Source organism: Vombatus ursinus, unplaced genomic scaffold (assembly GCF_900497805.2).
Source record: "Vombatus ursinus unplaced genomic scaffold, bare-nosed wombat genome assembly UNPS02014794.1, whole genome shotgun sequence".
NCBI classification, from domain to species: Eukaryota; Metazoa; Chordata; class Mammalia; order Diprotodontia; family Vombatidae; genus Vombatus; species Vombatus ursinus.
In genome coordinates, this window is record NW_020954572.1 from 25,119,918 (window position 1) to 25,192,006 (window position 72,089).

The following is a 72,089-nucleotide window of genomic DNA, read 5'->3' on the forward strand; positions in this document are numbered from 1 at the left end:
TCCCTGGCTGGCCTGATCGGCATTTCAGTTGGCCAATAACAACAGTGGAAAGGAAACTGGATGGGTCCTTTGCCATCCCTGCCCCACTTCCATTGATTCAGAACAAAAAGAAAGACTGAGGTGTTTGACTCTGGGGACATTGGACTTGAAAGGCAGACAGCTGTTCATGGTAAGAAACAGCTGCTCAAAAATTTTAATTATTCCCTGAGGAATATTTTTAAAAGCATCAGGATGTTCTTGTGACAGAACTCAGGAAAAGAGGAATATTGAGTGCTGTGAAGAATAGGAGTGTTCTTGAGAGTGAGAAACAGAGCTGAGGATGGCTGGGAATCAGGGAGAGGCTGTTAGGGCATTTGGGGGTATGAACCTCTAAGCAGTGCAGGTAGGGAATCCCAGGGACTTTTGAATTGTGGAGACAATGTGGTATAGTGGAAATGGCAGAGGCTTTATAGAGGCCTGGGTTCAAATTCTGCCTCATACTTACTTCGTATTTGACCTCTGCTAAGTCCCTTATGGGGCAACTAGGTAGCTAGGTGGCACAGTGGATAGAGTGCCAAGCCTGAAGTCAGGAAGACTCATCTCCATGAGTTCAAATCCAGTCTCCGACACTAGCTGTGTGACTCTGGGCAAGTCACTTAATCCTGTTCGTCTCAGTTTCCTCATCTGTAAAATGAGCTGGAGAAGGAAATAGCAAGTTGCTTCAATAACTCTGCAAAGAAAATTCCAAACGTGGTCACGAAGAGTCGGACAATACTGAACAACAACAAAAGTCACTTAAATTCCCTATGCCATTTTAAAAATAAAATGGTTGAACTAGATGGCTTCCAAAATCCCTTCCAGTTTTATTCAGTTGTATATCTGTGAATGAGCGTTGGTTTCTGAGAATGGAAAGAGAGTGGTCTCAGAGGCAGAAGGGTGGGGGGGGGTCTGGTTTGTGCCAGGTCCCATCCCCTGCCTCTGGCTGTGGGGTCCCACTGATGCTGCTAAGACTGTTATGTCTGGGTTGTACTGCTCCCCCATGAAATGATATTAATGTTTGGATAACAGAGATAAAAGAACCTTGACCGATATTGTTATGGCAGATGTTAAATATGATGAACACAATATTTTCAGTTTCCTAATCTGTGAAGCACTGACCCCTTACCCCTTCTGCCTTTAGGCCGGGTATGTTACATTTCACTTCTCTTCTAGGTTTTTTTTTTGGGGGGGGGGGGGAAGTCTAGTCTTTCTGCCAATGGTTCCAGCCTCCACTGATGGTGTTCCCCCAGCCTGCACCTCAGTTCAATTTAACCACTGATAGATTAGCTTTTACAACAGAATATTTACTTTAAAGGTATAATTCACAAATATACAAACTTATTTCTCAACATTTGTGGTTGAATCTGCCCTATACCACTTCAGTCTCTGAAGAGGAGAAAAGGATTAGGTTCACAATTAGCTCAGTTTCTAGAGAGCACAGTTCCAAGTTCCAATTCCATCTCTCCCCACCCTCCATCCCCCACCCTTTGTGGTCAAGTCCCAGGCACCGTGGCATTTCTGGGTTCCTCTGCTAGGCTGGCTGATCTCACCTAGAATCCTGGCTCCAAGGTTGTCAGAGCTTGAACTCCCAGGTCTGTAGGGACTGAAGACAAAAACAAAACAGAAATAGAAACACCTCAAGCCTTGGGGCCTAAAAGGAGAGAAGGCAGGGAGGCAGGTACTAGCCCCCTCCTAGTTAGTTCATGGCATGTATGCTGTGGCTGAATTTTGAGTGGTTATTTTTAAAGTTTTTGGATTTATTTTTTAAAGATGCAACCTGTTCTGGCTACACAGTCAATTGAAGGCGGCTGCTCCCTCCACATGGTAGAGAATGGCAGGATGGGATAGGAGCTCCTCCCAGGAGCTGGGTATGTCCAAGTTAGTAGATCTGGGCACTCACAAAGCAAGGCTTATGACATCTGTGAGGTCAAGGGGTTGGTCTAGATGGCTTCTGAGGCCCCTTCACCCTGATGCAATGATTATATGAATCTACGTTAGTTTCCACAGAAAAAGAGAGTGTCCTTCTCTCTTCAATCTTCCAGGAGCACCCACCCTTCCCAACCTCTTTCAGCTGAAGGTCTTGCCTCTTATATTACCAAGGACATGATGCCATTTGCTGTTAGCTTCCTCTTTTCTCCTCCTCTTCATCCCATAACCCCTTGACATCATTCCCTAGTGAAAAGTTGACCTTTCTTTTCCTCATGGCTAAGCCCTTCTACATCTCCCTTTGATTCCATCCCTTTTCATTTTTTCCAGCAGATTGTAACTCCTGTCATCTTCCCTCTCTGTCTACTCTTGTCTCTATGGTTCCTCCCCTGTTGCCTACAGAAACACCCATATTCCATCATCATGAAAGAATCCTCACTAGATCCGACATCCCTGAATATTGCCCTATATTCTTCCTTCCATTCTCAGCCAAACACCTTGAAAAATCTGTTTACACTTGTTGACTCCATTTTCTCTCTTTTCAGTCCTGTCTAAACTGCCTGGCAATCTGCCTTTCCATTTCATTACTCAACTGAATCCACCCTCTAAAAAAGTTATCCCTGATTTCTTAACTAAAAACCTAGTGACCTTTCCCTGTTCCTCATCCTTGGCTTTTCTGGAGCACTGGACACTGTTGATCAGTCTCTATTGGATACTTTCTTCTTCCTGGGTTTTCCTGACATGACTCTCTTTTGGTTCTTTTTCTATCTGTATGACTTCCCCTCCTCAGTCTCTGTCACTAGATGCATGCCACTCCCCCAAACTGTGGGTGTTCTCAGAAGTTTGTCCTATGTCTTCCTCCTCTTTCTACACTTTCTTACTTAGCCAACTCACCAGCTTCTGTGGGTTTCAGTGATCACCTCTTGAACATGAATCCTACTATGTCCAGCCCTAGTCTTGTTCCTGAGACGTAATCCCTCATCACCTATTGTTTATTAGACGTTTTGAATTGCATGCTCTGTAGGTACTTCGAATTCAACACAACTCAAATACTCATTCTCTTTTTCCCCAAACCCCCCCCTCTTTTGAATTTTCCTATTACTATCCAAAGTACTACTGCATTTATAGTTACCCAGCTTCAAAATCCGGTTTCATTGTGGACTCCTCATTCCCTGTCATTCCACATATCCAGTCAGCTGGAAAATCTTGACTTTACGTGCATAACTTCTTTTGCATATGTGTCTCCTCTCTACTCATATAGCCATGACCCTAGTTCAGCACCTCATTACCTCTCACCTGGACTACTGCAATAGTCTTCTAATTCATCTCCTTGCCTCTAGTGTCCAGAACCCCATCTTCCAACCATCTACAAAAGAAATTTCCTTGAAATTCAGGTCTGATAATATCATAGCCCTACTTAATAAATTCCAGTGGTTTTCTATTATCTCTAGGATCAAATATAAATTCCAGATCTTATCCTACCTTTCTAGTTTTATTGCACATTACTTCCACACCTTTTATGGCCTTGCCATGTTGGCCTTTTTGCTTTTTCTCATACATGACACAGTATCTCTCCTCTTTATGCCTTTACCTCGGCTGTCTCCCGCCCGCCTTCCTGGAATGCTTTTCCTCCTCACCTCTACCTTTCAGATTTCCTAATTACCTTCAAGATTTAGATGAGGTCCACCTTCTGCATGAGATTTCTTTTGGTCTCCCCAGATGCTAGTAGCCTTCCATCTCCTAAGGTCATCTTGGATCTGCTTTGCATGTGTTTTGAATAAATCCAAACAAGATGTTTCTAAAGTCTTATTAAAGCTTGAAACCTGCAGTAAGATCTTTTGGACACCTCAGTACATTTGAATGTACTGTGCCTTTTTAGAATGGAATTGTTCTCATTTTTTGTCTCTTTATCCCCAGAGCCTAACACAGTGCCTGGTAGATATTAGCGCTTAACAAAGGCTTACTGACTGATTGATTGAAGTGTAGTGAGCTGCCAGCCTGACCTAGGAATCCCTGAATGGTACAACACTTGCAGTACAGTTAAGGACCTAGGTTCAAACCATGACTTTGCAAGGCCATGAGAGGCATACCCCCAAGAAGAAGGTTATATACAAAATACAAGGTGACTTGATAGCAAAAGTTGCTTAGCTGGTCTTCAGTTGTGTGTTTATGTAGAAGATTGTATCTAGCCACAAGCAAGCTACTGCGTTATAACGTTCTAGCTGCCTTTGCCCCTCCTACCCCCAACCCAAGTAGGGCAATGACCACTTCTACTTCTACTCAGCAAAATGAATATAGAAAAGCCCAATGCACAATAAGTAAGGAATGGACATAGAAGAGCCCTGCAGAGAGAGTGTCAGGTTATTATTAACATGCTATTTTGGAGGTAGTCATTTCCTGCTGCCTGATTCCCTCCCCCCGCATCCCACTCCCTTTCACAAAACTTTGGCCCCTCACACTGCATATCCACAGTCTCCAGAATTTAATGACAAAATTCTTTATTCGGGGGAGAGAACTCGTGGAAGGAAAACTTTAGATGGGAAGGTCCCCAGGACAGCAGACCTCGGGAAAGCAGCTGTCATCCAAAGTCTTCTCCCCTCCATCTGGCCATTTCTCACTCGCAGCCGTCAGTCACGCTTTGTCTCCAGTCACTCTAGTATACCACACACAGGGATTAGTGAGGCAAGACGTCTTCTACCTCCAGTGTAAAAAATGGCAGTAGGAAGCACCTCAGCCTATACAAGGTACCCCGGCTCAGCATCTTAGGCAGGGTGTCCAATATGAGATCTGGATTTACATGATTAATATGGAAAAGCAGGTAGCCTTGTAGCCTGGTGAGCAATAGCATTGTAAAGAAGAGATATCCAAGAGTCCTGCAAAGAGAGTGCCAGGTTACGGTTCCTCAAACACACAGAGGTAAATTGGAAGCAAAGGAGTAGAGCCTGTTTTTGTCTTGGACTACTAAGTCAGGGCATTTTTTTTTTTGGGTGAGGCAATCAGGGTTAAGTGACTTGCCCAGGGTCACACAGCTATTAAGTGTCAAGTGTCTGTAGTCAAGGCATTTAAAAATTTTAATTCTATTACTTGTACCAGGAGCTGGCTATCCAAGGATATGCTGGTAGATATTTAACAACTGGTTTCCAGAATTTTTTTTTTTTTACCATGACACACTTTTAAAGTTTAATCTTCACAATTAACATTTTCTCGATCATTTTCTTAAGTCTGGACAATTGACAAAACAATAAATCAAGACCTAATTTGTAGTGTTTGCCTTGCTAACGTCTAAAGTGTAAATGCTCACACTGAAAATTTAATAATAGGTTCTCATGAAATACAGAGCTGATTCTAGTATACCCCTGTGAGCATCAGAACCAAAGAACCAACGAGAAATAAGAGAATCTGCCAGAGTGTAATCACTGTGTAGCAGTGCAGAAGAGCAGGACCCAGCTCTCTGGACTTGGGGGTCCCCACCCCTCCAACAACCTGCACTTACCAAAAGAAGTTGGGTAAAGAAAAGCCTTTTTTTGTAGCCTCATGTACTGAAATCACCCTATGAGTTACTGTTGGGCATCTGCTCTGGACGTTTGTCACAGTTCAGTTAGGTAGTGATTGATTGTCTTCAGGCGTCTTCAACACCAGGTAGCTCTAGAGGCTGAGGACCTTGTCCAGGGATTATGAGTAAATCTTTAATGGTACTTTGGGGAGTCATCTTCAGGGATATGAATATTACTTCCCTATCATCTCTGGAGGACTAAATGTTATTTGCAAATTAATTTTGCAGATAAATGAAACATCCCTTTAGGTATTCAATTAAAACATTGATGGGGATTTCTCTTTATCATATCGCATCATCATAATTATCAGCAACAACTATTTTACCCTACTGTCTTAAATAGAAAACTCTAGACATTAGACTTCCTTTTGATGACTTAGGTTCATTCCCATAGTATAGTGGTAAGTACACCAGATTTAGAGTCAAAGGAAATCTGCATTTGAGGTGGGCTCTGTTATTGACTCAGTGTGTTATCTTGGACAAATCACTTAACCTCTCAGGGCCTCAGTTTCCTCATCTGTAAAATGATGGGGATGTTCTTTAAAGTCTGCAAGAATATCGAGGATCATGCTACTCAGTAATATGGTGCTGCCCCTCAAAAGTTCCAGGGATATGGAGTACAATTTACCCCTAAACTAATTGGCCCCAGACAATCGTCCTTTGTGAGTTCTTGTGTTATTGTTGAATCATTTCAGTTGTGTCTGACTCTTTGTGACCCCATTTGGAGTTTTCTTGGCAAAGATGCTGGAATGGTTTGCCATTTCCTTCTCTGGCTCATTTTACATATGAGGAGACTGAGGCAAATAGGGTTAAGTGACTTGCCCAGGGTTGCACAGCTTAGTAAGAGTTTTAATTTGAACTCAGGAAGACGAGTCTTTCTAGGTCCAAGCCCATCACTCTACCCATTGTTCTACCTAGCTGCTCTTTGAATTCTCATGCCCTACTTTTAATTCTATTTTCTGCCTTTTCCTTCATGGTTAACTATCACATGAAATAATGAATATGAAGTATTTAGTATCCACGAATAATATATAAAAATGTTAGTTGAATTTTATTGAACAAAGTGCTGTATAAATGGAAACTATTATTGTTGTTGTTTCTTATTGATATCAATGTGCCCGTGTTTGGTAGCATCCCCCCCTGCCCCCTGTCTTTTGACTTAAAGCCTTTTAATCTATTGGGAAATCAGGTAACTAGGTATGTTAGAATTTGGCATAACGAATGAACAAATGGTCTCTGAGTAAGGGCCTCTGGGAATCTGTTCTGTGTGAGTATTAGTGAATGGATTTTGTAAAATCAATTTGACTGCTTAGAGGAGGACTTTTTCTGGCTTATTTCCAGGTTTTCTGCTAATCTGAAAAAGTTGAGATTAGCAGTGACCTCTGAATAAACAAAACATTACGGCACAACGTAAGATCTAGTCATTGATTACGTGACTATTACATTTTCTAACTTAATTGTACATGCTACTTTTTTTTTTTTACAAGGCTGTCTCTTCTCCATCACCCCCACTAGACTTCCTTGTTTGTTAGAAGGGCCCTTTATGGTAGGCTGAGACTCCAGTAAGTTAATACAAAGATTTTCCACCTACTTGTACCAGAAGAGGCTCCTCTTTCTTCCAACAATGATTTTCTCCTGTGGTGAAGAGGCAAGGGTACCAGTGAGAAGGTAAAAAAGAGCCTATGATTTTCACTCCTCCCCCTAACCCTAGGAAACTGTCTTTTTTTTTTTTTTTGGATAAGGGGGTCAGGTTCTAGACCCATGATTTCATTGATATAGGAAACTTCCGACATGGAAACTCCCTCTCCAATGCAGACCATTTGAAATTTAGTCTTAAAGTGTGTTGAGTAATAAGAGCTTAGATGTCTTGTGCCAGGGTCACTCAGTTAGAATATGTCAGATGTAGCACTTGAATCCTTTCTGTTTCCAAGGTCAGCTCTCTATCAATTATGCCCCACTCCCACCAAATTGAGTCTAACTACATTTATTACTTATGCCAACTTATTACTTAGCTCAAAAGGAAACTAAATGGTAAGTCCTTATTCCCAGAGAGAAGACAGAAATCTAGGAAAATATAATGATGGCAGTAGCTTGGATTTCTACAGCACCTTCCTTCTAAATTTTTTGCACTGAGATTGCGTTTTCCCCATAACTGGCTTGTGAGGTAGAAAAGGAGGGATTATGATGCTAATTTTAGAGAGGAGGAAATTGAAGCTAATGAGGGCAAGCCCATTTGTTCAATTCAGAGAAAGTATTTAATGAAGTGCTCACTGTGTAAGACTTGCCATTGGGCAAATGCAAAGGTAAAATTGAAAACCGGTCTCTGCCCTCAGCATACTTAACTGTTTACTGAAATGATAAAACCAGAATGAGAACGTGTCTCTGATTACAGTCCAGTTCTTCAGCCCATTAGGAAATATAACAGATACCCAAATACCCTGACAGACATCCTGTCTTGGGTTGTGTCCTCCTATAATCCCTTCCAATAGAGCTATGGCCAACCTTAAAGAGAAGAGATGAGTTCCAGAAGAGAACCTCAGGCCATTAACCTCGGGCCAAGTCAGTGATTAGGTACATCTCAGACTTGACCCTAAAGCTTTTCAGAGTCTCATAAACATATTTCTTCCCCATCACCCCCCCCCCCCCCCCTTTCCCCCCCCCCAAAAAAATTTTTCCCCCCCCCCCCCCCCCCCCCCCCCCATTTTCCTCATTCTAGAAAACAAACCAATAACCCTGTCTCTCTACTGTTACCTTATGTGCTCAGGAATAATGGTAACTGGCCCTCAACACAGAAAACCAATATTATAGCTCTTCCAGAAGTCAAAGCTGGGGCTATGAGAGATTCATTCTTCCTCTGAAGCAGGTTCATTTCCCCTAGTTCTAACAAGTCACTACTTCAGTGGATATATACTATCAGGGAGCTATACTGTGCGCTATATTTTAAATCAACATTTTTACTTGCCCAGAGCCCTCCTTCTCTTACATCTTGGCCAAATTTATTTTAGATTGTGAGTGGCATGGAATCAACACAAAGAAACAGCTTGAACTTTCTTTGGTGATCTCTTTGGTCAGGTTTGGGGGATTCTGGAATGGTTGTATTTGGTATTGCACATTTTGACTCACTCTTTAACATTGAGAGTGTAGACACAAGTATCATTGGTAGGGGGAACTCCTGATAAGGGAGCTTCTTTTACCAATGTAGGTAGGCTCCTTCTCTGCAACTTAATAGTTTCAAAAGAGTTGCCAACCAATTAATCAATCAATCATGTTTTTATTAAGCATTGAGAATTACAGGCATTGGGAATACAAGTACAAAAAAAGTGAAACAATTCCCATTTTCACTGAACTTACATTGTAATGGGGATATAAGAAGTACATATAAATATGTGTATTTGTATGTATATATATATAAACATTTTACACATTGATGTTATATAATTATATATTTATTTATATATGCATGCACACATGCATATGCATTGTGTGTACATATACACACATGCATGTATGTATGTATGCATGCATGTATGGATAGATAAATAGGTAAGTGGTATTGTGGCTAGATTACTGGGCCTGGAGTCAGAAAGACTAATGTTCTTGAGTTCAAATCTAGCCTCAGACACTTACTGTTGGGCCCTGGGTAAGTCACTTAACCCTGTTTGCCTCAATTTCCTCATCTGTAAAATGAGCTAGAGAAGAAAATGCCAAACCATCCTAGTTTCTTTGCCAAGAAAACCCCGAAAGGGGTCACAAAGAGTTAGGCATGGCTAAAAACTATTAAAAAAACAACAAAATATCTATGTATCTAACTCTAGATGTATATAGGTATATGTATATATACTTAACAAGTACATATACATATATAAGTATATATGTGCACACACACACACACACACACACACACACACACATACAAGTGACTTCTTCACAGTCATAGCCACTGTGTCAGAGGCAGAACTCAAACCTAGGTCTTCTTGGTTCTGATGCCAGCTTTCTACCTGATATACCAGCATTGTTCTCCTGGATAAAAATTTGGTAAGACAACACAATTTTTGGGGAACCAACCTCCTACCCCCTCTCCAAAAATACTTGCTGACGAGGGAGGGAAATGCTTACCGCATCATTTTGGATGTCATCCACCAGCATTAACCCTCGACTTGCTGTTTGAGAGGATATACTTAGGACTTTTGATCTGGTGGAAAAACCCACAAGAAAGGGACTGAAAAAAAGTACACTAAGATATTTACATTATAGTAGTTGAGGAAAAATGGCTATCTTTCAAAAGGGTACCTAGCAAAAGTGTTGGAAACCATGACTTTAGACTCCCATTTCCCCATTATGTCACAATTGCTACTTTTATGTGAGTGACCTACTTTGATGTCCAATAATTCAGATTTGTGAGATAGCAACCTGAAAAGAAGCTCAGGATAATGGAAAGAGCACTGAGTTGGGAGTCATAGGATCATAGATTTTGAGCTGGAAGAGACCTTCAAAGCCCATTAAGTCCAATCCCCTGACCAATTTTGCAGATAAAGAAAACTGAGACAAAGAGAGATTAAGTGACTTGCCTAGGACTGCACAACTGGTAAGTGTGTGAGGCAGGATTTGAATCCATGTCCTTGTCGTTCTAAGTCCAGTCTCCTATATACTACACCATGTCATCCCTATTAAAATGAGACCTGACTTTGAATTGCAGATTTGCTACTTGCTACACTTATAATCTTGGACAAATCACTTTGTCTCTATGAACCTATATCCTTGTGGATAAATTGAAGTGTTGAATTGGATATTTCCAAGGTCCCTTTTTCAGCTGTAGGCCTTATAAAATCTAAAAGGAACCTTGACCAAGGTAGTATTGAGTGGCATCTGCCATGGTTCCCATTCTATATTCCAAGCAGAGTCAGAGAAATGGGAGCACTGAAAGAATTACTACTGTATTGATCTCTATTAGCTGTGTGTCATTTTCTCATTATTTGGACTCTTCTCATGAACCCAAGGAACATTTTTCTTACCTTTGGATCTTAATTTTTTTTTTAATTAAAGAATGCAGAGACCCATATGTTGTGAATAATCCTGAGCTCTACAGAAATGGAAAGCTCAGACCCTGTCCAGGGATTGTTTTTATAGAATTATTGGGGGGATGGGGCACTTTTGTAGCCTGAGGGCTTTTTGTTTGTTTGTTTTTAAATTTTGTTTTTAAATTTATGGTGTAAAACAAGCATTTCCATAACATAGCACAGTAAAAAAGAGGACTTCACTGAGGGTTTTGTGTGTGTGTGTGTGTGTGTGTGTGTGTGAAGTATAGAGTGCTCCCTGCCAATGTTACCTTTTGCTTCAGGAGCACTGAATTTGGTGTCAAAAGATCTTGGTTAGAATCTTGGCTCTGATACTTAAAACTTCTGTTTGTGCTTATGGGTAAGCCATCTAACTTCTGTAGGCCTCAGTTCCTTATCTGTAAAATGAGAGGACTAGGCAAAGTAAAGTTTATGTCACCTTCTTGTTTAAAGTACCATCATAATTTCTAAAAAGGAAATGATACTGGAAATTTTCACCAGTAGGATGATAGCTCTTAAATCTATGATCCCATCATTCCCACAAAGCCAGAATGGGTTATAGTGAGCTTTGCTCCTAACACAAACTTAAGTCACTGATCACATGACAAAGAATGAAGAGAAATATGTTCCTGTTCTTTCCTGGGAGGGTTTGAAGAAGTGACTAGGTATGCTGGATTCAGTCTGTTTCAGTTGGGATGATGAGCCCAGACATCCACCCAGACTGTATGGATAGGTAGAAATGTTGCCGATTTGACTTTGGTCAGGAAAGGGCATGAGGAATATTTTTTTCTGTCTCAGGTTGTCCCAAACTCAGCAAGTTGCTGGGAATGTTGCTAAAACCCAGATGGTTGTTTTCCAAAGCTCACATTTCTCTTTCAAGGAACCTATTCTCTACTTCTTCTTCCATCTTCCTCAGGGCTTCTTGGTATTTCTTCAAATGGAAATAAAGGAAACTTCAATCACTTTTTGGAAGGTTCATATGTTTTAATAAAATTATTATGGTTGTCATTGCTTTAATGATCATTGTTGTCAATTAGACCTAGGATTTCATTGGTATAGGGAATTTTGAGCAAATGAATTCCTTCTATGAATAAAGACCATCAACTGTTCTGCATCTATAATTTAGAGAGCTGCTTAGGGCACTGAGTAGTTGAGTGATTTGCCCATGTCATTCAACCAGTCTGTGTCAGAGGCAGGACTTAAACCCAGGTCTTCCTGATTCCAAAGTGGGCTCTTTACTGGTTTTCTATCCACTATAATATATTGATTCTCAGCCAAACCATGAGGATTGTTAAATTGCAGTATAAATCTATGGCCTTCTCAATGTTCTCATCCTTTAACCATTCCCTCCTCTCCAAAGTTGTACCAATATGGAGGACTTTGATGATGGTTGGGTTGGGCATCATGAAGGTGGGTAGATGAAAATAAAATGACTGAGTCATTGTTCCTTTAAGGGATTGCAGAGTAGAAGACCCAGGGGAGATACTGCTAGGAATCTGGAAGGTATGGAGGTTGGTGGATGCCCACCTGCATGAATTTAAATTGATCTGGCCATGGGGGAACATGGCTCTGGTACATTCTATGACATTTTGCCCTCGTACCGAAAAGCTGTACCTTTATGCAAAAGGCCTGGGCCTCACAGAGCTGTTGCACAGATTCGTATTCATCCAGTACCTGGAAGGCCAAAATTCTGCCTTAAATTTATTCCTTTGAGTTGATACAAGAATGAGAATGCTTCTACCTATGTCCTGAACCATTGCCTTAGCTCTGTTATTGCACCAACAGCCATTTTTATTGTGTGTCTGGGCTTCCCCTTCAGGAAAAATCCTCCCTATAGAAGGCAAAATTTGCTGTCCTTTTTAGAACTCGATTTTGAGTAATTAGTAGCTAGAAAACATTAATGGACTGTTGGGCTCTGGGTATGGCAACCATTTATATTTAATAAGGTGGTAGGAGGAGTGAGGGGAGCAAGGAGAGAAAATAGAGTCTAGAATTTATCTTGTAAGAAGATATTTAGAGGTGTAACTGGGATTTTTCTCTTGGTTCCTTTTCCTGTATATCTCCATAAAGGACCTAAATCTGAGAGTCTATCTGGTTATTACTGGTCTAGATAAGATAACCTAAGCATGGTGCTTGACACACAGTAGGCTCCTAATGCTTATTACTATTCCCTTCTCACTTCTGTTCCCTTCCATCCTGCTTTGGGAAAGGTAGTAATTTTACCTTGGCCAGTTCCTTTTCTTGCTCTGCCAAAGAGACTTCAGCCTGTTGTATTTTCATCTGTGAAAAGAAAGGGAGGTATGGAACTCAGCAAGGAGAAAGGTAAAAACATGAATGGTTCTCTCACTTGGTAAAATAAACTGTATACTAATCACTTTCCAGGTTATTTATCTTGAACCATCAGAAATTCAGAGGGTATTGGATGACAGGATAACGTACTTAGAGCAAGAAGGGATCTTTGTGGCTTCTAATCCAACCTTCTCATTTGATAGATTAGAAAACTGAGGCCCAGAGAGGTTAAGGGGCTAATTTGACTAAGGTCACACAGATAATAAATTAAAGAGTCAGAATTCAAAGTCGGGTCCTCTGATTCCAAATTCAGTGCTCTTAATAGTACACATTGTGATCTATGTCCACTTGTCCAGATGTTTTTTTTTTAATTTTTAATTTTTTTTTTAATAAGAGGGGTGCAGGGGTCACTTTAGCCAGGAGTATGTTGGTAAATATTTAAAAAGTGGCCCTCCCTACCAAAAAAAATCAGGACATACTTTAAAAAGTTTAATATGCATTTTATACATTTTCTCCATTACTTTCTTAAGTCAAGACAATTAACAAAACAGTAAATTGGCTTGATTTGTAGGTTTGTCAATTTTCAAGATGTAAATGCTCACATTGGAAGTTTAACAATCAGCTCACATGAACCAGTTCAAACTGGCTGCAGCACAACCTTTCTTCAGTTACTATAAATAAATTCATGCTCTCCAATTTTACTATTGTTTGGTAATTTTACTATATAAAGTCATGCTATTCAAACTTTGCTATTGCTGAGTGATCCTATTATTCACCTCTTCCAACTTCTCTTTAGCTTATTCCCCTTTCCCCAAATGTTGGCTTCTAACTTTCTCTCCAACAACTTACTGGCCTGCTAATTTTCTTTCCTATTTTAACTATTTCTGCTGGTAGTAACCACCATCTATTTTCCCAATCACTCCGATATGAAATATTCGACTCTTTTTCACACTCCATATTCAACTAGATTGGGTTTGAGAGTGAGAGATGGTTCTCCTTCTAGCCTGACCATTCCTTCTCTTTCTCTTTTGTTGGACCTTCTTCCAGAACTTGGAATCTAATCATAAGTGCCCCTCAGCGTTCTGACCTGGGCTTTCTTCTGTCCCTCTATACAATTTCATTTTGTGATCTCATCAGCTCCCATGGATTCAATGATCATTTCTATGCTGATGATTCTCAAATCCTCTTTTTCAGCCTTAACCTTTCTCCTGACCTTTGGTCTCATGTCTACAACTGCCTATTGGAAACCTAAAACTGGAGTTCCCAAAAACAATTTAAACTCAACGTGCCCAAAATAGAACTCATCGTCTTTTCCCTGAAACCTTCCTCTTTTCCTAATTTTGTTATTACTGTCCAGGTTGCTACTATCCTCATAGACACCTACATTAGAAATTTAGATGTCATCCTGGAGACTTCATTGTTTCTCAACCCTCATATCCAGTCTATTACCAAATCCTGTTGATTTAGCCTTTGTAACATTTTTCACATATGCTTTCTTCTCTCCTCTAATACTGCCAGCACTCTGGTGCAGACTTTCATCCCCTCATTTCTGGACTATTGCAATAGCTTTCTAGTTGACTTCCTTGCTGCATTCACCTGTCAAAATGATTTTTCTACAGTGCAGATCTGATCACATTCCACCCTTCCTCCCATTGCCAACCATTCAATAAACTCCAGTGACTTCCTATCAATTTCAGTAATCAAATATAAAACCCTCTGTTTGGGGTTCAAAACTTTCATAACCTGTCCTTGCTCCTGTACTTTTAACTTTGGGGATAAGACAGGAAAGAATGAATGAACAAATGAAAGAGGAGTCAGACAGGTAGGAAGAGAATGGTGAGATAGTAGTGTCATGAAAAGAAATAGAGAGGAAATAATATCCAAGAATACACTGCAGAGAAGTCTAGAAGGATGAGGACTCAGAAAAGGCCATTAGATTGACAACTTTTGAAAGACTGATTTCAGTTGAGTGATGAGTTAGAAAGCCAGAAAAGAGAGTGAGAAATTGGAGTTAACAAGGGTAAAAAGCTTTTCCAAGAAATGTGGCTGAGAAAGGGGGAGCTATAGGATGATAGCCAGTGGGGATGGAAGGTTCTCGTGAGAATATTTTAAGTACTAGGGAGACTTGTGGACATGTGTAGGCAGCAGAGAACGAACTAGGGATATTGATGATTGTAATGGGAAGTGGGTTGATAGTGGAGGGCAAACTACTAAAGAAGATGGAGGGGGTTGGGATTGTGGGTACAGGTAGAAAAATTGGACTCCACAAGGAGAAGGCTGATCTCTTCATCATACACTGGAGTAAATAAAGAGAATGGTCGTTCTAGTCAGATTTCCCTCTTCCCCTCTCCCCCTTTTTTCTATTTACTATGTAATCTTCAACCAATCACTTAAGTTATGGGTGCTTCAGTTTCCATATATTTAAAATGGGAGTTGGAGTAGATGACCAGCTCTATATCTCTGATCTTGTGATCCTTTCATTTCCCTTAGTAACTCCTAGAAACTATGTCTGGCTTTGCATAGTTTATGCACAGTTTTTTTTTCCTGTTTATGAAAAATGGGAAGATTCATAGTCAGGTAAGGAGACAATAGAAGGGAAGAGAACATGTTTCCCTATGTCCTTTTGTCCATTTCTGAGGACAACTGAATTTTTTGTGACTGGAAGCGCTCAAGCAGACCTTGTTGATTCCTCTGAGTCAGAGATGTTGGAGAAGGGATTTCTGCACTGGGTAGAGGCTGGAATTAGATGACTTCTAAGATTTCATTAGGACTCTTAAGAGTTCCATGAGTCTGCATACCAAGATTTTCATTCCTAAAGGCCTAGAGTGCCTTGTATTATTTACATCAAAGTGAGATCCCTGTCATATTTGTACTTCTCAGCTGGCCCCTTCCTGGTTTGGTATGGTGGTGAATGTGCTGGGTGAGGAATCAGAGGACCTGAGTTCAAATCCTAGTTCTACTAATTAACCTACGTAACCCTAGGTGAGTCATTTAATCTCTCTGGGTCTAAGTTGCTCCATCGTTAAAATGAGGGGTTTGGATTAAATAATCTCTGAAGACCCTTGTAGTTCTCAAACCATGATGCTTGAAAAGACTCTCTGCTCATTTCCTTATAACCAATGGACATGTCATTGTCATTCTCATCTCTCGGTCTTTTTTTTGGGTTGTGTTCCTTTGCCCGCCCATCTAAATAATCTGCATCTTTCAGGGCTCAGTTCCAGTCCCTCCCAGCCTGCCCACACATACCTCCTACCCCCAGAAGGCAGTATGGCTCAATGAAAAGAGCAGTGGACATGGGGTCAGAGGACCTGGATTCAAATCCTGGCTCTCTTACCTACCTACAGTGCAACCCCAGATGAATCACTTCAGTCTACTGAGTTTTAGCTTCTTTATCTACAAATTTATGGCATTGGGTTAACTGATTTTTGAAGCCCTATCTAGATCTTAATCTATGATGTTGTGAAGGACTTTCTGGCAATTCTAAAATTCGGATTTTGATGAACACGGTCATGTCATTCCAACCTTCGGGCCTTTTCTTACACTGGGTTCCTCTATCTAGAATGCCTTCTTCTTGTTCTCTCTTTAACTATCCCAAACCTGCCCATTCTTCACGACCCCAGTCTGGTCCCATCTTCTCCGAGAGGGCAGTGTGCCATGAATAGAGAGCTATATTTGGAGTCGGGAGATCTGTGCTCAGTCACTAGCTTTGTCACTTAGTCCTTGTGTGACCTTGAGCAAGTTACTTTACTCTGGTCCTCATTTCTTTATCTATAAAAGTATGTGGTTCTACTAGATTGCCTGCAACATCTGAATTTCTGGCTCTAAATCTATGATAAGCCTCTCCCAACCATTCCAGCCATAATGACCTCTGCCTTCTTCAATACTCTCAGCCTATTGTGGCTCTTCTGTACCTCAGTTTCCTCTTCTATACCATGAGGATGATCATTCAATGAACTAAGAGTCAATGAATTAAGAGCCTACTAAGTGCTAAACACTGGATGATACAATACCTCTGTAAGGAACAACTTTTGGGATTGTTGTGAGGATCAAATGAGACAGTGTAAGTAACAAGCTTCGTAAGCCTTGACATGTCTAAGGATCAAAACTGCTACGTTAGGAAAGGTACCTGCAGATCTGAGTCCTTTTAAGCTTTAATGTAGATCATGCAAACCTTGAAACTATATAACTATGTGCTCTTATTATTATAGGAAGCTATTCAACAGATACTTAAGGTAATTTCAGGTCGCACACAAATATTGGTTAAATGAATGAGTAAAGGGCAGAGGTCAACTCTGAAGGAAGCTGGAATACAGAATTTGGCTCCAGACTGGAATTTTGAAGCTAAGGCCACAGGTAAACCAGGAAGCTCTTGGCTCATTTGGACTTGGTAGGATCTCAGAGCTGTGTGTATTTGTGCTGACCTTGAGAGCTGGCCCCTAGGGAATTAGTAGGGCCCTAAACCTAAACAGTCCCAGGAATACATTTTAACTCACCTTTGCCACTTCTGGAGATCCCAATAAGTTTTCTTCCTCAGGCACAAATGCTTTGGGTGCACGCGTTTTCTCTGAAAGCTGTAGTTTCACATAAAAGCATGTTGAGCTGAATGAGATGCACAAACATCCTATGCAGGGCTAATGGACTCTTGAATTTCCCATGGTTGCCAGGGAAGGGGAAGTGGGCAGAGGGATGTTGGAAGTCCTAAATAGGCATCATGGCGGTAAATGGCTCTGTCCGCTCTGTTCTAGCAAGCCCAGAAAGGCTCCTCCTTTCCTTATTTCTGGGCCTCACAGATCATGCTGGCCAAGTCAGATACATCCTTAAACCTGAACCTCACATCCAGCCTAAGTCTGAACCTGAACCTCAAATCCATTCTAAGTCATCCAGTGTTGGGGTCAACTGTCTCAGAGAGCAAGGAAACCTTGGATAGTTTCACTCTGGTTTGATCCAAGAAAGATTTTCTGGTCATTTCTTTAACCCCAATGGATGTGCCATTGTCATCCCCACATGGTCTATAAATGGAGCGTGTTGAAGTAAGTGCTAGATGGGGAAATGGGGAACCCTTTGGGAAACAAGTATCATTAGAAGAACTAAAGTTCTTTTGTGAAATTGTCTCAAGGGTAGAACCATAACTAGAACTTCCAAAAACTTTGGCCAGGAAATGTGGCATAAAAGGGACCCTCGGGTTTTTTGGCTTTTTTTTGGGGGGGGGGAGATGGGAAAAAGGAATGGACATTCCATATAGAGGAGATAGAGAGCCCAGAACACCATAAGACCTATGCTGAATATTTTCCCTCTTCTCATCTAGGAGAAGAGGAACATAGGTAGTTTCCTATTTAAACTGACCTTGAGACCTAGTTTTCAAAGATAATTAGTTGTTCTTTTATACTTAACATCTAAGAAGCCTTATTAATAGATGGGGGGTAGGGTGGTTGGAGTGGAGGTGGAAAACTTATAGCAAATAGATAATTGCTTTTGAGAAAGGGGCTGAAAGTGGGCTTGAAATTCAATCCCCAAACACCGTCCTCCCTCAAAGTATCATATTAAAATTAGGAGAACTTAGGGACTTCTCTAGTCCAGAGGTGTCAAATTCACTGCCCATAGGGCTGTGCAGCTTAATATTCCCCAGCATGGCCAGAATCAGATTAAAATATAACTGGGAAGTATTTAACAAAATAAATAAAAATACAATAAAACAGATAATAACTGATGGTTTCCTAAGTCAATATATGACCTTAAGGGGCCCATTTCTATTTGAGTTTGACATTACTGCTCTAGTCCATTTAATTGATTTTACAGATGAGGAAACTAAGACGCCAGAGGTGGGAAGTGACTTACCCAAGATGACACTGAGAAAGGCAAATTTATCTCTTAAGGAAACTGAGGCTGAGTTAGGGTGGAGTCAAATGGAATCCCGGTCCTCATAGGACTGACTCACAGACTGTCAGAGCCTGAAGGGACCCGAGTGACTGCCTTGACCAACCCCCTTCATTTTACAAAGAAGAGAACAGACACCCAGAGTCGGGGTCAGCGTGCAGGCTAGAACCTTGTTCTGCTGACACTGAGACTGGCACTCTTTCAGCTAGGTTTTTGAAATTTGGCCTCTTGTATGCCCCAGGAAGGACAATATTGAGAGGCTAGGGAGAACTTCTAGGCCTGGGAAAGTAATTTCCAAATCCCTGAAATCGCCTTCCACCCCTCTACCCCTCAGAGGCCTGGGGAAATTAAATGACTTGTCTAAGTCACATAGGTAATACCTTCATGGTAAAACCAGGATTTTCAGCTAGATCCTCTGAACCCAAATTTATTACTCTCTTCACTGTGCCATGCTGACTCCTCATTTACCATCTCCCTAAGGTCAAACTCTATTGGAAAGACCAGCTCTGAACTGAATGTGCCTAAAACCTCTCCCCTACCCCCAACCTGAATTTAGGGAGTGTTTATCTTGAGATGGAAATTTTTCTGCTCCTCTCCCCATTTTCATATTTTAATCCTTGTCTTCCTGCCCAATCTCCAGCTTTTAAGCTTAGAAAATTTTAAGAAGCCAGGCAGGACCTCTAAAAAAGCCTTCGGGAAAAGAAGATATTCCTAACATTGGGGAGATGGCAATGTTCCCAGGAAGTCCACTGTCCCTGCCAGTGCTGGGAAGGGTAAGTGCTCTTATCCTTAGGCAGCATAACGCCCCTCTCCTTGGGTAGAGATATATGCTGCAAGGAATGCCCAGTGGAGTAACACCCCCTATTTACACTGAAGGAATCAACTCACTGGGCCAGGGCCAGGTGGAAGGAAATGACTGGGCAAGTATCGTCTAATGGGATTCATTACTCATTCTGCTACTCTTCCCCATCCTCCAACCTGCCCCCCCCCCAACCAGAACAGCTGAAAGGACCATGATCCTTGGGGCAGAGGTTGAGCACTGCCAGTCTCAGTCTTAACTTGAGGAACTAGGGATACAATGAAGTTGCTCCTCCTGCTTCTTTTCTCAATCATCCCCATTGTTGGATCCTCCTGGCCATTGAGATACTCTCCTGTATGTGTCTATATATGTATGTGTCTATATATATATATAGATAGATAGATAGATAGATAAAATCTCATGTCATTCTCACAGCAATTCTGCAAAATAGTACTATTATCCCCATTTTACGGAGGGGGAACTGAGGCTCTGAGAAACAAAGTGACTTTAAATACCCAGGGTCACACAGCTGCTAAGTATCAGAGGCAAGATCTGAACACAGGCCTTCCTGACTCCAAGGCCAGTACTCTATATACTTACCATACTATGCTGCCTCATACTCAACCATCTAAGCAAATGGATGGAGATTATAGCCCCCTTTCAGGAATGTGGTTCCTTTGTGGTCACCATTTTGTGGTGCCTTTCTGTTCAGTGAAGGTTGCTGCTATGGGGACATTAGTAACCCTGTTGGGCTTATTAGAGTCATGCCCTACCTGATTCTGAAGCGCTGCTATACTCTGGGTCAAAGCCTCGTTGATCTTTTCCTGTGAAAAGAGAGAAAGAAGTTAAGTGCCTCCAACTGTCCATACGACTGTACTCATCTGAGTTTTCTCTACCTCTCCCCACATTGACGCTCCCTTGGAATTTGGCCTGTGACTAAAACCCTTTCTGCAGAATCATAGAAGTTTAGCATTGGAAGGGGGCTGAGAGACTGAGGCTGACTAATATCACCCAAAAAAGGAACCCCCTTTTTAATAAATGATCATCTGGATCAGGGATCAGCAAATGAAGATCCATGGGCCAAATCTGGCCTGCCACATGTTTTTGCACAGTAAAATGTAAAACAACCATTCTTAGCTTATAGGTCATACAAAGACAGGTAGCAAGTTGGATTTTGGCCTGTGTGCTAATTTAGGAAGCTTTTCCTTATATCAAGCCCTAGCTTTTTTCTCTTTGCACTTTCTATCCCTCACTCATTGTTCTGCCAATCAGAACAAATCTAATTTCTCTTCCTAAGGACTGCCCTTCAAATACTTGAAACCAACAGTCATGTTCTAGGCTAAAACTTCCCAGTTACTTCCTTCTTTCTATTTGTATCTCCAGGGCCAAGCATAGTGCCTGGCACCTAGTAGGTGCTTGATAAATGTTTGCTGATTGATTTCTTCAATTGACCCTTAAATGGTATTGCTACTCAGGATCCTTCTCTATCCCGGTTGTTTTCATCTAGATAGCAATTCTTACCTGGGGTCTGTGAACTTTTTTTAAAAACATATTTTGATAACTTTCTTTATTTAAAAATATTTTGATAACTTTATTTCAATTCCTATGTATTTTATTCTATGTATTTAAAAATATAATTTTGAGGAGTCTATAGGTTTTACTAGACCACCAAAGGAGCTCATAAGACAAAAAATGGTTAAGAAACCTTGATCTAGCCTCTGGACACTTTTTCTGCATATCTGTTATGTGGATTAACTGTGGTGAAGTCTCACCACACACTATAGCTCTTACAGCGTTTCTATCATTAAATAATTTCAAGGCAAATGCATCTCCTTCCCCCTACCTATTTCCTCTTGCTGTCTACAAAAACCGGGATTTCCCCTCTGTTAACTATTCCTGGTATGGGAGCCGTGAGAAGGGAAAAGAGCCTTCTGGAATGGTTGGGGAGAGACAGAGTAACAGAATGAGGAAGGAAGGCCCCCGTAGCTTTTTTGCCAGCCATTTCCTTACTAGTTTTGAAGTCTCCTGTTCCATTTCTTTCAAATCCTGCTCCTTTTGAGATAAGGTACATTCTAACTCTTTCCTCTCCTGTTCTTCTGCTAAGTGTGCTAAGCGAGCAAGCTCACTTTCCAACCTGTAGAACAACACAAGGGTGATCAAGAGAGGAATGATATTTAGCTTGTTTCAATGTCCTAGGCTGGGAAGACTTATAATGACAACCAAACAGTAACCTCAGATTGGCAGTGTATTTTTTTCTGGATCACTAAGGGGCAGGAAAAAATTAAGAACCCCCCCCCCCCAATTTCTCCTAACTCCTCCATTGCTCCCACCTGCCACCAAACTCAACTTGCAAAGATTTTCTTTGTTAACATGAGCAAATGTCCAGGCATTTAAAACGCAAAACATTTAAAACATTCAGTTTCTCAGGGATCCAGCCACAGACAAATTTGCCTAAGAATGTTGAGGAGGGTCCCATGTGCTGATCCATAGACTATCAGACCTCTTTGAGTATGAGAATTCTGGGCTGCCATAGAACTAAAGCTACTGGGTGTTCCCACTAAGTCTGACGCCAATATGGTGAGCCTTTGGAAGAGGCCATCAGGTTGCCTAAGGAGAGGTGAACCTGTTCGGACTGGAAGCAGATTGAGTCAAAGCTCTTATGTCAATCAATAGTGGGATTGGGCCTATGAGTGGCCACTGCACTTCTAGCTTGGGAAAGATGGTGAGACCTGGTCTCAAGAAGAAAAAGAAGGAAGAATGAAGGACAAGGGTCTTTCTTTTAGAGTGTTTGACCTTTTGGAGAGCAGACAGGGAGACTTCAAGAGACCCTCCTCATCTCCATTCTCCGCCTTCCCATCTGTCAACAGGAGCAGTACCCTTAATTCCAGTTAAACCCCAGACCCTCACCTGTTGTTCTTGTCTTCTTCCTTCTGAATTTTTAATAGAAGAGACTGGTTTGCCTCATCTATTCTCTGCAGATCCTTTTCAAGGTCCATGTTCAAACTCAGAAGGATCTTCTTAGATTGTTCCAAACGTAGGATTTCCATCTTTTGGGAGGACCTGTAGATTCCATTCAGAAAAATCGATAAAAAAGAGATAACCAGAGAACAGCAATGTTTAATAAATAGAATTAGAAAGGGTTTCTAGGAGTCATGACATCCATATGTCTCTCTGGTTCCTTTGGAGATCACACACAAACCAGGACCCCTTACCTCTTATTATCTTGAAAATGGAGAGTTCATAATTTCACCATTTAATCTGCTCCAGTCTCTTTTAACCAAGGTAACCAGGGAGATATTTCCTGAGCCTTCTCCATATTATTCCAGGGCAGAAAAATTCCCCTCTCCTCCCTATAAAAAGTCCCCCTCCCTACCCTATTAGTCTGATAAGGGTATAAAACGATTCAAACTAAAGGCAAGATTTGTTCTCTGAAATTGCTTTTTCAGTACAGGGAGAATGCTTTTCACTGCCGTAGGTTTTGTGTTTTCCACCTTCCCAGATAGCTCCTGCAGAACTTGTACTACAACACCGCTATGGGGAGAATCCCTCCCTGAGCGTTACTTACCTCAAAGGTTAGCTTTGTGTATATAATAGGCCACCTAGATGGTATTATGGGGGGGACTCTCCGTCCCCAGATGGTATTCATCTACCTGCCTGCCATTGACTCTTTCTTTATAGAGTCATTCCTTAGGGATAGAGGATGTGTCTTTTCCAAGTAGTCTTTTAAAAATGCATGAATCCTGAGGAAGAGAAATTCCATTAAATTCTGGGGAGTTATTAGTACCCGAGTGTGAATTAGTGACTTAATTTTCTCCCCTCAAAACTCTCTGGGAACTGTGCTCTGACAGCACCTTACTGGAGGAATCAGAGTTTCCAGAGAGGAGAGAGGGGAGAAGGGAATGGGTAGTTTTGTGGTATGGACTATAGATAAGGCCTGGGTGGGGCACTGCAGTGGTCCAGGGAGCATTATGATGCTAGGTCACCCGAGTGGCAAGAGCAGGGAAGAGAGGCGCACAGAGCCCGGCGTTGGCGAGAGGACGCGCCAGAGGCAGTCCTCCTTACTCACTCATTTTCCAACAGGGCCAGCCCTTCTTCTTCCATCATCAGTTTCCTAAAGCGCAGATGCAGATAGAGGTTTGCTAGTGTGTTGGAGAAGTGGATCTCATCCTGGTTCTTGAAATAACTAGCCCAGGAATACAACAGATATGGGAAAAACTAGAGTCATCAGTCTCCATTTCCCTCTGGCCCTCAAATCCAGGCCATGATAACTCCAGGCCTCCTGACTCCTAGCTTCACTCGGACTCAGATTGTTGTTCTCTTCTGCGTCTCAGTTTATCCAGAAAAAAAGGTTATATTTTGGGGAGGCTTAAGCACCCACCAGCAAGCAGGTACATTGACCTCTCAATAAACAAAATATTACTATCCAAGATCTAGTCCTTGATTATACAACTTAACAAATTATCGTGAAAATTTATAAAAAAAATAGTAGATGGAACAGAGGTAACTGAAGGAATTACTCTTAGGCCCTGGTTTCCTGTAGACCCAGTCTATTTTCTTTAAAAAGGCCCTTGGAGTGTGGGCATAGATGGATGTGCATGACTTCCCTTAAGGAACCATGTAAACACATTGGGTATTTTGTCCTCCTCTTAGAGCCCAGCATCCATAACCTTGTACTCTTTGTAACAACACCCTCTATTTCTGACCGGGGTTCTGAGAAGTCAAGACAACGTTTCTTAGTCCAAAGTCAAGTTGAGAAAAGGAGGAAGTGAGGCCTCAATATCTCTTTCCCTGGTCCTCTTGCTTTTTCCTCCCTCTTCCTTTCCTCAGATCCCACCTCCCTCCAGATGTGGGCTTGTCCCCTCACTGCCCCAGAACACTGGCTTTTCTAGAGTCTCTTCTGTCTCCCAACTAAATCTTCCGACTGAATTTCAGGACCTTCAGAGTGAGGTCACCTCCCTGTTGTTTGATATAGACTGCTTAGTTATGCCAGGGGAGGCTGGGCCTGTTCTGTCATCCAGAGTAGGGTGGGGCACCATGTCATAGGAGGTGGGGTGGTAATAGCATCTCGCCATCACTGTGGGGAAGCTACCTGACTGGGCACAAATGGGTACACCGGCTGTAACATTGGTTCTGTAACACTGGTCAGCTCATCTTTCCGAGTTGCTCTATGAGTTCAGATCGGTGATTTCCATTTGCGTAGGGAACTAAATCTTGCTGAGGAAGATCCTTCTACCAACACAGATCAGCAACTACCCTGTGACTTATACTCTTAAAGAGTTACTTGGGAACATTGGAAGGTTGGGCAGTCAACTTGTCCAGAGGCTGGGTGTCTTGTCAAGTAACAGATGCATAATTAGTAATTGTGAGTGCCAGGATTTAAACCTGTTTTCCTCCTTTTGAGGCTAGCTTTCTATCACTATGTGGCACTGCCTCTCCGGGGATAGTGGTGGTGATAATTGTAATAGTACATTACATTTGTACAGGGTGTTTCAAAAGTATTACTCTGGTTTTAAGCTATTAAAGCTTTGGGACGCCCTCTAAAATACTTTATGATTTACGAAGGGCTTTCCCATACAGTTCTTGGATCCCCTTTGAAAGGTAATTTTGTATTTGTGTGTATTCCCTCCACTAACATGCGTTATAATCCCTCCATGGTTTATTAGTGGCCATAAGTAAAAATTATATCAGCTGGTGGCCATCCTCATGAGGATTCCCCCCTTTGGGCTTAGTGAGATTGGTCCTATAATGGATATGCATTTTGTTATTGGGAGCCTGGTTCATCTTAAGGATTACAGCCTTCCCAAAAGCCCTTTGATGCCTCCTTGAACCTTGGAGGGGACCCTAGGTTCTTGTAAGTATTACCAGCCAAAAGAGAGCTCAAACAGGTTAATCAAGCTGAAAAAAACTGCATCAGTCTGGTCCCAGACTGTTTGCGAACTTTATTGGACTCCAGAGTAAGGGAGTCACCCCAAGCTATATTTTGGGCTGCGTACTTTTTCTCTCATTTCAAGCCTTATTTGGTGGATTTTAGTGTTATGGGCTATAGTAAGGACTTAATAGGTGAGCTCTTATGAACAACATGTAGTACCACCTTTGTGCTAGGATCTGGGTTATGCGTGTATTTGTGTGTGTGTGTGTGTGTGTGTGTGTGTGTGTGTGGGTGGGTGGACACCAGCTGTTGTATTTGGACATGAGGTCTTAATATATAACCTGAATTTACTAAGGTCTCTCTGACTTTTTACTCATGATTCTCTGTTGCTTCCGACAAGTTATTTGATTAAAAATAGAATTTTTCCCTGAAGACCATTAGGGCCATGTAACCACATGTAACCATACGCACATATATGCAACCAACTCTTGCTTATTCAGTGTGATGGGGGTATTGAGGGGAGTACTGTTAGAAAAGATGTTTGAAAGTCACCATTAGACCACTTACTAGATATTCTGAAAAATATCTAGTGATATGGCTACATCTTTTTTTTTTTTTGGAAGGCGTCTTATTAGGGGAGAAATATGACAGAAAACATGCTGGGAGGCCCCATTTTGGTGAGGCTTTGGATCACACCCTTCATTGTCTTTCAATTTCTGTTCAGGTGTTAGCATTGTAGGCTATGGTACAATGAAGTGCCAGACTCCAGTGAAACCATTGCAGAGGTAACATGTTACGGTGGAAATGGTTTTGCATTTCAAATCAGAGGATCTGGGATTGGATAAGTCTTTGCCCCTTCTATCTGTGTGACCTTGGGGTGAGTCGCTTAAAGTTTGTGGGGCCTAGTTACTTCATCTGTAAAATGGTAGTGGTGGTGGTGGTGAAGAGGGGGCTGGACTAGATGGTCTCTGAAGCTGTCCACATCTAAATCTATTATCCTATGTTAATATGGCTCATAGAATCATATAGGAACTGATCTTCTCATCCTTTGATATATTTCATTTTTTTTCTGAGTCCTTTTGCTAGCTGCATAGTAAGTAAATATTTTTGTTGGTCTGAGGAAAATGCCTATATTTATTTTTTGGAGGAGAGAGAGAGGAGAAAGCTGAGCCCTCATCTACTAATCTTTCTATTTATGTATCTAAACTAAACTAGTTGACTGGAATCTGCAAAACTGGCATTTCCCTGTGGATAATCCACAGAGAGATGCCCACAGAAACCTAAGGAGTTGTAGGTCCCTACTAATAAGGACCATCCTGAATTGATTTGTGGGCCAATGTGACTTCTTAACATACTGTAGTTTCTAACAAACTATTTGTAAAATTAATGGCCTCTGATGACCCCCATTACCATTTCCCTCCTTCCTGAAAGAAGGTATTTCACTGCTTTATGAAGCTGTACACAGAAGAGTAATTAAGTAACAATTCAGGCCAATGGCCTCTCCTAGGAATTAATGAGAGGGAGAGTTCATTAACCCCAGCTGGTTATAGCTTCTTCAGGAAATGCCCTGGACCAAGGTTATTGTGGCTATTAATGTATTGGATAGAATCTTTAACTGGGATGAAAAAAAAATTGGGATCTCCTTTCCAGGCAGTCTTTCTCCTTGAGGGTCTCTCAAAGATAAACTGGTAACTGAGGCCTTTTCTGAGGATTTTAGAGTGATTGTGAATAGGACTTTTCTATCAGTGGAGGAGATGCTCCATCTTGACAAAAAAGATGGCGTGCCAAGGTGTGTGATGTAACTTTATAGCTATTCTTGAGATCTCATTTCTAGTTGGCAATTTTTCTATGCCCTGGATGGTAGGAGTGTCACCAGCGAGATTATACTTCTGCCTTCCTTGTTGCAAGCACATAGACAAGTCTGGCTCATTGATGGTAACTGATACTGGCATAGCACTTTATGGTATGCAAAGTGCTTTCAAGTACATGATGTCATTTCAGCCTCACAGTAATCTTGCCTGGTGGGTTCTGGCCCAGTCCTGTGATATCACATAGAGAGCTTTGCATGAGGAAATAACCTCTCCCAGAGCCAATCAACAGCAGTAACTTACAGTCTTAGAGAGTTGTCAAGGGATATTGCAAGGTCAATTGACTGGCCTAGGGCCACACAGCTGATAGGTTTCAGAGGGTGGACCTGAATCCTTGAATTCCTGACCCTGTTGTCAGCTCTGTATCCACTATGCCTCATTGAATCTTGATATATCATATTATCTATAGTTCTTTCTATCTTTCTAACTGTATTTTTATTTTAATATTTATTTATTTATTTTTGGAGGCAATCAGGGTTAAGTGACTTGCCCAGGGTCACACAGCTAGTAAGTGTCTGAGGCTGGATTTGAATTCAAATCGTTCTGACTCCAGGGTTGTTGCTCTGTTTGTTGCTCCGCCTTGCTACCCCTATCTTTATTTAAAAAAAATTTTTTTTTAGTCCAGACATTTGATTTTATCCATGTAGGGAACTCCTTGCCTAGAAATTCCCTCCGCCAACACAGGTCCATAACTCCTCAGAAAGTTATAGGCTTAGACATTTTCTTGGATACTGAAAGGTTCAGTGATTTGCTCACGTATGTGTCAGAGTCAGGTGAAATTAAGGTTTCCTGACTCCAAGGCTGTCCCTTTATGTGCTGCACTCTACTGTCTCTCACCTATAACAATTGTTCTCCCAAGTTTATAGAATATGAAGGAACAAAGCGTTAAGCAGTGGGATTTGAATCTAGGTCTTCCTGACACCACATCTCACACTCTTATCTGTTGTACCACGTGGTGTCTAATGTGAAAAAGACAGTCCACTCTCCAGTTTAGGGCTGTGATCTCATTGGGGGCTATTGTATATCCTGGTGTAGTAGTTAGTTCTGGTTTCCTACCTCATGGGCATTGTATGTGTGTCCCAAATGGACGGGGTTATCTCTGATGATCGAGTGTCAAGGTAGATACTCCAGCTGCTCTCCGTGGTGTCTCTGTGTAACAGGAGAAGGGGTATGGCCGCTCACGGTACTTGCCATCGCTCCCACTTTGGCAATTGTTTCTGTGTCTTTCTGTCATCTATCCTCATCTTTTATGCAGCTTAGGAATGCTAAGGAGGCGCAATGAGCCCAGAAGGACTGTATGATCTCATTGTTGGTAATCTGTTCTCACCATTCAGAATTACTTCTGCTCTGTTCATATCGTCCTTACTTTTTCTTCAAGAACCTAAGGTTTAAAAAGTCCTTTTGGAAATCTCAGAATACTCCCTTTTCCTTGCAGCATTCTCAAGGGCAGGCACTTGTAATGGAGCTGGAAATAGACCGCAGGAATTTCCTTCAGTTTGAGCTGCCACAAATAATTGTTTTAAAGTAATGATAAAAGCCAACCTTTATTCAGTGCTTTAAGGTTTACAAAGCATCTTCATACATTATCTTATTTAATTCTCTATCCCAATTCATGAATAAACCAAAAGATCCTTTTAAACCAAACACCTATTTAAACAACAGTGCTTTGAACTGAAATAAACCTATATATTTTCTAAAACTATTGAATAAAAGCATCTGAATACTAGAATTAATCCTCCATGTTGAATCCCCATTCAGGGAACTAGAGAAACCATTTGACCTCTATTTTATAAATGGGGAAGTCAAGGGTCAGAGAGGGAAAATGTTTTGCCAGAAATTATAGAGCTAGTCAATAGATTGTCTCAATAATAGGCTTCCCCCCCCCTTAGAATCCTGCTCCTCCAACCCAACCAACCTTTCCTCCTTTCTTTCTCTCCCTCCCACTTCATCCCTCTGCCCTCTAACCACACAAGCACTTTTTTGCTCTCCTATGAGCTTGGGAAAATTGAATAGAAAATGGAAACTTATTGCATTTTAATCATATTCTATATGGCAGGGGCTCCTCATTGAATCCTTTGAAATGGGTGAATATAGCTTATAGGGTCAGTTAGGTCCCTCTTATTCTTTCCAAGATAAGTGACCCTTGGTCTCTACTTTATAAGGCTGTTTCTCTGGCTGTCATTTTGCTAATCTGAACCTTAGAAATGACCTAGTTAGTGGATGACAATGAGAATGAACAATTATGCTCAGTTCTCAAACTGTTTCTAGGGAAGAAAATTATTTTCCCTAAATTTGATATTAAATGTAACTCTCAAATTACTATTAATCCACCATGTTTGGTCTTTTTCCTACACATTATAAAAATACTTTTGAATTTATTCTTTTCCAATATTGCTAAATACATAACTCAAAAAGAGGCTTCAGCGTTGAAATTTATTGATGTCTTATTGTTCAGGAGGAATAATGGTCATGGAAATACTTCTATTATAAGGTGCTTTCAAAGGATAGGTTTTAGTTTTGACATTTTATCACAAATATACAAATTTACATGTGGTCCTCCTGTTTGCTATACACTTATACCATATTTTATGCCTCATATGTTGAGATGTGTCCATTTGCAGAAATGGAAACATTGCCGGACCTCATTTGGAAGATCTTTAGTTTTTATTGGAAAAATAAAAACAAATCCAAAATCATGCCTCGTGGCCAATATCATTTGTGTTCCATTTTGTTTTATTGTTTGCTGAACTTGATAATTCTCCAGAGAATTTCCCCCTTATAGTCTCCACACTGTGCATTAAAAGGAGACTATTCTTAGGACAAACTTATCTTTTCACGCTTGTTTTTTTTCTTTTGGAATGGAAACTTGGAGATTTTTTAATGTGTTATTTTCTGCTGAAATATGTTGGAAGCATTATTTTTCTTCTTTCAATTTACCCTCCACTTTAGTACATAAAAGCCAGATAGAATCAACTCAGGAAGAAAAAAAAAACAGAAAGATTTGGAGTCAAAGGATGATCTTGTTTTGATCCTGGTTTTTCAATATTTACCACTTCTGTGCCCCTGTACAAGTCATTGAACTATCTCTAAAATCAAGAATTTGATCTCTGAGGTCTTTTCTATCTCTAACTATATGCTCCTGTGCATCTAGGCTTTGGAAGCTGTTATTATTGTTGATATTGTAACTGTAAGGGAGGGAATTGCCCTCCCACTTCATTTGATCTGTAAAAGGCTTAGAGTATAGTCATAAGATATTAATGAGCTGCTAAATTGGTTGTAAGGGGGGGTGTCTAATGTTTTATCAGGTGTGAATATGTCTGTGATTAAGTCAAGAAAGGAACAACTGGATTGGCTGAGATGTTAAAATGACTGTACCTCTGAGGGCTTTATATAGGTAAGCTCCATGGTCAAGATGCAGAGAAGTTTAAATATGAGAGTGGGAACTGTCTATGGAAGACAGACTTGGAGTTGGGGGTGGGATTTCTCTTCCCTTGATCTTTACCATTAACCATATGTGGTTCTGAAGGGAAGATAATGGACCAGTAGGGAACACTGTATCCAGCAGGGAGGAGAGCTGTATTCCAGACAGACAGAAATACAGAGAGTGATCATACAAGGTAGAAAGTAGCTTCAGAGAGCACGACCTCTGGCAATCAACTGTCAGGATACATAGAGGAACAGATCCTGAGAATTCAACATTGGGTCTCTATGAGGATGGAAAATACTTCCAAGCCCTACAGTACCAGGAACTTTGAGTTCCCTTTGCCACATATGTAACCTGTATGTGTACTTCACCACCATTTTGCTCTAAGTTTAAGCTGACTCTTATTATGAACTCTGTGTGTGTTTGTGGGAGAGTGTATCCCAGACTTACGAAGGGTAATGTTTTCATAGATTCTGGTTGTATTGTCATTTTTGTAAATTCCTTTGCCAAGAGCCAATTGTGTCTACTCACTGATTGTTAATGAAAAGTTTATGGTGGGGGCTTATGAGCTATAGTGTTAGGTGTGTAGACTAACAAGATGAACCCTAGAACCTAAGGTAGAAGATTACCTCTGGGAACCCAACCATACAAGTTAAAGGAGAAGTCCAGAGGGGATGCTGTAATTATTATTTTGAAATCTTTAGTCCAGATTTTGATCTTCTCCTAGTTATTGCATGCTTGGATTATTTTATTTTAGCTCATTATTCATTGAATTTCCTGCTTCCAACTCCATTCCCCAAGCAGATGGTAATCTGTGCTGTTGCCAAAATAATTTTCCTCACCCATTGCTTTGACCATATCATCCCTTAAGCACAAGTCTGTAATGCCTCATTTGTCTCAGTTTCTTTATCTTTAACTTCAAAACTTTCCATCTTAATTCTTACAATATCCCGGTGGGAATGAAATAATGACATAACAGATAACTTTAATACCGGGGTGGAGCCCCAGAAGAGTTTAGATAGGTAAATCGTAAAATATATTTTGCATTTTATAAATTTAATGTTTCTCTTGGCTCCTGACAGGGATTCTACATTGCAAATCTTTGGAACTTAATGCTTTAAATTTACTCCCTAGTAAAGTTTGCATACCATGGTATTTTTTAAAAGATTTATATCACATAGCGTGAAATCCTAAAGCAGGCCTCTGAAATAAAATAATTTGTCATTTAGCAAAGGGGAGTTTATTAGGGGCCAATTAGGGACAGAAATACCTATGCATATGTACAAACACAGGCTTTGAACCTGCGAACAAATGCATGAATCAAGTTATAAATTTAAGATACTAGTACTTTGGGGAAAGGCTTTGCATATAGATGTTCTGGTGATATTTAATCATTGTTCTGCAATAATATTCTGCAAAATAAAGCTGTGGTATCTTAATGTCCCCAAAGAAATTTTGCCAGTTACGAAGTTAACATTTTTATTTCAAATACTCATTGGCTTGGTCTGTTTTCTGGCAACACAGAACAGATTGTTGTTGTTTTTTCCCTTTCCCTTGAACCATATCAATGAAAACAAAGTATAGGGAGTGTTTTCTCAGGTTAGTTTTAGGTCTGAATGAAACACATCTCCATGAGGTCAAATTCAAAATAATTTCAGAATTCTAAACAGGTTTTATAACCTCTATTGGCAAGAGATCTGTATTTGCAGAATCCATAAAGCTTTTAAGGGATAGTTGATATTGAAACAATAATGACCCTGGTACAGGATATTTCCTGGAGATTAATGACCAGCTGGGAGGAGTTGATGGCCTGAGGTGTGGTTGAGGGCCATTAACCTCAGACAGTCATTAAAGCCCAGGAAATGTCCTATGTCTAGGTCGTTATTGTTATTATAAATTGAAAATGGAAAAAAGAAATAGGCGGGCAGATTATCTGAAGGGTGATTCCATTTCCAATGGGTTGAAGAGGGACATTCGGGGAGAATTGATTCCCTTGTCCATTAGCCAAACAATGTGCTTGAATCCTCATCCCCACTGCTGTTCGCTGATGGTCCTTTGTGCTGGAAATCCCCAAATTCCCCAGCTGCCCAAGCTGAGTGCATTGTTTCTGACATTTCAGTGGACTATTCTTGGAGTGATTTGGCACACACACACACACACACACACACACACATACCCCAAACCACAACACAACAATGGGGATGAACCTCCCATTGCTCATAGTGGTATTTTATGTAGACATCCATTTGCTTCCCTCAGGAGAATTGCCTTCCCTTTTTTCCCCCCCTTCTTCCCTATTTAGCTCTGAGATATTTCCCACAGTTACATTTTAAGCCCTTGAGTATTTTGTTTCCCAGGTCCTTAGGGGTGAAAGGGTTTGCCCCTGTGCTGGTTTTAGTTAAGTGTAAGCATCCTATTTCAAATTCTCATTCACTGCCTTTTAACTTGCTCACAAGTTGAAAAGAGTTGATTTATAAGATCACAGTCATTATGGATCCTAAGATCATTGATTTAGAGCTGGAAGATCTTAGAGGTCATCTAGCTCAACCCCTTTGTTCGCTGATGGGAAACTGAGGCCCAGAGAGGTTAAAAACTTGTCCAAGGTCACACAGGAAATAAGTGAAACACCCAGGACTCAAACCAAGGTCCCCCGACTCCTGACCTAAAACTCTTGCCTTGTAGCAACTAACAAGTGATTCTTAATTTTGAACAAAGTTCAACCACTTTTTTTAGTCCTGTGTGACTGAGAGAACATACCTCAGCTTCCCTCAGCAACACTGCAGACGAAAAAGATCTCTCTCTCTCTCTCTCTTTTTGCTTGTAATGAAGAGCATCCTATAAAATACTCAGCCAAAATATTTGGAAACGGTACTTCCAAAATTGATTTTATTCATGCCCTGTAGGAAATGTCCTGAGTAACTTTGAAAAAAATCACAACAATATGTCCCGGAAGCAAGGGAGCCTTCGGCTTTATGCCCCTGCCAGGCACTTTGATTCAGTGCAAAGCTGGTGGTCACGGGAGGATTTAGATGCTGTGGACGCAGCAACACAAATTCATCACCGCTGCTGGCGAAGAAAGTCCATGCCCTGCTAATGGCAGGTTAGGAGGGCCAACGTGTTTGATGAAGGGTGACGCACCAGGCGTGCAATGAAGGATTTTGTTTAACCCAATTCCCAGCCATTTGTTCTGAAACAGCAAGACACCAATGGGAGCTGCGTTGCAGACTCTAAAAAGTTACAGAAGTCACCCGTCAATAGGTGGCTGCCGTGGGCGGTTGAGAACTGCAACATTCTGCCATCCGTCTGTCTCTGGACATACACTTGGCTGCGACAAAGAGTGCTGCTGTGAATTTTTGTTGCTGTTCAGTCATTTCAGTGGGGTCTGACTTTGTAACCCTACTTGGGGGTTTCTTGGCAAAGATATTGGATTGGTTTGCCATTTCCTTCTCCAGCTTATTTTACAGATGAGGAAACTGAGGCAAACAGGGTTAAATGACTTGCTCAGGGTCACACAGCTAGTAAATGTCTGAGGTCTGATTTGACCTCAGGACTTCCTGACTCTGGGCCTAGTGTTCTATCCACTGCATCACTTAGCTGCCCTACCTGCCATGAATAATTTTGTGTGTATTGGACTTTTGTTTCAGATCACCCCCACCTACTCAAAGAACTCCAGCGGCTCCCTATTCCTTCCAGTATAAGATACAAGATAATTTATTCTGCCTTTTAAAAAAATTAAATGTTATTTTATTTTCAGTTCCAAATTCTCTCCCTTTCCCCCTCCTCCTCCTTCCTCTTTCATTGAGAAGGTGAAGAAAACAAAACCCATTTCAAATACTGTGTTGATAGTCAAGAGAAACAAATTCCTGCATTAGCCATGTCTGTTTGGCTTTTAAGGCCCTTCGCAGGCTACCACATTTCTAACTTTCTAGTCTTTGAAAATTGTTTTGTTATTTTTTTCATTTATCAAGCATTCATTTTTTTTTTCTCCCTCCTACCTCCCCTCACCCACTGAAGAGCAAGCAAGCGAGAGGTATATTAACTTTATAACACATAAGGTCAGTTAAGGAAAACAAATTCCCACATTGGTCACATCCAAAAAGGCATTTCTTATTCTATATATTAACTCCATTAGTCTGCCACCTCTCTGTCATGTGATGATGTCAGTGCCCTGCTACCTATATGATCACAGACAAGTCACTTAATCTATTTCAGACATGGTTTACTCATAACCCACAGTCCTTTCTGGCTTTGAATCTATGTTCTTCATAAGATGAATAAACATTCTGACTGAAGATCATTTTGTATTTTTGTCCCTTTTGTGAATCACCATGACCAAAGAAAAAAACTCATCATCTGGTGACTAAATGAGGTGGCCCAGTGACTAAAGTGATGGGTTTCAGGTAGCAAAGACTTGAATTTGAATCTACCAGATGCCTACTAGGTTGTGTGACTGTGGGCCTGTTTCTTCATCTGTATAATGAGGATAGATAATAGTACCTACTTCACAGGGTTGTTTTGAGAATCAAACAAGATGATCTCTTCAAAGCACTTTGCAAACCTCAAAGCCCTGCATAGATGTTAGCTTTTGTTTAGTTATCATAGTAATAAGCTTCTGGTGTTGAGGAGTTGTATTTGGCTAGATTTCCTCAGAGAGTGCATACGTTGCATGTTGCCAGGCCCACAGCTTTCTAGCTTGGTAGAACCAGTCTTCATGTGTACTCTTCTGGTATAGCCTTTGAAAACCCAGTCTTTACTTCCATACCACTATGAGCAACTAAATATATAAAATGAACTGGGCCCAGAACTACATAAGAGACAGAGATTGGGTTGAATCTCACCTGGGAAATTGATCACTACTTTGAGTCATCCCAAACCACTGGATGCTATAAAAGCATCAAGTATTCTCCAATATCTAACACCAGTCTTCTCCTGGTGATGCGAAAGGGCTATGAATTATGAAATATCATGATCTCAGGAAAATCTAAATTATGAACAACCTCAAACACAATGGAAAGATACATCATGGGTTTAAGTAGACTGCAACATATTCCTGACAATTATGCACATTTAAAGTGTTATAAAAGATACTGCAAAGATATTTTTACTACACATGATGGTTCCATAGGATTATAGTGATCCAAATTCAAATCTCTGTGAAACTTCCAACACATTGTACTTTTAGAGGCCATGTGGAGTAGTAGAAAGCTGACCTAAATCTTGGAAGACCAGGATTAAAATCCTAACTCTGGCACCTACTGACTATCTCTGACTGAGTTACTTAACCTTTTCAGTGCTCTGGGCAACCCTCCTAAGAATCTAAGTTGCACAGAAGACGCTCACTTGTTTTGGTAGAGGGAATTTCCTCACCTGGGAATCCCCTAACCAGTGAGATCACAGGTATAGTCTCTATCCTTATCACTATAGAAGTAAATGGTGGACTGGTCATAGAGTAAGTAAGTATGAAAGAGAGAATACCTGAATGCTAAATTGGGACCCCTGAGATCCTAAAAGCATGACAATAAGGCCTCCAACATGGCCTGTGAATCCTTTTGGAAGTTTTGTGGAAAGACATGGCATGGAGCGATAAGGCCAGGAGGAGATGTAATCTGAATCAATGGAGAAAGTAGCCACATGAATGAAATCATGAATCCATAGAATTCACAGGATATTCTGGCCAGACAATCACAAATGTTCATAAGTGAGGAGGTAAGTGATATAGGAGATAGAATGCTGAACTTGGGGTCATGAAGACCTGACCTCAAATCTTGTCTCAGACACTATCTGTGTAACCCTAGGCAAGTCATTTAGCCTCTCAGCCCCAGTGTCTACATCTGAAAAACAGGGATAATAATAGTATCTACCTCCCAGGGTTGTCATGAGGGTCAAATGAAATAGTATGAGTAAAGCATTTTGCAAACCTGAAAGTTTTGTAAGACATATATTACTATATAGAGTATACAATATGTTATTACATATAATTTACACATAAATTATAGATATAAAATATAAATTATATATAAATATAATATTGTATATTAGCTCATATTACTATTATCCCAATGAGAAAATAAAGGGGAAGGCATCTAAAGAAACTCAGGTTGCTATGCAAGGAATTCTCTGATCATTTCCAGCAAAAAATAAGTAGGTGCATAAATTCAAAAGATGGATAGAATGGCACGTAGTCAAAGAAAAATAATAAAGAGTGGCAGAAACCATTGAAGAGTAACATCAGGAATTCAGAACTAAAAATAAAATTGAATTTTAAAGAGGGTAACATCAGGAATGCTAAAGCCCACAATGAGCTGAAGATTGTGAAAAATGCCAAGGATAACAAAGGATAAAAAAAAAAAAAACCAACTATGTTTAGAATTGTGTGAGGTGGTGCATACCTATAATTCCTGCCATTACAGAGGCTGAGTGAGGGTGGTGGATTTCTTGAGTCGGGAGTTTTGAGCTGTAGTGGGCTAAGAGTGATTGGGTGTCCAGCTAAATCCAGCATCATTATGATAAGTTTCCAGGAGTTGCGGGGCATCAAATTGTCTGAGGAGGAATGAATTGACCCATGTTGAAAAATGAAGTGGGTTAAAAGCTCTTGTGAAGATGAGTGGTTGGGGCCAGGCCAATTAGTGGTCATTGAGCTTCTAAGTTAGGTGAGAGAGGGAGACCAAGTAGCACACACACACACACACACACACACACACACACACACACACAGTGGATAGAATTATGTTTTGAGCAAGCAAGAACATGAATAAGGAAGGAATTGACCCACTACTTGATAAATAGGGTCTAATAATAATTTGCATTTATGTAGCACACTTAGGTAACCCTAATCCTATCCAACCTTCACAACCACACTGTGAGATAGGTAGCAGTTGAAGGAATTTTCCCAAAGGACAAAGTCTAACCATTCTTCCTTCTTCCCGCCATTCAACAAACTCCAGAGGCTCTTCACCACTTTGGCTTTTAAAGTTCTTCCCAACCTGCTCAGATTCTGCCTTCCTAGCCTTATTATATGTACTCTCCTTCACATACTCTATGAGCTGGGCATACTGTCTTCCTTGCTGTTCCTCACATGTGACATTTCTTCTTCCATCCTCACCATAGCTAGTGCCTTTGCACTAGCTATTTCTCATTCTTGGAATGTTTACCTCCTCTCTTCTGCCTCTTGGAACCCCTGGTTTCCTTCCAGACTCAGCTCAAGAGCCATCTTCTACAAGAAGACTTTCCTGGTCTCCCCCCCACCCCCCTTACTCCACCAGTTGCCTTTCTCCCAGGGATGTGCTGGAACCCATTGTTCAGTTTTTACTGGACACCTTGGAATTTGGCAAATGCTACATTATCAGGGATGGATTTATTATTTTGTTAATTGACTCAGGGGTGAGAAACCTGCGGCCTTGAGGCCTTAGTAAAATGATTTGTTTTGTGAAGTTTGGATTCAGTCAAAGGTAGTTTCCCTTTTAAGGATCTAGAGGGCCACATGTGGCCTGGAGGCTGAAGGTTCCCCACCCCTGGTAGAATTTAGAAAATTATGGGGAAAATGTTAATAGTGCAGATTAAACTTAAAAGTGTGTTCCTCTTATATATGTTTTTTTCTGGATAGCCACAAAAATTAAGTGATTTATTTGCCCATGCTCATCCAGTACTAAGTGGGAGAGGCTAGATTTGAATCCACATCTTCTAACTCCAAATCCTTTTTATTGTACCAGCTGCAATAAGTAGGACTATAGTAAAAGAACATTGAATGGTTTTAAATGAGTTCAAGTCTCTAGTCTCTAGGCCTAGATGAATTACCTCCACGAAGAGGGTGGGGAGGTAGAGGCAGAGAATCTGTAGTGTTGTTCATGGAACCACTGTTGATAATTTTTAAGTAGTCATGGAGGAGGAGCAATCCCATAAATATGGCAGGAAAAGGTAATACAGGCAAATGGAGCAAACAATGACAATAACACAATAATGATAAGAAGATAAAAGGTAAATACAATAATGACAAAAAGAAAAAACTGAAAGAACCCTTATGGGTAATTTTTAATATATGCATGTATATATACAAATAAAATCTATCTATCTATCTATCTATCTATCTATCTATCTATCTATCTATCTATCTATCTATCTATCTATCTATCTATCTGTCTGTCTGTCTATATATCTGTCCATCTATCCATCCATCCATCCAACTATCTATCTATCTCCCAAGATCTGCCAACCAACCTGTTACTCAGTGCTACTCCTGGCTTCTCTATCTCTGATAGCCCCGGGCTGGTGGTTTGTTTTATATCTCTTTTGGCAACTGCAGTTTTAGTCATTAGCTTTTGGACTTAAGTATTAACAATGTCCCAGAGGAGAAGATTTTGGAAGAAAGGGAGAAGAGAAAATGCACAACTATTTAATATAGTAGAGGAGGAAACAGGCAATTGGTAGAAGTGAGAGAAAGGTGGTAAAGAGATCCCATTGCAAACTTCTCCAAGCATCCCCCACAGATGTGTCCTTGAAGACCCTACCCAATGCCTTTGTGACCCAGGGACTGAAGAAAATCCTTCTTAGAGAAAGGGGTGGAACTTAGAAGAGTGGCCCTGCTAAAAGTGGTGAACAGGCCCAGCTATAGTGGCACCATATAGTGGTAGTGACCCAACAGATCATACTGACCACTTGACCTCATCCTATTCATGTGGTCTGAGAGAAAGAGATAAGAAGTAAGGGCTGGGGAAGGGATACAATAACACAGGGCCTATTAAAAGGGAAAAGACTAATGGTTAAAATAAAAAAAAAACATTGTTTACAGCATGGAAGCCAGAGAAAAATAAGTCAGATAAAGAGACAAAAATGGACTAAAAGACAGCAACAACAAACATTCAAAGAAAAGAGATATTTCAATAAGGAAGTATTTAGCAACAAAGAAACTTGAGTCAGAATCCTCTGAGGAAAGTGAAGGTATTAAGACAAAGTCTATGAGGCACCCAAAGGAGACAACAGTGATTCTAAGAACCTCCAGAATGACTCAGAAGAGCTAAGAAGTAAGTGGAAATATCAAATAAATAAGGATAGAAATTATAACTTTTATTTTTAATTAATTTATTTGTTTTTAGTTTTCAACATTCACTTCTATAAAATTTTGAGTTCTAAATTTTCTCTCCCTCCTTCTCCCACTCCCCAAGACAGCATTCAATCTGATATAGGCTCTATATATACATTCATATTAAACATATTTTCACATCAGTCATGTTGTAAAGAAGAATTAGAACCAATAGGAGGAAGCACAAGAAAGAAGAAACAACAAAAAGAGAGCAAATAGTATGCTTTGATCTGCATTCAGACTCCATAGTTCTTCTGGATGTAGATAGCATTTTCCATCTTGAGTCTTTTGGAGTTGTCTTAGATCCTTACATTTCTGAGAAGAGCTAAGTCTATCATAGTTAGTCATCACACAATGTTGCTGTTACTGTGTACGATGTTCTCCTGGTTCTGCTCACGTCACTCAGCATCAGTTCATGTAAGTCGTTTCAGATTTTTCTCAAGTCTGCCTGCTCACCATTTCTTATAGCTCAATAGTATTCCATTACATTCATATACTGCAATTTGGTTAGCCACTCCCCAATTGATGGGCCTTTTAGTTTCCAATTCTTGGCCACCACAAAAAGAGCTACTATAAATAGTTTTGAACATGTGGGGCCTTTCCCCATTTTTATTATCTCTTTGGGGTATAGATCTAGTAGTGGTTTTGTTGCGTCAAAGGATATGTACAGTTTTATAGCCCTTTAGGCATAGTTCCAAATTGATCTCCAGAATGGTTGTATCAGTTCATAACTCCAGCAACAATGCATTAGTGTTCTATTTTTCCCACATCTTCTCCAACATTTACCATTTTCCTGTTTTGTCATGTTAGCCAATCTAATAGGTGTGATGTGGTACTTCACTGTTTTGATTTGCATTTCTCTAATCAACAGTGATTTAGAGCATTTAGAAATTATAATTCTTAAGTAAGAAATCATCCAGGCTATCAAAATATTGAAGAATTTAAAACACTAAAAAAAATTGCTAAGTAGAACATTTGAAAAAGCAAAAGGCAGAATTGGACTGTGAGAATTCAATTACACTATTAACAATAGCTAGCATTTATATAGTGTCTACTATGTGCCATGAATGGTGCTAATGGCTTTATAACTATTATCTCATTTGATTTTTAGGATGACCCTCAGATGTTGGTACAATCATGATCCCCATTTTACAGTTAAGGAAACTGAGGCAAGCAGATTTAACAAACAGAGACTTACCCAAGGTCACAGAGGTAGTTTAGTGCTGGAAGCCAGATTTGAATTTAGGTCTTCCTGGATCTAGGTCCAGTGCTCTATCTGCTATCTGCTGGGCTACCTTGAGGCAAAATGGCACAAAATGCATAGAAGAAAAAACCTCAGCAAGGTTGGAAGAGCATGTGAAAGCTCAAAAAAGAAAAAAAGGAGAAATCAAGGAGGAGGAAAGTAGTATTCCAAAGACTGGAAAAAATGTCCATATTTTCAGAAGGGGAAAAAGTGGATTTTGTAACCTAAATCTATATCCCTGTCAAAATTCTAAAAAGACCTAATCTTCAAATATGTGAAGGGCTATTCCATAAAAGAGGGATTAGGTTCATTCTGTATTGTTCTTTTGGACTAAACCGAAGACAAACGGGGAAGTTATAAGAAAGCAGATCTTGTCCTTTCTAAGAATTTATCAGGGATTAGAAATATTTATCAATTGATTGAGAGAAAGCATAGCCAAGTGGATAGAGGAGTGACCTTGGGGAACCAGGAATATTTTAATTGAAGCCTTGCCACTTACTTATATTGGCTGTGTGACCCCAAGCAATTCACTTAATCTCTCATTGCCCCCAGGTAACTCCCTAAAATTACAAGTTGAAGAGAATTGCTTATTTGTTTGGGTAGGGGAACTTTTTTTTCTGGGAGGTTCCCACACTGATTGGTCCAAGACAATAAAGGGGCAGGCTTCCACTAAAAGAAGTGAGTTCTTGGTGATTAGAAGTATTTAAATAGTAAATAATTGTCAGAGGGCATACCTGCAATGGGAAACTACCTTCCAACTTTAAGATTCTTTGATACCAAGATTTTTTGATACTAAGATTACTAAGATACTAAGAGGCAGCAAGGTGGCACAGTGGATAGAGAGAACTCAGTGTGGAGTCAGGAAGACGAGTTCAAATCTAGACTGACCCTGGGTGAGTCACTTAAGCCTGTTTGCCTCAGTTTCCTCATCTGTAAAATGGGAATAATAGCACCTACCTTCCAGGTTGTTGTGAGGATAAAATGAGAAAATATTTGTAAAATGCTTAGCATATTGCTATGCTTAGCATAGGGCACATAGTAGGTGCTATATAAATGTCAGCTATGATGACGATGATGGTTTTACTTAAAAATCCTACAGTAACTTCACAAGGAGCTTTACGGAATGGGACAAAGAGCAGGTAAGGCTGTGATGCAAAGTGATTGGGACAGACTCAGAACAGACTCAGAATATTCTATCCTGCCTGAGAAGGCTGTTGTACTAAGCAGACCCTGAGGGGCTAGTGACAGATTTTTCTCAATTTTTACATATTTATAACCTACTCCCCTTCAATAGGAGCAGACCTAGTTGTTACTGAAAATGGAGCAGGGCAATGACCCTATACCACCTTCACCTACAGTCAGGAGCAGCTTAAGGTAAAATTGTAGACTAGGCAGTTTTTCATTGGTTCATGCTAAGTCCCCTTTCTGTGTCCTCTTCCCTCATTTTAGTACCTTTTCTCTCCCAAGAGCCTAGTGTTCTCTCATTCCTCTCAGGTTGAAGAAAGCATCTGTTAGACATTTGTAAATTAACGAGTTACTCCTTCCAGGAGCATTTGCATCTCAAAAGACCAGAGGGAGAAGGGAATTCTTTACTTAAAGGAGTAAATCTCTAACAGTAGAAGTTCAGACTGCAGTGACAAACTAGTGGGAGAAATATTTTTTAGGTAGAAGGGGTCTTCCTATCATATCTTAAATCACAGCACAAAACTGTCTACTTTGTCCATTCGTAAGGCTGGTTTTACCTCTACTACCTATCTTTGCTTTTTTTTTTTTCAACACTTAAGAGGACCACACTTTCAACATATCCCACTGAAGGCTCTGAGTAAGTACCCTAGACTTAGATTCATCCAAGCTTTCCATGTCATCTGTATCAGTGACCTCAGGGCTGTTTGAGAACTCAAGACAGTTGCTGCTAAGACTTTTGTCGAAAGCCTAACCCTCCCTTTTAAAGGCTCATGCTCCGACCCCCTTTTTTAAAGTCTCAGGCTGCCCCAGAAAATAATTTGGGTCTATCTGAGCCTAGAGCCAGAGCCTTTTGTGAGAGGAGGGTAGCAATCATATTATGATTTTTTTATTTTTTGGTGGGAAAAAACAAATGTCACTTGTCAAGGATGTCATAGAGAAGATGTGTGCTTCAAATATTGGCTGTATCAGATGATCTCTGAAGTGTGATGGAAAGAGTGTTATATTTGGAGTCAGAATTAATTTGGTTTGAAGCCTGATTTTTTCCACTTATAACTGGTGTGTCCTTTAGAATTCACTTCTCTTTAGGCCTCAATCTCCCCTTTTATAAAATGAGGAAGTTGCATTAGATGATCTTCAAAGTCCCTTCCAAATTCTATGAATCTGTCTCTCTTAATTCTACAATTTTGTGGTTATGTGATTCTGGGCAATTGTAGTAGAGTTCATATGACCCCATAAGGAAGCCCTCACTACCATAAGGCCTAGGTTGCACAGGCCTTAGCTTTTAGATATGTACACCTAATGTTGCATTAATGGAGTATCTGGTGTCTATTTGATACATTTTGGTATATGTCTATGGAATTTTAGTGCTGACAGAGCCTTTCCAGGGGACTAGAAGATAAATTTTTAGCTGTCTCTAAACTGCCTAACTCTTCAATACTTGCAAAGATAAAGCAGCACTGGGTAGCCCCTCAATGACATCAGGATATGCTTTTTTCTTCATTGATTCAGATAAGTGACAAGATGCTGCAGGTCTGTCTTTTGAGGTGAAAAATCTCTGGGTGATCATAGGTTCTAATTCATCTTGTAATGGTCATATTAGCCCTCTCACTCACTTGTGTTCTATCATCTGGGGACCCCTGAGAGGTGAGGATATTACCCCTTACAGGAAGATGCTGACTTACTCATTCATACTTTGGTCACTTCCTGCCCGAATTGCTGCAACTCTCTTGTTGGAAGCCTTCCAACAGGAACATCCATCGTTTACAAATTGATCAGCCTGGCCAGTGCCAGCACATTTTAATTCCAGCTCCAATTTCTTCTCATGTCACCCCTACTGAGAGCTTAGCTCAAGATTCCTAATCAAATGCTATATAGCTGGTGTACTGCTTTTAAGTCACTTCATTAGCTCAACATGCCTTCTCTTAGAGGATGTATCACTTGGTCTGGGCCTCTGTCAGTTGATCTCAGTTTGAGTTGTCTACTTCTCTATTGTCACACAAAATACACCTGGCCCTTTGGGTTTCTTGGTGAGTATTTTGAGAAATCCAATCCAATCCAACCCAACAAACATTTATTAAGCACCGCTGATATGCCACACACTATTCTAAGCACTGGGGATACAATTAATAGGAAGAAAGACAGTCAGTGCCCTCACAGAGCTTATGATCTGATGGGAGGAGACATCATACAGAAGGAGCCAGGAAAGAAATGATAGGGAGGGAAGGAAAGGCCAACTCTTCATATACTATCCATCTTCCAGGGACCCCCTCAAGTTTTTCCTCCATCTAAAGGAAATGGAATGAAAAAGCATTTATTAAGGACTTATTATTTGCCAAGCATGGTTCTAAGTCCTAGAGATACAAATAAAAAGACAAGACAGCAGCTCTCAAAGACCTTGAAATCTAATTAGGGGGGACAGTAAACATAGGAGGCTTCTGTAGCAGGGTAGATGGAAGGGTCTAATCCTTGGTGTATACCATTAGGGTGGATGACAAAGCCTAGGAGTCCTTAGGGTGCAAAACAATACTCTGGTAAATAGTGGTGGAACAGATGGTTGAGGCAGTAGACTTGAGACAGCTATTGCTGGGCAGTTAGTAAAGCCTAGTGGTCTACCATCTTATTAGAAATATTTTAGTTGGTTATTCCCTGATCATGGCCATATCCCATGAAACCTTCTAGGACCACTTTAACCCACAGTTGTTAATCCTTTCTCTAAATTCATGGGGATGAATGGAATCATTCATGACACTTAATCAATGACTGCCTAATGGCAACTCTGATATTATCCTATTGTTAATTCTCACATTGTTGATTAAAATTTCTATTTCTGTTTCCACTCTCTACCTAGTTCAATCCCTCATTATTTCTTCCCTATACTAGTTCAGTATTCTCTTAAATGAACAGCTTCTACTCTCCTAGTACACCTACGTATCTCTTGCCAGATTATATTTTTAAAGTGGTTCTGGTTATATCACCTGCTTGCAACCCCCCTCTCCTTCTACTCCTCTTTTCATTACTTATACAACCCTTTAGCTTATGTATGTACCATTTCCTTTTTAAATAATGTAATCTTCATGAAAGCATGGACCATATATTATCTAAATTTCATATCTCTACCAGTGCCTACCACAGTGCCCTGGACACAATGGATGCTTAATAAATGTTTCTTCATTTTTTGTTATTGTTGGTCTGGCCTTTAAGGCTCTCCGTGATCTGGCTCCATTTTACTTACCAACCCTATTTCAAAAATCTTACCTTTTACTCACCCTATACTCCAGCCAGATTGAACTAGTTACCATTCTCCAAACATGCCTCTAGCTTTTCATCTCAGTGCCTTTCCTACCACAGTTCTCTTTGTCTGAAACATTCCTTCTCTCTGCCAAAGTAAATCACCATCCTTTGAGGTCCAGTTCAAATTCTAACACTTCTCTGAAGCCTTCCTTGATCATCTCTTTCTCTCCAATCCAGAAGTCATTTCCCCTTTCTCTGAATATATGTATCACTTAACTTATCCTAACACCTTTAGTTGTCAATCATTTATGTATATCTTTTCTTTCTTCTACTGGGCCACAAATTCTATTAGGTTAAAAATGGTGTCTCATCTCCCATAGCATTTATCACAGTATTTATATATAATAGACATTAATAAGTGATTTTAAAAAATTGTGAATTTGTTTTCTCCCCAATTAATTTCTCCCCAATTAACTTGCAAACTGGTTGAAGGCAAGGACCTGTGGCTTATATTTCTTCATATTCTCACAGTGTCTAGTATAGTCCTATACATATTGTATATTTTCAATAAATATTTCCTAAATTACAGAAGACAAGAAAGGGAGAGGGTAAACTGGTCACTTTGTTTCACTGATGAGTGTACTTTAGCAGATACTTTTTGTTACATTGGGGTAAAAAACTCTGTGAAAATATAGATGTAGCCCAATTATTGGCAAAAGCAGTTCTGGTTGACTTGAGTGAAGATATAAGCAAAGTTGTCTTTTTGCTTATTTGTTTTTGGTAATGGCTATTTTAATTAGGTCTCGTATCTTTGACCTGCAAAACAAAGACAATACCAATTGCCATAAACAGTTGTGTGTGGGGAATTAGAGGGCATTGCCCGACAATTTCAATTTTTTTGTCCCTTCTTTCGTACCAGAGAAGAAGTCTGAAATTTTTCTTTTTCTTTTATGGGGTATTTACAGTACCTTACTGTAAAATTTGAGTTAAGTATTTAATCATAGGCTCTGTGTCATCTGCTGGCCTTTGCATGTAGTCTGTGGCTTCTACAAAACTCCCCCAAAATTCCCATTTAATTTCTTATGTCAACCTGTGATATATTGAAACCGTGATGGGGAAAGTCAGGATGTGGGAGAGATAACTGTACTTCTCTGGGGTATGGACACTGAATGGGAAGGCATGGGTGAGCTAGGATCTATGTGGTCAGAAAAAGTACCCACATCAAAGGGATCATAGATCTGTGAAAGGTACATCAAAGTGTCAATACACCTCCTTCATAGGTATGTATAAAAATAAATAGTGTGACACTATTAATGAATTTAATCACAGACCAATTTTGAAAAATATTCTTTTATGATTGACTTGATCCCTTCTTGCAGAGACTGTTCCAAATCATTAGGGAACCACGCGGTGCAGTGGAAAGATGGCTAGATTTGGGGTCAGAGTACCTAGGTTCAAATCCTCAGTAAATATATGGATACTTACTACCAGTGTGATGATAAGCAAATCATTTAAACTCTTTGGGCTTCAGATTTCTAGGTGCAGAAATAGATAGAGCCTTGGCCTTGGAGACAGAAATAGAGATAGTCCCAAGTTTGAATCTTGTTTCAGAAACTTATTAGCTATGTGACACTGATCAAGGGTTGTTTAGCTTCTCTCATCCTCAGTTACTTCATTTGCAAAAATGGGGATTATAATTTGTTGTTGTTTAGTTGTGTCCAACTCCTTGTGACCCTGTATGGGATTTTGTTGGCAAAGATACTGGATCTCATCAACTGCAATCAGTTATCATCTTTACGCAGTTAACTTCCGTATATCTATATCCAGTCCTAATCTCTTCCTAGAACTCTAGTCCTGCATAAAGGACTGAATATTGGACATCTCTATCTGGATGTTCCAAGGACATGTCAAATTCAATATGTCCAAAATGGAATATAGTAACTTGCCCCCTAAATTGATTTTTCCTCCAAATTTCCTATTTCAATTAAGGCCACCACCATCTTCTCAGTCTCTTAGGCTCAAAATGTTGGTGTCATCCTGGATTCTTCTTTCTCTATCACCTCTCATATCCAATCACTTACCAAGACTTGTCCGTTCTATTATCTCAACTTTTCTCCCCTATATCTCCTTCTCTTTATTCACCTAGCTAAACACCCTAGTTCAGGACGTAATTTCCTCTCATTTCCACTATTTCAATACCTTGCAAATTGGTCTCTTAGATTTCACTCTCTCCCCTTTCTAATTCGGTCTCCATAGAACGGCCAAAATAATTTTCCTAAGGCAAAGATCTCATTCTGCCACTCCTGTGCTCAGAGACTTTCAGTAGCTTCTGCCCTCAGTCTGGCATTTGAAACTCTCCAAAATGTAGTTCCAGTCTCCCTTTTTTGGACTCATTTTGCATTACCTCCTGCACACATTCCATTTTCTAGCCAAAATGGACTGCTAGCTTTTGTCTGAACTCAGCGTTCCTTCTCTTTTCTCAGTACATTTCTACAAAATATTTTTCATGGCTGTAATATACTCCCTGCCCAACATGGCCTCTCAGAGTTCTTATCATCATTTACTTCTCAGAATAGTTGTTATCTTCTCTATGACGTCCTTCAAGATTAGACCCTCCCTCCTTTTGTTTACTTCTCTGTGCATATATTGTGCTCTTATTCCTCTCCTCTCATACCAGTAGAATATGAATTCCTAAAAGGGGAGAATCCATTTCATTTTTGTCTTTGTACCTCTCGTGCCTAAAATATTAGTGTATTTTATTTACAAAAATTCTGTGCCTCAGTTTCTTCATTTGTAAAAAGGGGATAATAACACCTACCTCCTGGGGTTGTTGTGAGGACCAAATGAGTTAACGTATGTAAAGCACGTTGCAGACTTTAAAACTTTAGCTGTTACCTAAACTCCTAAGCTATGGTATTAATAGACATGTATATCTTCAGTACTTCTAAAGTTCCACTATTCCGAATTACAACTCTCTCACGCCCTAGTAGTTAGTTTTCATGAGTTGCTATGGTCAAAACACTCTTAACATCTGACAGCCAGTCACACTGAATCTCCTTGCTGTTCTTTGAACAAGACATTATTTCTCCCCACTGCAGGCATTTTTGCTGACTGTCCCCATGCCTGGAATACGTCCATCACCTCTGCTTCATGAATTCCCTTGGCTTCCTTAAAGTCCCAGCAAAAATCCCACCTTCTACCAGAAACATTTTCTGGTCTCTTAATTCTAGTGCCTTCTCTCAGTAGATTATCTTTAGCTTATCCTTATGTAGATCCTGTTTGTACATAGCTGCTTTTATGTTGTCTCCTCCACCAGATTGTGAGCTCCTTGAGAGCAGGGACTGTCTTTTACTTTTCTTTGTATCACCAGCACTTAGCACAATGCCTGGAACATAACAAGTGCTACTTAACTGGTGGTGAACCTTTCTGAAGCTTGGTTTGGTTGGGCCTCAGACCCAAGACTCACAGTTTATCACCAGCTCCTCTATCTTCATAGGACCCATCAGATCTTGTGCTACACTGGCATAATTGATGAGAACCTAGGACTCACTCATACATGGTGACAAGGCATCAAGTTAGAACTTTGAGCTCCACATCATAGGATCATGGATTTAGACTTGGAAAGGATCTCAGAGGCTGAGTCCAGCCCACTTATTTTTACAGATGAAGAAACAGATACAGAGAGAGTCAGTGCCAAAACACATTGAGAGTCTGAGACAGGATTTGAACTCAGGTCTTCAACTCCAGTGCCATGCTGGAAGAGTCTTATCATAAACTCCATAAAATAATTTTTATCTGCAATAAAGGAAGAAATGAAGTAAGACACCTGTCCTTGAATCTTATACTTGACTCTACAGGTCCTTAAAGAGGAGAGGATTGATTCTTCATCTGTTTTCTTAGGGTTGAACTTTCTATATTAATAACTTTTGGATGGTATCTAATGGGTGTCCCCTACACCACTGAAGTGGGTTGATGAGTCCAAAGAGGTAAATATTAGTGGTAAAAGCCAGTGACTCTCCAAGAGTGGTCCATGAACCACTTATAGTCTTTCTTCTTTGTTTTTCTAGGTGGTAGACTATCTTCTAGTTAAAAAATATCATCCATGTCATAACAGTGCTTTTGTCATGGCTTGAATTTCTAGATAAGCCAAGTCAACAAGCATTTATTAATTGCCTGTTATGTGGCAGACGCTGTGTTGAGCACTGGGGATAAAAAGAAAGACAAAAATAATCTCCTCAAAGAGCTTACAATCTAATGGGGCACCACCATCCTCTCAGTCACCCTTTCATCCTCACCTCCTCACTCTCTTTCCCCTCATTCCCTCATCCAATCTGTTGTCAAGTGCTGTTGATTCTACCTTTGCCATCAATATCTCCAGTAAACACTCCTTTCTCTCCTTTGACAGTGCCATCACCTTGGTGCAAGCCCTCATTATCTAATGTCTAGAATATTGCAATAACCTTCTGGGTGACCTCCCTGCCTCAAGTCTCTCTCTACTCCAGTCCATACTGTATTCAACCATCAAGTGATCTTCCTAAAGCAAAAGTCTGATCACATCACTACCACCCACATTCAGTAAACTCCAATGACTCCTTATCTGTCCCGTTCCTAACTTTCAAGTCTTCTTGCGTGTTACTATCCTATCAATACTCCATGATCCAGTGACATTGGTCTTCTTGCTGTTCCTCACACATGGCACTCCATTTTCCAATTCTGTGCATTTTTACTGGTTACCCTCATTCCTAGAATGCTCTCTCCTTATCTCTACCTCCTTGCTTCTGTGGTTTCCGTTAACTCTCAGCCACAATCCTATCTCTCTCGGTCCTACTTTATGCTAGTGTCTTCCCTCTGACATAACCTCTAATTCATCCTATATAGATCTCTCCCATTAGTGTTTATTTTTTTTTGTAATAACTATCCAATTTAATTCAGCCTAACAAACATTTATTAAGTTTATGCTATCATAAACTGTACTATGCATTGGGGACACAAAAATAAAAAGTAAAAGTTGTGATTTCAAGGAACTTACCATTTCATATGAAGGATATGGCATATGTGGAAATAAGGTAGAATACAAGGTAGGTTGTGATAAGCGGAAGAGAGAGATCCAGTCAAATTTGCTCGAGGCTAACATTCAATTGATGGGGCAGGTGGGGTTGGGGATATGTGGGAGCACCTAGCTCTATTAGCACACAAATCCAGAGCTGTAACTGGATTTATTTTTCACCTAGAGTAAGCAATGAGAGTTACCCCTCAGTTGAGCAGGGGAAAACATAGAAAGAGACCCCAGGACCATGACTACGAGGTTCTTACTGTAGATGTCAGAGTGTTCAAGGGCTGAGGGGCAGCTGAATGGGGCAAAGGAGGTCTCTCCAGCTTAGCATCTGGTAGCTTTTGATCTTAACTAATTATTCTTGCCAACTAAGTGCTAAGCTCTGTTGCATCTGTGATGCTCATATATTGCAATCAATGTTCTTTTAATTTGATCCCTTGGTGCAAAGCTCTAGTTGCCTTGTCCTAGTTTAGATTCTTTGTAGACCTCCACGATTTTAAGAATCGTGATTAAAACCAATGGTACTCATAACAAATTCAAATAGAATGGACAATCTCTAGGAAAAAAGAAGTCATTTCTGCAAAGCTGAAATTTATGCATAAGATATTGATGTAATATAGCATAACGTGAAACTAGAGATCTAGGTTGAGCTACACTGTAGGCCTGGCTCTGTTGCTAGATACATGACCCTCGGTAAATCAGTTAATCTCCATATGGCTCAGTTTCTTCATCTATTGAGTGAGGGACTTGGAAGGAAAATCTCTTAGTTTCTTTCAAGCTCTAAATATTTGATCCTATAAACCTATGAATTTGGACTAGCCCTCTGGTTCCAGGATTCTGTTAGCACTTACCCCATGTACCAAAGCCATGCTACTAACATCACCTGTATTTGTTCATTATGCAAGAGACCTTGAAAGATTAGGAGTTGGCCTCTAACCGTCACCATCAATGTTGAATGCGACCTCCATGAATTCTTCGCTGGGCATCTTGGTGAGGTTTTTGGTGCCTGCTCTCACAGGGAAGTTTTTGGGTGAATCCAACCGTGCTTCCTCCAGGGTAAAGTGGGGTCCATATCTCCTGCCAAAGGGAAGCCAGACATTCAATTGACCAGGGATTTTATAGATCTATATATCTTATCTTTCCATGCTTGAGACAGGTGAGCCCATCTCCTGACACATAGGGCGCTTCAGCCTTTGAGTGAATCATAGCTGTGTTTTGAATGAAGATAAGACAGACAATCAAGGATGATGCCAGTGGTTAGGGATTGTCGGTTTTGGCTCCAGCTAGTCCCTCTTATCTCACCTAATGGTAGAGTGGCTGCCAATGTTTATTTGGCCATTCCCGTTCACCAGCTGCTCCTGGACCATGTTGTTTGTCTTCCCAGATGGCAACACGATGTTCCATGATAAAACCGACACAAAAAACAATGCAAAATTTGTCTAAGAGAGGTTCAGCAAGCATGAGAAAAACATCTGATATCTCTCAGAGCATGCCAAGTTGCCTGCTCACAGTGCCAGAGTAATTATGGGATGATTTGAACAGAGGGTGCGCATGGGGAAGTCACTTCCAAATTTATCAGGTATGTTTCTGGAGGAGCCAAAACATTAGGCTCACCCTCCTCTTTTTGGCACCTGGACAAAATCGATGACTGCAGTCTGCTGGGCTCCCAGAAGCCTCATACATTACTGAATTCCTTGTGTTACCCCATGCTGGCTAATTAATGGCTCACTATTTTAAAAACTCTTTTATTCAATTAGGCTCTGCTCTAAATAAGATAAACACTTGGGGTATCAAAATATCAGTAAAGCAACACTTTCAGGCAGTCCCCTTCTAATCATAACAACTGTTTTTATGCTGCCCACCTGTTCTCTTTGAACAATTAAGTGCCCTTATTGGCTTTTGGATTTTGCCCCCTTTCCCTCTGCCTCTTATTTAGGCTTTTTGTTATTATTATGGCTGTTAAGGATGGTGCTCTCTTTCTTCTCTGCTTTGCACAGTAGTATGTAAAAAAGGAGTGTTTATTAGTAAACACTCTGATTATAAAGAATCATGGATGTCACCTCAGTAAGTCTTTCATTCCATATGTTTAGCTCCAACAAAAGTATTCCTTAAGTTGGCCATTGTAAAACACATTTTTCATATGAAGCTCGGATTTGCCACCTGATTTTTTCGTTTACCCTAGGATCATAGGATCATAGATTTACAAATGGAAGGAACCTTAGAGTATGCCTAGCTACTACTATCAAGGGCATCACAGTCCTGCTGGTTACCCAGACTCTACATGTCAGTCTTCAACTCCTCACTCTCACCAAACTGTTGTTAAGCCCTATTGATTCAACCCCCTCATTTATAAAAAAAATTTTTATTTATTTCACTGAATATTTCCCAATTACATTTTTAAAATTTAACACTTTTTTAAAATTTTGAGTTCCAAATTCTCTCTATCCCTCTCGCTTGTCCCCCACCCATTGAGAAGGCAAGCAATGTGATATCAATTATACATGTGAAGTTATGCAAAACATATTTCCATATTAGCCATTCAACCCTCTCATTTTACAGATGAGGAAACTGAGGTTAAGTGACTTATCCAAGATCACACAGGCAGTAAGTGGCAGAGCTGGGATTTGAGCTAAGATCCCTCAACTCCAATACTAAGAAGAAGCTCTTGGTAAGGTTTACACTCAGATCTAAAGAACTTAAATTCTGAATAGCTTAAAAACTTTCTCAATTGTATTTAGTGAAAATATTGGAAGAAACTGAAGATTTTCTTTAAGAGTACATGACAGGAGGTAGAATGTCTTGCTCGATAGTAGAGTATATGGAGAGGAGAAAGATGTAAAGATTGGAAAGGTAGGAAGGGGCCAGGTTGTAAAGAACTTTAAAAGCCAGAGTATTTTCTATTTGATCCTGGATGCAATAGGAAGCCACTGGAATTATGGGGGTGTGGTGTTGGATGAGTGTGTGTGTGTGTGTGTGTGTGTGTGTATGTGTGTGTGAATGACATGGTCAGACCTGCACTTTAAAAGGAAGATCAATTTGACAGATGAGTAGAGGACAAACTAGAGTACAAGAGAGATGTGAGGCAGTGAGGTTGACCAGAAGGCTATTACAATAGTTTAGGCATGAAGTGATAAGGGCATGCACTAGGGAAGTGTTAGTGTCAGAAGACAGAAGGGAGTATATGTGAGAGTTGTTACAATGAGAGAATCAACAGGGCTTAACAACAGTTTGGCAAGAGTGAGGAGTTGAAGATTGACATGTTGAGTCTGGGTGACCGGCAGGACTGTGATGCCCTTGATAGAAGTAGGGAAATTGAAGGAGGCAATTGGGAAAAAAACGAAGATTAATGAGTTTAATTTTGACCATATTAAGTTTAAGATATCTGCAGAGTTCAAGATGTCCAATAAGCATTTGGATATGGGAGACTAGAGGTCAGGAGGGAAACTAGGACTAGATAAATAGATCTGAGAATCATCTGAATAGAGAGGGTGATCGAATCCGTTGGAGCTAATGAGGTCACCAAGGAAATGATATAGAGGTGGAAGAAAAAGACACCAGGATGGAGCCTTGGGGAACCACCATGGTCAGTGGGAGTGACCTGGATGAACATTAACTACAGGAGTCTGAGGAGTGATCAGGAAGGTAGGAGGAGAGATGGGTGGGATCAGTTTCATGAAAACCTAGAGAAAAGAGTATCAAGGAGAAGAGGTTGATCAATAGCATCGTAGGCTACCGGGAGATCAAGAACGATAAGGATAAAGCAATGAGCTTAGTGTTGGGAAAAACCTGAGTTCAAATCTTCCTTCAGATACTTACTAGCTATATGGAGGTAGGCAAATCACTTAATGTCTTTCAGGCTCAGTTTGCTCATCTGTAAAATATAGCTAATAATCCTATCTACCTCACAGGCTTATTGTGAGAATCAGATGAAATAACATATAATGTGCTTTGTGAACCTTAAAATGCTATAATAGTAATGATAGCTATCATTAATAATATTTATCTAACATTCTCACTTAACCAAAGTCAATGAAAAAACATAATATCAAGAAAATCTTCCTAATAATTTAAACCACTCAAACAGGAAATGAACTGCCTCAAGAGGGGGTGAGTTCTCCCTCATTAGGAGCTCTTCAAACAAAGGCTGGATGACCAGTTGTTAGATATGTTACATAGGAGAAACTTTTCATGTATGGGTTGGACTAGATGGCTTGTAGGCTCATATGTCCAGAGCTGGGAGGGTCCCCAGAGGGCAAAGAGTCTCACCCCTTCATTTTATGAATAGAGCACCCAGGAGAAGTGACTTACTCAAGGTCACATGGGCAATAAATGGCAGAGGTCAGCTGAGGTCACTTAAACTCTATGTGATTCTGTCACAAATAGTAAGTTAGAGGCAGAGCTGAGATTTGAACCCGGGTCTTCTGACTTTCACCATAGCACACAACCGCTGATGCCTTTTGAATATAACCTTCCTGTCTGCAATGGGGGACTTTTCCCTTTTGTGTGTTGCAATTTGTTATTGCAGTCTTAGAGCTCCCAAGAGACCAGGGAAGTGTAGATTTAATGACTGCTTTGAATATTTGACCTTCCAAGGACAAGGGAAAGATTTGAATACCATTAACATTTGGGTCATATTCTAATTCAGTTTTGTAGATTTTGACACACCAACCTGCTGTAGGACAGATTGTTGGGTATTTTCCAAGGTTGTGAAAGCTGAGGTTTTCTTTCTAGTGTAGAGAGAGTTTAGCAAATAATAGAGGAAACTTTGGGAAAGAGTGGAAAGAACACTGGAAAAGGAGAGTGAGGGTCTAGGTTCAGATACTGTCTTTGACATTATCTGTTTAGTTTTAGGCAACTCAATTAACTTTTCTGGGCCTCAGTTTACATATCTGTAAAATGAGGAGATTGGTTCTCTGAGTTCCATTCTAGCTCTTGAAACTGTGATCCTATGAACTATTTCAATAGTTTCAAAAATAAAGAGGGTTTAGCACGAAGGTCCTTTGCTCCCCAGTTGTTTATCCTGATAGCCATTGAAAGGTCATAGTTAACCTTCAGGTGAATAATGAACATATAATGAGACGTATGATGTCATACAATGAGAATGATCCCTTTAGTAACTAAGTTCCTACCTGATTGTATGCTTCAGGCCCCAATACCTTACTTAGTAAGTTGTTTCTTCAGGTCACTAAACAGGAAAATTAGCATTAGGGCATTTCTGTTGGGGTGTTCCTATGCTTCTGCCCCATTTGTTCTGATTTAGAGATATCAAGCTCAGAAGTTGTACAAATTAAGTAAAAGAAATAGTTCCTGCCTTTGAGGAATTTATAGTTGCAAACTGGTAGTTTTATGAATCATAGACTTCTTTCAGAGCTATCACATGTCCCTGTTACTTCTGCCTGTGCATTACATTTAATCCATTATCTATTTTGTCTTGGTTCATACCTGTGATTTCATTGGTGTAGGGAATTTCTCTTAGAGGGAAGAAACTCTCTCTACCAACGTGTAGATTAGCAACTGTTCAGTCTTGGAAAGTTACCTGGGGCACCAAGAGGTTAAGCAACTTGCCTGAAGCTACATTATTATATTATTAACATTATTATAAACAGTAAAACATGCATTTGCTTAAAAAGTTTTATCAGCTACTATTTAGTTTCAAGATGGTGGAACTCTCTGGTCTAGTTAATTCAAACTAAAGGTATATCTGGATATGCTTTATAAAGGTAGCAAATCTGATCCCAACTGCTCAATTTCTTCCAAAACAACTAGGAAATGGAAAAGGAAGAAGGTAGCAAATGGTATTCCTCTATGGCCAGTCATTTTGTTGTTGTTTGAAATATAGAATGGAGAGAGCTCAGTGATCTAAGACTATGAGAAGTATTATTTCAGTCATAGGATAAAGCCTTAGAGGAAACTGGAGTCAAGTGGGGAATATTGAAAAAGGAAGTTTTTTAAGCACACAAAAAAGTTTTATGTCCTGAGTATTCACTCATAAGCTCTTTCTTATTTTAGTTCAGGGGTGGGGAACCTGCAGCCCCAAGGCCACATTTGGCCCTGTAGGTGCTCAAGTGTGGCCCTTTGAAGTTTGGATTCAGTCAAAAAGCCACACTTGAGGACCTAGAGCATCACATGTGGCCTTGAGGCCGCAGATTCCCCACCCCTGAACCCTTTTGTGGTTGTCGTGCAGTTTATCATTCCAAATACTGTGGAATTTATTATGTTATTCTTGTTGATATAAAAATCTAGCATAGTCTAGTGTAGGGGTTGACAGATTATGTTTATGTGTGACCTGTGAGCTAAGAATAGTTTTTACACTTTAAAATAAAATTTTATTGAATTTAAAAATCTAAAACCATTCTTAGCTTTTGGGCCATACAAAAACAGGTGGTGGGCTAGATTTGACACTCAAGCTGCATTGCCCTATACCTTAGTTTAGTGCATTGCCCCATACCTTACCTTTGAAAGGCTCCTGCCACAACCACCTTGTGATGTGATGGACAGGGGTGGATATGCCTGAGATTTGGGAAACTGTGTATGGAATTTTCCTAATGGCATTTGCTGCTGCTGCTGCTGTGGATACTCAGATAGTTGTTAGATTACAATTTCCCCAACTGACCCATACCAGACTTGGTAGCTGAGGAGGCTAGAGCTTGCACAGAGAAGGAAGGGAGTAGAGTGAGGGAGTATTAGGCCAAATGGCTGTGTCGGAAACAAGCTCCATGATTGGATATTCCAAGGAGGGTGGGAAGTGAGTGACCCATCTTCCCACTTTCTGACTGATCAATCATTTACTTCTTGGGGTCAGTCCCTCAGTCACCAGAGCACCTTGGCCTACACTTTGGAGCTCTCTGGTCTAGTTAAGTTGTTCCCAACCTCTTTGAGTATGAGGTCTTCTTTTTTAATATTAAAAATAATTCTCAGACTCTTCCATATTAGTATTTATACTTTTGATCTTAGATTTAGGCCTAGCCTTCTTCTGGTATTTGGATTTTCACGCAAAATACAAGGAATTCACCTTCACAAACATTTGTTGTGAGAAGGCTTCAGGTACTTCACAACTTTATATGGACCCCTTTGAGGTCTTCAGCCCACAGACTGTGAACCATTTGTTCTCTTGCAAAGGGTCTTAGGCTTCAAGTTTAGAGATCTGACTTCTACCTCTAGACCCTTCACTTTTGGGCAAGTCTTCTAACTTTTCTGTGCCTCAGTTTTCTAATCTGTAAGAAACGCCTTTGTGTATGCAAAGAAGGTTACCGTGTGTGTATATATGTATATATATATACACACACATATATATGTATATATATATATACATATACACATGTATATCCAATATATTCTTATTATTTAAGGATAGTGAGATGGATTTCATTAGGCACACATCAAATATTATCATTAGGAATGCCATTGCTATGAAAATGGCTATGTAACAAAAAATTTCCAAGCCTTAACCAGTGATCCATTTATTTTAAGCAATAGTCAATACAATAAGGATTCAGAATTCCAACACAAAAAAATTACTCAATTTCTTGGGGATCATTTCACTGAGTTTTGACATGTAGGTCAACTAATAGAAATTGACTGAAATATAGAAAATGATCAGTGGTATAACAATTTGAAAAATATATGATATAATCATGCAATTAGTTTTTCTTGATTCTCAACTAAATCTTTTGATCAATACTCTAAAGTTGTTTGATTCTTAATGATATTGAAAGCTAAAGGAGGACTTAGAGGCAGTTGCGTATAGTGGAATGATCATTCCATTCATTTTTATATCAGAGGACCTGGGTTTGAATCTCCTATCTGCCATTTACTGAACATGTGACCTTGGGAAAGTCACTTTAAATCAACTTGGCTTCATTTTCCTCATCTGTATAATGAGAGAGTTGGACTAAATTATCTCTAAACTCTCTTCCAACTCTAACTCTACAAGGCTGTGACTTCTGCAAATAATATTTGGTTTTATGATGGGCTGATTGCATTATTCCTTCTGAGTATGAAAGAAATAACGCAACCAAAGGACTGAAGACCTAGAGAGATGGCTGGCCTTATTCTAAATATAGCCTTTTGCTCTTTATAGATTAGTCTGGATACACACCTTGGGTGATATCCAAGTGGCAGACAGATGTTGTTTAGGAATTAAGACCCAGTTACCATATATTTCAAATTAAAGTATGTATGAGTAAATTCCATCACCTGTGCAGATAACTATGTGACCAAATCTACAAAGCCAATTAATAATTTGCAGGGAATTCTCATACCAATACAAATGATTCTTTTGTCTCTGATAGGAGACAGTTGACTTTAGTAATTTACTGCCTGGGTCTTTGATTAGGTTTAAACGGCATTTGGAGCAAAAATGTTATAGTTTCCTTCTAAAATGATTCCAAGTCTTAAAAGTCTTCCATTTTAGAGTGTACTCTTGATATTTATCAGGCATGTTTTTCTCTCTGGTTCTGTCCCATGATTTATATTAGATGCTTTGTCCTATTCAGTTATCACTGGTTCCTCAGAGTTTATCAGTGTATTAGCCAATCATCCCTTTTTACACACATTGGACTACAGAAAAGAATTCATTTCAGTTTGGTTCTTTGAAAAAAAAATTACTAGGACTGTCTGAAGATTAGTTCTTCGATGAGTAACTGAGAGGTTGTTGTTGTTGTTGTTTGTTCTTTGTTCTCAAAGAGGACGATGACATCAGGAAGGTGATGCCGTGACTTGCAAGTGAATCAGATTTATGTGAGGGAGGGCTGTGCAAAGTTACCAGCCTTGCTCTTTCCTCTGGAGCCATCTGGGAGAACTCCCTACCTCTGTCCTTTACATATGAATGACTTCATGGAATAGCTTCCTTTGCCCCAGATAAAGAGATCTTGATGGGACATGTGGTGCTAACCTCTTAAATCAGGATAGAGCTTCTTATTGAAATATTTGGCTATGTTAAAGGTTGCATCACTATTACTGGAATGACCTAGGAATCTAATCACCACACGTGTCTTTTTTTTCTATAAAATAATGTATTCTACATTCTAAAAAAATTGGCTTACAGAGCCATAACTAGAAAATTTGGTGCCTGGGGCAAGCAGCAAAAACAAGCCCTCAAATCAGCTTTGCGATTTGCAATGTGAAAATGATGTAAGAAGTAAGACAAATTCAGTGGAAATGTTTGCTGCAGTGTTTTATAGATGGGTGTTACTAACATTGTTAATTGTTAATAACAATGTTTCTCATTTTGCCTAATTAGTATTTTTAAGTAGGTGCTAATCATAGTTATCTCTACATTGCTAAAGACATGAATGTGTTAAATTTTTATGCCTTCTAGATTTTTGTGTCCCAGAAAAAGCTCCAGGTGCTCTATCCTAATTACAGCTATATTAATTCACAGGAGAAATTTTAGGCCACCACCTGTTCATGAGTTTGGGACTCATGAGGCAGAGGTCCAATGGAAGTACTGGCTTTGAAGTCAGACAAGTTGAGTTCAAACCTGCTTCAGCTCCTTCTAACTTGAACCTCTTTCAGTCAAAAACCTCTAACGTCCCTTCCAGTTTAACATATATGATTGCTGGGCATGCTAGCACACATCTGTAATCCCAGGCCCCAGGGAGGCCGAGCCTGGAGAATTTTTTGAGGTCAGGAGTTCTGAGCTGCAATGGGCCATGCCTAGCATGGGCATATTACATATGGGCATAATACATACATAGGCAAGGATCTTGTTTTAACCAGTTAGCCTATATGCTTCTGATTGAACACATATTTAGCCATATTACTCCACAGATACCCTGAAGGCAGATTATTGGTACAATTTGGTCTTCAAAGCCATTCACACTTCCTACTTAAGTCAAACCACAGAATCCCCATGAAATCTGGGGGGTTGGCATAACTCTTCTTCAACTTCAAACAAAAAGCCCTATTCCAATGACTCATTATAGCATAGAGGTGAGCCTGGCTTGTTGAAAGTTCTTGTCAGCAGAGGACAAGCTTTGACATTTCCTCTCGAGCTGAGAAGACTTTGAGGAAAGGATCAGTGAGGAATTGTCATCTAAAGACCAGGGTGGCAAATTTTGGAGAGATTTATCACAGACCATTGGTTGGTCAACAAGATGACTTTTTAGCCATCTCAATTCATTAATATTTCTACCAATGTGTGAAGGGGTGTTACCTCACCTGTTACTCCTGTGCCCCTCTGCGTACTGTCCTTCCAAAACATGAAACAAGGAGTTCAAATGCCCACGCTTCTGAACAGAATTTAGTCTTACCGCTTTCTGGTTATAGCTTATTCTGTGCTGGTATATATTGTTGGGCAGTGCCTTAACTTAATATATCCCTAACTTATTGAATGACATTACTATTTTTAGTTTATTTCAAAATAATCCACCTACGTTGAACCAATTTATTTTTTTAACTCCTCTGGGGCAATGTATTTTATTTTACAGGCTAATTCAGTAGAATGTAAAGCTCCTGATACCAGGGACTGTTTCATGTGTGTCTTTGGGTTTCCAGCAACTAGGGGAAGGTTCAGCACCTAGTATGTACTTAAGAAATGTGTGATAAATAGAATTTTAACTACTGTAGCCTATGTCCAAAGAGATCATTGGACATACTGTATTCTCAGAAGAGGTAGTGGCGTGGTATAGTGAGAGGAGAGGGTGTTTGGAATGAAGGGAAGGGCTCAGTACTTAGTGGATACTTAAGAAATATGTGATGAATTATTTTTTTTTTATCTATTATGTCCTGTATCCAAAGAGAAAACTGGACAGACCCTACTCTCAGAAGAGGCAGCATGGTATAGTAGAAAGGAGAGTGGATTTGGAATAAAGAAAAGCCTGGGTGACTCAAATGCCACCTTCTATGTGAAACATATCTTGACCCATTCCTTCACCCCCAGCTGCCTGTGCACTCACTCCTCTCCAAAGCACCTTATGTGTATTTTGTACAAACCTATATATGTACATATCATCTCCCCCAATAGAACACAAGCTTTTTGAGGACAGGGGTTGTTTCACTTTTATCTTTGTATTTCAATGCCTAGCATAGAGTCTTACACATAGTAAGCTCTTAATAAAAGTTGAGTACTTGTTTAATTGAATCCAGATTCAATTTATTACTTGTGTGATCATTGGTAAGTCATTTAACCTCCGTCAGCCTCAGTTTCATCACATGAGGTAATACGTATTTTTTTTTTCAGATCTTTAAGGTATATAGAAATACTAGGTGTTATTTAGTATTTAATCTGATAAAAGACTTTTAAGGTTTTAAAATAGTACATCTTTAGAACTGCAGAGATTAAATACAGAGCAATAAATATTATTCCTTGTAAATGGAAGCTGTTTATTATTCCTTCCATATTCCATCATTGGTTGATTCTCAAATTTTGTAGCATAGTCGGAAGAACATTGGACGAGGTGATCAAAAGACCTTATTCTATCGTGACTTTGACCATAACTAGCTGTATGACTTTGTGCTGGTCACTTCTTTTCTTAGTTTCAATTTTTTTTGGCCTACAAAGAGAAGAGGTTAGACTAGATGATTGCTCAAGTCTTTTCTAGCACTAAAAATCTTGTGACTACATATTATCTTCTGTAACTTGTTGCAATCTCTGGTGTTTATGGTCCCAACACTCAGTGGAAGAAGCAGAGATTTGTAAACTCCACCTGTCAATTCCAGTTCCAGTTCTAGTGCTTTCTTTCCATTGAAAATCTACAATTTATCCTGCATATATTTTATTTATCAAAACAGTTGTTTGCATGTTCTCCCCGATTAGACTGTGCGCTCCTTGACAGAAGGGATTGTCCTCTTTTTTTGCCTTCATGTCCTCACTATTTGGCACTGTGCTTGGCACATAGTGGGTGCTTAATAAGTGTTTATGGACTGATGACATTCTGAGTGACTATGATTTGCTCAGGAACATCTCTGATCACATCCCCAAGACAGCAAGCACATTTCCCATCTGTGGACTTCAGTGCCTACTTCACTAGTCCACTTTGTGGACTTCACTACTTCACAATTCCTACTTAACTACTCCTTACCCAGCATGTTTCTAACCACTCTTCTTCTCTCTGTGTCCAAACTTGGTCATTTATTCCCAGATCTGACACTCAAGTTGCCTTCTATGGAGAGTGGCATCCTCCTAAACCATCAACCATTTTATCTTGTCCCAGTTCTTTCAAAACCAATTCTACATTTAGCTCTACCATCTCTGAAGCTCTAATGAAGAATTGAGCAGGAATGGAGGAAGGGGCACGGGACCTGTGATTTCATTCGTGTAGGGAACTTTCAGATAAGGAAACTCTCTCTGCCAATGCAGGTTATCACCTTCTGCACAAATTATGATTTTAAAGAATTGCTCAGAGCATCGAGAGGTTAAGTGACATGTCCAGAGTCACACAACCAGTATATGCCAGAGGCTGGACTTGATCCACTGTCTTCCTGGCTCCAAAGCCAGCTCTCTGTTCATTGTGCCATATTGCTCATCAACAGGAGTAACTGATAAAAATAATGGGAAAGCATTTAGTAAGGAAGAGCGAAGAAGGATAAGATGAATGAGACATTTGAATCCTCTAGTATAGTTCCTTCACTTTTTATAGATGAGGCAACTGAGACCTAGAGAATTAAAATGACTTGACCAAGGTCACACAAGTAGTGACTGGCAGAGACAGGATTCAAACCCATGCCCTCTGCTTAAAAATCCAGGAATCTCAATAATGGATCAAATATATACTATTTGGTATGATTTAGGTATTACTCCTCTCTTCCCCCCCCCCCGATAGTCGTGAAGATGGAGATTTCCCTCCTTTTCTCAGTTTTGTTGCTCCTCATTTTGCCATGATTTTTTTTTGGGGGGGTCTAAATCAGTGATTTATTTCTTCTTCATAAGGAGCCATTAGTGAGGAAATTTCCTATAGCAAAGCAAATAAGCAACTTTTCTACCACTTAGAGTATTAGAAAATTGTCTTAGGATGTTTTTAACACTTTTTTCCATATGCAATAGATTTTTTAAAGGGTTGTATTTTCTTATAGTAAGTAGGTCGATAGCCATAGAAAGAAGATACCAAAACTTTTCAACTTTTCACATTATTTTTCTTCATTTAAACAGTTTGAGTTAAAGATGTGTACACGTGCTATTAGTGGATCCAACATTTTCACTAAAACAATTAAAAATATTTATGTAGATACCATAGACACAAAGGCAGATTTCTTCGTTTTGTCTCTTCTAATTCCATGAAGCATTTTTTGGTCATGGATGACTGGACAGTGTTGGATATTCTGCTTATATTGGCAATTTAAGTCATTATGAACAACTGGGTTGATTTCCCACAAGCCTCTCTTCTGCAAGGCTAAAATATTTATGCATGATGATCAATTTGAATGTGGTTTTAATCCAGAGGGAAGGTTTTATAAATCTGAAACAATTTGGGTCACATGAATAGATAAATTGTATTCAAATCTATGTATTGGATGCTTGATTGTTTAGGGGAATATAACAAATTTGTTTTATGGGAGATATTCATTAGTCATTTTATTTGAATATCTTCCCAAGTTAATTTGCTTCATGGATATATTACACATACACACATAAACAGGGATATATCTACTTGGGAACTTTGCATACTGTGCATTTAAAATATGTTTCCACTTATGATATACATTATGTATGGATGTTGATTTTTTAAGTTAAGCAATACATTTTCTTAAGCTCCACTTAATTATTTTCGTTCCTTTGTAGGAATATTTTCCCCTGCTTTTTCTGCTTCATAAGGTTATTATTGCTATTACTATTTGCTATTATTAATTATTTTTATTACTATTATTATTCATTGTATCTAAGAAACTTTTAGGAGTTCAATTTTTTGCAATTATGCAAATATATTATCTTTTCTTTTTCTTTCTCTTTTTTTTTTTTTTTGAGGGGTAAGGTTCAGATTTTGATCTTATCAACTTTGGGAACTCCTGGTATAGAAACTTCATTCCCTCATGCAGATCAGCAACTGGTTTGTAAAGTCTTATCATGTTGCCTGGGGAACTAAGAGGCCAAGTGACTAGCTCATGGCTGAATAGCTCTTATGTATCAGAGATGAGACTTGGACCCAGGTTCCCTTGACTCAAAGACTGGTTTCCCCATTACACCAAGGCTGCCTCTAATCTAAAGGCTAATAATATATGGTAGAAAGTATTTTATATCAACAACAATCTAGACACATGGCTTGCACTTCTCTATTGAGTAATGGTTTTGTTTTCTGAGTGGATGGTGGTTTTCCCCTCTTCTGTTGAATTCATAAAATCCTCACCATTTTTTCCCTCTGTTTGATGGGTACTAGCTGATATGTAATTCCCATACCAAGTTCCTTCCCATACTCCTTAGATCTTATCAATATACAGAGTGAGATAGAAAAAAATCAATCCTATACCTAATCCCCCGCCCCAGAACAAATGGTTTCCAGTAAGACTAGTGTTTGCTTGTGTCTCTCTTTTTCTCTTCTTTCCCATTTGACTTTTCCCTGTAAACCTTAGAAAGCTAGAATCAAAGCTCATAAGAAGCCTTCCCCAACCAAGTGAAAGGAGCAGTGGAATTACCCTCTGAATGTCTTTCCCCCACCAAATGGTAACTCTAGACATTTATTTTTCTGTTCAGGGATCTACAGGGATATGGATCAGCTTTGAGTATACTAAGCAGATCCATTTTTTGTCCCATGTAGATTCTAGGCTTAAGTTGGTAATGTGTCTCCATCTTGTGTAAACTCTGTCATAATAATATTTACAGAGCAAAATAATAATTTACATTTATATAGCTCTTGCTGCATAGTACTTACAAAGCACTTTAATATGGTAGGATCATGGCTTTAGAGTAAGGAAGTGACCCTTAGAAGTCAATCTAGTCCAACTACCTCATTGGACAGATGAGGAAAGACCTAGAGTAGAAATGACTTGCCCAGGGTCACATCAATAGTAAGTGGCAAAGTTGGTCGTCTAATTGCTCTTACATATGTTTCCCCCCCTGTTCCCCATAGCAGCTCTGTAAGGTAAGGTGAGGCTATTATTAATTCTTTTGTGTAGAGGAGAAAACAGGCTCAGAAAGGGAAAGCGCCTTGTTCAAGATGACACAGCTAGTGGGGGTGTAGCCCCGGGACTGAGAGGCAATTCTTATGATTCAAAGTCCAGAGATCTTTCTACCACGTGAGGCTAAGACAGTGACACGCTGGATCCTGACTGTGGGAAGGGCACCAGAGAATGTACCATAATCTTTCTTCAGCAGAGTGCCTGTGGCAGTGTGCCATGAACCTAGTAGTCCGAAACTCAGTAAACATTCAGGGAATGACAAAGAGATGGCTCCGTCGGAATCTGAATCAACCTGAGAAGTTGGAAACTTCTTTTGCTGATAAAATAGATTCCTTCATTGTTTGGTGGGAATTTGAAACTATACAAGCTATATGGAAATAGATTTATTTGTGGAGGGAATGCTGGGAGCATTCTGTCCTTGAGGAGCTTAAAACTCTAGGATCAGTGTCGATGTGACACATTATTTGAAGTGCTCTGTCACTTTTTAAAAAAAAATATGAATCATCATAAACTGTCATGTGAGCTTCTCTAACACCTATCCGTTTAGACTTCAGCAATTGATTTTTACCAACATTGGAGGAATCCTGGGAATGGCCTGGGTTCTAGTCTCAGCTCTACCGTTGACTTGTGTCACTTCATGCGCCTCAGTTTCATCCTCTCTAAAATGAAAACATTGGGCCAGGTCTCCGAAGGTCCCTTTCGGTTGTAAAATGCTATAGTTCTATGTCTCCCCAAAGATGAAACCCTAGCTTCTTTGCAATGATATTAGATTAAGGATCGTGGAAGTTGTGTTTATTCCAACAGCTATCAAGGATTTGCTAAGGTCTTTTCAACATGAAGGTGACCATTTGGACCTCATCTTTGCTGAGTTAGAAAGCTGATAGCTACAAAGGTCCTAATCTTTATAGGGTTTGATTTCTGGGTTCTATCAAGCAGAAACATTAGCCAGGGATACCATAAGATTTTTGATTCCCTACTCCCCCTCCCACCCCTCACCTTGCTTCCATATTAACAAAAATTCCTTGATATCATTTCCCCTTTCCTGATGGCTGTAGTATATAAGATCCTAAATCTTCTAAATAAGTCTTCCTTCCTGTCAAGCATATTTTGCGGAATTGGGTGAAACTTGTCTGGAAAAGACAAAGAAGGAAAAGTTATTTAGATAGTAGGATTCAGTATAGAGTACTAGAAATCATGGTGCACTTAGAACCAGGAGGACCTGGGAATGAATACTGCCTCTGTTCCTGGGCAAGTTACTTGAACTTTCTGAACCTCTGTTTGCTCATCTGTAAAATGGGGATGATAGAAGTATCTAGAATATAGGGTGGTAGTGAGAATTAAAAGGTTCATGTATGTCAGTTGCTTTGCAAATCTCAATGTACCAGATATTTGTGACCTAGCATATCAGGAAGGCCTTTGTAAAAAAAAAAAATAGATTTTTCACCAAACCACATTGAGAAATTCGGTACCTTAGTTTCTATGGACTTGCAGGCAGAATGAAAGTTAGTGCATTCACTTGAAGCTTGCATAAGCCTTGATGAATTGTCATTAGAATCCAAGTGTTTAACTTGAGAGTATTAAGAATGAGCCTGTTTGTTGACCGGGTGGAGAAGGATGTGTGATGAAACTCATCTAATGAGGCTTTCTGTGAGCAGAAATGCTGTGACTAGAGGCGAATTCCATTTGTCTAGAGAGAACTGCAGAGTTGCTCATAAGTAAAGAGTTTTGTTGTAAACACATTATTTTCCAAAGGGCCTGTTCTGACAAAAGAATGTGTTTGTAATTCTCCTGGCCGACCAAGAGAGGGCACTTGGAGCTCTTGAAATAGAGATGAGAGCAATGCCTTTGAATCTACTAGGTTCAGATTTTCTAAAGGCCTTCTCCTGCTGCAGTAGAGAGAGCACCATGGGTTAGGGTCCATCCCTGAGCAATGGCATTTTGCAGATAAGAACACACACACACACACACACACACACACACACACATTTCTGAAGTGGAACATACTGGGAAATCCTCTAAACTGAGTAATTCAGGTGCATCAACGCCTTTGTACTTTAAATTTGCATCTCCTTTCTGAGTTACTGTTGTCTTGGTCCACAAAGTATCTACTAGAAACAGTTGAAGTAAAACCAGCAGAGCTGAAGTGAAACCACCTGTTTTTAGAGACAATCTAAAATTTGATTTTATGTTTGTGAAGCCAAAATTTGATAAAAATGATTGGTTTGGGGCAATATCTTTTTTGCTCTCATGTCCCCTTATAGGCCTGATACCCAGTATGTTGTATCAGAGCCCTCTGACAATTGTCAAAATTTTGCAGCTGGTGAGGAAGTGAGGTATGAAAATAAGATCTTTGAGTTTAATACACATACTAAAGATGAGCATGTAGGATTGGTTCAAATAAAAATATTTTAAAAAATATTGTGGAGAATGAGTGTACAGTCTCTTATGCTCTGAGGTCAATGTAGCCTGGAGGCGTGAATGAACCTTCGAACACTAGGATTCTATAAGGATTTTCATTCATCTTTCCTAAGAAAATAATGTAGTAGCCAGAACATGTATTGGGAATAGAGACATAGAAAACAACTTAACTCCTCCATGCCTCAGTTTCTTCATAAGCAATGAGAAAAAAATCATTTTTTTTCTAGCTACTTCACTAGGATTTGTGGGAAGGTCAGTCATACCAATGAAATACTTTAGCAGAGACAAGAAGTGTAATATTTGCTGAACAAAATGAACTGTTTTCTGGTGATCTCTTAACTAGGCTTCTCAACTAACTCTTCTGAACATCTACAGGGGTAATCAGTGATGCTTAACGTGACGACTCTGAGACCTTGTGACATCTTGAAGGGCTATAAGACTCATCAAAATAAGATTAAGTGAGGCGCAGTATAATTTTGGTGCTGCGTGCATTTCACCCTATCCTAATTCTTTAAAAAAAACCTAATGTCATATATAATATGTGGCAGCTTCTTATTAACTATGATATTTGACTTTCCAGGATGCCGCTCCTGTTCCAAATTATAGTTTATCATATTGCTTTTTTCCCCACATTTTTGATGATAATTTGCATAGAATTATCCCTTGTGATAGTCTTCCAATTCACAGATGAATTGGACTGGCACAATGATATGTAAAATGTAATCAATTTTAAGGTCAGAATTTAAAACTAAATTCAAATTCCCAGTCCTTCCTCACTACCACCAAGCCATCCTGTTAATATCTAAGTATCATCTGCTCTCTCATTTTTATTTGGAGTTTGGATTTGTACCTATGATAGTCATTAGCTCTCTTAAAAGTGTCTAATCATCCCATACTTGTTTGATCCATAAGCAGAAGCTAAAATCATTTATTGTTCTAGTTAGAATTGAAAGAGGACTGGTTTGGGCATTGGTAATGTAATTATAAATTAAGAAAACTAGGGAAGGAGGGCAAAACAAGCAGGAATTCAGTCCATTGATTTTTGTACTTTGTTACCTGTATAATCTTTAGCAAATGCCTTTTCTGGAGGCCTCGGTTTCCTCATCTACAAAATAAGGCATTAGTGAATTCTCTAAAAATGTTTTTACCTTTAAATAATTGTCTGATATTTTCTTATCTGGTCTGCCCTCCATTGGTACATTTTAACACATTATTCTGGCTCAAGGAAATATGGATGCTAAAATATTCTGGAAAATATTTAACCATTTATTATAACCAAAGCCATGGAGATGGCCCAGGACCTGGAGCCCAATGAGGGGCGGGGAAGGATCAGTGTAGTAATTTCCTTAGCCAGTGCTTTAGCACCTCACCCCCCCAACTCAGTAGCCATAGCTACTAAAGGCCCAGAAAATCAACACTCTCAAAGTCCTTGTTGCATCTAATGATTCAACATAAAAAACAAATGAGTTATTTTTTTTTTTTTGGGTGAAGCAATTGGAATTAAGTGACTTGCCCAGGGTCACACAGCTAGTTGTCAAGTATCTGATCTGAGATCACATTTGAACTCAGGTCCTCCTGACTCTAGGACCAGTGCTCTATCCACTGAGTGACCTAACTGCCCCCAAATGAGGCTTTATCAATCAAAAATGCCTCATCTCTCCACCAGTCTCTGTCTGTCCTCTCTTCTATACTCCTTCGCTCTGCCATTGCTCCTCCCACACCCTTCCTCCTTTGCCTAGTCTCTGTGCTTGTGGGTAATAGGGTTTGGACTGCCTTCAGTCATTTGTTCCCATTGGACTCAACTTTTTTTTCTTTAATTTCATCACATGGTGACTGCCAGTGATCCCTACTTGTCTCCTTCTATTCCATCTTCAGCATTCCATGCATCCCTTGTCCCAAGTGATCTAGGTCAAAATCTGACATCTGGAAAAATCATATGACCCTCTTCTGGAATTCCCATACATCTCTTCATAGAGTCAGGCAAGAAATGAAAAATATTTGAAAAAAGGAAAACAAATGAGAAGTGAATTAACCCTCAAAAGTTTACTTTGGTTTGAGTTATTGCTTGACCTTTCTGAACCTTTTGAACAAAACTGCTATTAGAAACAGGTCCTGTTATCCCCATGAATGTGCTGTCACCATGTCAATGACCCCATGAAATTCATAGGCTGGCTTTCTATTACATGGAGCTTTATGTAGCTGAATGGAACAGTTTCCAGAGTTTTCTTTGATTTGGGGGAGTGGGACTGTGGATCAGAGCATCATCAATAAATCCTGTGACATTAATTCTAATTCTCTGTGTGAAATTGTTTTACTTAAAAAATCTTTTCTTATATAACATGTTATAATGTTTAGAGAATTTACACAAAATGTACTCTGGATAATCATGAAAAGCTGCCAGACATACATTCAACCACATATATTGCACATATGTAGAATGTATATATCACATCTATGTTTGTGCATACACACATTCAATTCGATAAACATTTATTAAGCACCTAGTATGTGACAGGCATTGTCTTAGGTACTGGGGATACAATTAAGAAAAAGAAATATAGTCACTGTCTTCAAGGAGCTTACAACCTAAATGTGTGTGGGAGGGAGATAGCACACAAAAGGTAGCTGGAGGTGGAGGACACCAGAAGGTGATTTGCTCCATGGAGTTCCAAACAGAGCTACAGAGGGAAAGTGGAGGCAGTTGAAAAGCCCAAATGCTGCTCTCTATAAAGGAAAGCTTTGGGTGGGGTTTAGTGCTCTGCCCTCCAGGCCCCCAGTCAGAGGGGAGTGGAGGCTGAGGAAGCTGGGCAGGTATTCAGCGTCAAAGGCTGAGTTAGCAGCATGAAGACGAGATTTGGAGTGATCAGCTTTATATTCATGTACACATGCATTGTCTTACCTAAAAGGCATCAAGGAGCAAAATCAGTATTCTTCGCTCTGCTCTTGGCATCAATACCATAGGCAAGTGGCTATTTGAGTATGATAAATGAAGCATTTATACAGATACTAGGAATGGATGTTCTTAAGTGCATTTCTTCCCAATGTCTTTACATTGGTTAGCAAAAGACAACTAACTAGTTAGAAAAGCCAGCGGAAAGCAGGGAAATCTCAATAGCAAAAAATATCCGGGTCATAGATTTCAGGCTGGAAAGATTGTTAGCAATCATGTTGTCCATTTCCCTTAATTTAAAGATGAGAAACCCAAGACCCAGAGAGGTTGTGACTCACCCGTGTTCACTTAAGGATCAGAGCTAGGATTGAAGCTAATGTCCTCTGACTGTGTAGCAAATGCTCTTTCCACTTTGGAATAGCAGTTGCCCAATCTAGCTAGAAAAATTGTTTTAGAGATATGCCTTTCATTCCAAAACACCCATACTAGAAAAGACTGTCAATGAACTTTAGAAGGTAGAAACCTAAATTTCCAGAAGGGGCTATATCTATACTTAATTTCTGCTTGCTTTTAAAATCCATAATGAAGCTCAACAAGTAGGAAAAAAAAGAAAAGAAAAATCCTTCTTCCCATATCCTGTCTGCTTAATTCAGACCAACTGGGAAAAGTCATATGATGGACAAACATCAAAACCCCTTGGCCAGAGAAATTGCTAAATCTATGAATAGCAGATATGGGAACCAGATCAAGACTTGTGTGTAGAAGAGTGAGAGATAAGAATAGCACCCTAAAGTTTTCAGAGGTGATTTGAAATCTTTAGAGCACAGATAAGTTTGCAGGGCAGGATTGCAATGGTGAACCCTTCTGTTTAAGAGAGAAGAGTTGTTTTTCCCCCTCATTGATGAATTGCACAGGGTTACTGGTTATTGGTTTTTGCTTTTAAAAAGGTCTTCATGAATTTATCGTTTTTCCTTTTGTGGGAAAAAGAGAAGGCAACAAGTTCAATATCTTGAATTATCAAAGCAATCCAATTTCCAATACCTCTTACAGATGAAAAGCACTATGCAGAAAATGGAAGATGAACCCAGTGTTGAGAGAGGAGAAATCTTTTATTGCAAAACTTTTTATCTGAATTTCTTCTCTGTGACCCTCTTTGCCTGCTGTTTATGGTTGATACTAATAAGGAGAATGTGGTAGGCAGTTACTTAAATAGAAAAAAAATGAAAATGAAAATGAAGAAAAAAATTTAAAAATTTTGCTAGCCATCA

General features: G+C 39.8%; 1 protein-coding gene across 1 annotated transcript; it reads right to left on the minus strand.

The window, feature by feature from the left end:
• Window positions 1–4,618: 4,618 nt before the first annotated feature.
• Window positions 4,619–23,614, minus strand: TMCO5A (transmembrane and coiled-coil domains 5A). The gene is made up of 11 exons (XM_027869867.1): window positions 23,580–23,614; window positions 22,421–22,573; window positions 21,524–21,647; window positions 20,287–20,337; window positions 17,334–17,411; window positions 12,775–12,831; window positions 12,166–12,225; window positions 11,418–11,482; window positions 9,614–9,689; window positions 7,089–7,132; window positions 4,619–4,817 (listed from the first exon to the last, which is right to left on the minus strand). The coding sequence occupies exons 1-11, from the start codon at window positions 23,612–23,614 to the stop codon at window positions 4,619–4,621; spliced, it is 942 nt and encodes a 313-aa protein (XP_027725668.1).
• Between the last annotated feature and the right edge of the window lie 48,475 nt (window positions 23,615–72,089).

Bases quoted from the DNA above. Each gene is read 5' to 3' on its own strand.
- TMCO5A (XM_027869867.1), bottom strand. From the start codon at position 23,614: ATGGAAGAAGAAGGGCTGGCCCTGTTGGAAAATGA. The intron at 17,412-20,286 runs GTAGGGCATGAC...GTGAAACTACAG, and splicing joins TAGCAGCGCTTCAGAATCAG to CTTTCAGAGAAAACGCGTGC. The intron at 12,226-12,774 runs GTAAAATTACTA...TTGGCCTTCCAG, and splicing joins AAGAAAAGGAACTGGCCAAG to GTACTGGATGAATACGAATC.